Source organism: Rhineura floridana, chromosome 1 (genome assembly GCF_030035675.1).
Source record: "Rhineura floridana isolate rRhiFlo1 chromosome 1, rRhiFlo1.hap2, whole genome shotgun sequence".
Lineage (NCBI taxonomy): Eukaryota > Metazoa > Chordata > Lepidosauria > Squamata > Rhineuridae > Rhineura > Rhineura floridana.
In genome coordinates, this window is record NC_084480.1 from 285,894,099 (window position 1) to 285,965,995 (window position 71,897).

A 71,897-nucleotide genomic window follows, 5' to 3' on the forward strand; every position below is an offset into this window, starting at 1 on the left:
AGTTTGCCAGAGTGCCTTTTGACTGAAATTATGTGTTGCAAAATGAGAACTTCACCTATTCCAGTTAGAAAATAAATTGCTAAATGTGAAAGAATCTAAGGTAAACTGTATCAACACTATAAATCAGGAGTGGGGAACATTTGGCCCTCCAGATGTTACTGAACCACACTTCCCGTCAGCCCTAGCTAGCATAGCCAGTGGCCAGGGATGATGGGAGTTGTAGTTCAGCAACATTTGGAGGGACAAAGATTCCCCACACCTATAAATTATATAACTTGGTGCATGTAATTTTGTAGATGGAGATTCTCCAAGGGATAGATCTTAAAATGGTCTGAGTATCATTAAGTTCTATTAATAATGTTGCAACCATGAGGGTTTTTTTAACTCTACCGGTACAATTCTTAAGTGAATTTTCTCTTTTATATAAAACACTTATTGGTATTGCAGCTTAGTATTGTTGCTTTGGTTCAATCTGGTAAGATGCATCCATTCATATTTTTGGTTTTAAAAACTAATAAATAGTCATTGCAATCTAACACTTGTGGGATGAGAGCTAACATGTATTGATGGCACTGTACACTTTAATAAGAAATCACTGACTAGCACAGTATCACAAATACTTTATTGTTGTGGTGGTAGCACTTTAAAAAAATTAATATTCAATCTGAAAGATTGTAATCATTAAATCAGAATACTCCTGAACACCCATGCTAAAGTATCAACCAAATGAGTTGCTGCTCTAATGTGCAATTATGCATTCCTAGAACACTCTAGACTTTTTTCCAAAATGTATACATTGTTTGCTTTTTAAACCTCTCTTACAGTAAATATGAAAAGTGAATCCTGAGTTGAGTGGTAGAGGGGAATTATACATTTTAAAAAAGGTTGGCAACATTTAGTGTGGTTCTGTTGGTTGCATAGTTAAGAAATTGTGTGAAGTTGAGCAGAACTGATCTTCAACCACCTTATGTGTGAACCAGGGAACTTTTATTCTATGCCAGGGTATGGTTGATATGGTTGGTTCTTGGACCTCTTCATGTAAAGCCTATAAAATGTAATCTTTAAAAAATTGCAATAAAGAAAGCACTTATGGAATGTCTCCATGATGTGGTGTAGCAAAACTACTTCTCAATTCTAATATCCTCTAGGCTTGTATGTTTTGTTTTTCATATCTTTTGATAGTTTACCTACCATAAGAAATGAAAAACAATTGCAATAAAGTTTCCTTTCTAAAAGAAACTGTCACATTGTCCATGACTTAGTGCACAACCTCCTTTCTTCTGTGAGATTAGTATGGTAACAGCTACCAGCCCTATACCAGGATACTCCTGAAACTCTACAGCAGAGTTGGTATTCAGATAACTTTGTCAAGTAGCCTGCTATGTGTACTGTACCACACTGATAACATTCAGTGCCAAAAATATGCAACCACGCAGAAAATCAGATGGGGCAAATACTTTTTCACACCCTGTATTCAGACATTTCATAATCAAAGCCGTTTAGAGACAAAGCAAGCTCACACAGGCTTTGGAGCCTTGGAAGGGCTTTTAAGGTGTTGTGTTTTATATCCCACTAATTCTTGATATATGGTAAATGCCAGACAGTGTAGTTTTGTAACTGACAGTTCATCCCTTCCACTCGAAGAATAACCTTGTGAGGGCTGTCCTTTTTACTTCCAATCAGTATGTTTCGGAGGGATGTAGAGAAATATATCAAAACCTGTTTCAGTGATTTCTCTGCCATTTCCTAGTTGGCTGTCTTTAGTGACAGATAGCATACCCTAGGCTTCTGTGTGTTACCAGTGTTGCTCCTGTCCCCACAGGCTCCCACTAGTGTCCTGTGAGAGACAAGAACATATGCATTGCATACCAGCTATTCCAGATGATAAGTGGACCGCCAGCTGCAGGACTGCCCTTCACAGCCCTTTCTCACTTGCTGCTCAGCACAGAGATGGCATTGGTGTCCTGCTAAAGGCTGTGGATACAGTAGCATAAAATGTGGGGAAGGGAAGTGGCATAAGTTCTACCAAGTGCTTAAACCCAATGGAGTCAATGCAATCAAGGTCTCGTCATCCAGTGTCAGTGCTTCACCTGTATGCTTGTTGATCTGGCTTGGCACTGGAATCTCTCTCATGCCAATGAACATCCCCCACCCAAAGTCTTCCATGCAGGTCTGCCTAAGCTGCTGCTGGCAGGGGAATCTTGAAAGACCTCTCTCTACCCTGTTCCTGTCCTTGCTACTGCCTGACCTCTCTCCCTAGTAGGAGAGTTGCGTTGCCTGTGCAAGTGCTGAAGCATACTAGATTTTATTTATTTTGTAAAATTGTTCTCTCGCAAAACACCAGGGTAGTGTACAATATAAAAACCATTAGATATGATGTAATGCTTTCTCAGTTTGTCCCTTCTAATCTGCCTCCTGCAGTGCATGAAGGTATATAGCTGGGATCCGTTGCCTACTCAAATTTGATAAGGTTATTGTTCCACAGACTGAGCCTGGTAAAAGTACACATGCCTTCCTCCTCACACTCACTGCCTCCAGCAATGAATCAGGCCGCTGCCTGCTAGTATATGTACTCATTCTACCCATTCTTTTGCAAGGCATAATCATTTTTTTCACTTTCTGCAACTGGTGCAAATTGAGCAGAAAACACTCTAAAAAATGTCTCGATACTTTTTTATTGTCTTGAAACTTTACAGGAAACATACCTAGGTGTATATGTAATACGGCATGTTCCTGGAAATTGCCCACAAAACCACATGAAAGGGCATGAAAAAAATCTATGCTTTCAACTACGTCTACAACTTAGCAGGCTACCCCATCTGTACCAAATGAAAAAAAGTTATTTTTCCATTAGTCAACTTTCTGTCTCAGATTCAAGATAAAAGCACAATGTTTACTCTGTTTGACTGAGCTGCCATAATCCCTATCTGAGCCAACAAGGTGGGTTCTGAGGAAATTTATTTCCTGCACAGCCCTACTAATTAGCATGACACTTGTGACTTGTAACTACATGGTAATTTTAAACACCCAGTACATAGGTCAAAAGCGATTGTGTTCAGGGTCTGTTTGAAGAATTCTTTACTTCCCCTCCCCTCAATAGTTTTGTAGATCATGTGGTTGTAATTGGTTTTATTTAAAGGTTTTAGTGTGATCTTCAGGTCAGTCACATTTCTAGGCACATACATCCTAAAATTGCTTACCTGGAACATTTATACTTGACTTTTCTGTTGCTACTATTGATGTTGAGCCTCAGCTCTCCCAGAAGGGACAGGAAGGGGGGAGGTATGAGTTTCAGGTGCCTCCGCTGCCAGAAGACACAGAAGACTTGGGAGTTGTCGAGTCTGAGCGGGACCTTGGGGGGGAAGCGAGCCTGAACTCCAGCCAGTTCCCACGGATGGCATGATCTCCGAGGAGAGCGTGCCGCCCCCAGTTGCTGCTGAGGACCTGTTGGGGGAGGCTCCGGTGAAAGTGCCAACTCCTCCCTTACCAAGCAGTTCCCAGGATGCCACCAACGTGACGCAGCCCCCTAACCTTGAGCCCGTTACTCAGGAGCAGGTATCTTCTGATGAGCTGTTAGAGACACGCTGTCTGTCACCTTGCTCCCGCCGCTGCAAGAAACGGACAAGGCAGAGATGGGACTTGCGAAGGAGTCAGAGATTACGATCGAAAACGTTCCCTACTTAAGCTTGCCGCTCACAGTGGGGAGTTGCTGAGTCAACTTCCTTCATACGCCACAGAGCATGTCTAGAGTGCAGTTAGGGATTTTAGTGAGTTAGTGCAGGTTTTTCTATGAAGCGCAATGCCTTTGATGTATCAATTACTTTAATAAAACGAGATTTAATTGCACCCATGTCTCAGCCTCGGAGTTCCGGCTGTGGACGGGACAATTCTATACATATAAGCAGAGCTTATGTGAAATACATTTTTTCCTGTTCCCAAATAGGGTTAGTATGGTGAAATAGTCCCACTATAAATATGCAATCAAACATTGAATGCTTTCTGCCCATTAGGCATTACAGTACAACAATTAGAGGAAGAAAATCTTTTATTACAATTTTAAATGTGTTTGTCTCTTAGTAAATGTTCAATACAAATACATCTGTTAAGATCACATGTCCCACACTAAGTACTGATGTGAGCACTTAGCAAAGCTCCTTCTATTCCCATGCGTTTCCCATGCTTGATTTGTGTGACTGTTTCCTAAGGGGGTAACTTTTAAGGCTGTGGGACAGACTAGAACATATAACTTGGCTTGGAAGGATGCCTGACTACAATTAGCTAGCTGAAGTTGGTTTAGCATGTTTTGAAGAAAATCAAGTGTGGAGAACCTTTGGCCCTCCAGATGTTGTTGAACTATAACATAGGGGACAGTATTTTCAATGTAACATGACAGAATGAAATATCTATGCTGGCTATAAAATACAGCCACTCTTGTAGCTGTATAATCTAAATGTGATATTTTATGTAACTGCTTTATTATATAACTCCCCTCCAAGTTAGCTGTTTAGATTAATTAGCTATTTTTGGCAGGTAAAGTTATTTGCAACCATGAAATAGAAAACACACACAAAAGGTCTTCTCACTATAAAATTAGTAGCAACGGTGAATACTATCTTGTCTAGTAAGTCAGATGAAGTCAGAACAGAAGTTCAATGACTATGTTCCCGAAGTGGGCTAAAGCTAGTTATCAACATTTACCTATAATACAATAGTATGATAATGCTCTTCACAGTTTTTCCTTCAAATGTTTTTGTTCTGGTTAATGTAGTGCATAGTAAAGAATGCTATCTTGGCTCCCAAGAACTATAGAATGAATTTACTTGTTATTTCTCCCAAAAAGATATTTAATGAGCTTCATATATACCAAATCTTGGATATGCCAAGAGCCTTTATGGCATGGGGAAGGAGAATCTGTGCAAGTGCTAAAATATGCCAGAAGACTTCATGCAGGATCCCAGTCTGGAATGACAACATTTTACAGGGAAGCCAATACCAGAACTGAATCCAACAAGAAGCATGACAAACTAGAGGTGGGAATACTGAGAGCCACTACTTTTATAGTCATGCTGAGGCATCTTGGAGAGGTCCTTTGACGGCAATAGCTTCAATCTCAACACGTGCACCCTGCAGGGAAGATAATATAAACCATTTCATTAAAAAAATCAGTGCAGGGGAGTTTTCCTACACACACCCAACTACATCAAGTCAGATCTGAGGTTCATGGTTGGTGGTCAACGTCTAAGGGGGTATTTCCAATGGTGGCTTTTTGGTGACAAAATACTGTCACTCACCAAGGGGATGCACCTAATTTTTGCTGATCCCTTATCTACCAAAATCATCCATGTCATCTAAAAGCTGCTCCGTAGGTACAAGGTGGGTCAGTGAAAATCCACCTTGTTTTCCCACTAGGTCTAAAGTCACCACTGGATACAATCTCAGTTCTCTTTCAACTTATATCGTACTGGCTCTATGGGCCAGTTTATGCATTCAGCAGAAGCAAGGGGTAAAACTTTTTCTGAACCAGATCACTTCAGCCTGTCCAGTGGGGAAAATTGCATCTTTAGTATTTTACTATAGGGAGTGTAGAAAAGAAGACTCCAACCTTCTGATCTGCTCTTGATATATGACCCACAAAAAGGTAGCTCAGGTTGCTTCAAGGGATCTACTTATTTGCCAGCTCCTTTGTGAGGAAAGTGGGATATAATTTTAATAACAGTATTAAAGTAGCCTCCTTGATTAAAATGAGAAGAAACTCTTGTATGCAGAGGAGCTCAATTGCTCAAAGCAAATCCCTGGATCAGGCCACTAAGGTAGACACAGCCCTGTATTATTAACAGAGAGTACTTCCAAGTCTGTTTCTGTTCTAACAACATATCATGAAAGGCATTATAGTATTAAGTCCATCATCTAATCAGAGCTCTACCACAGGGCATGGATACAGTTTTATACATGTAATTGAGAATTTAATTTCATTAATTTTCTATTGGCCTTTTTCATGGTACCAAAATGTATGGCTTTTAATAGTTGCTTTTTAAACACCAAGTCTCGTAACACCGTAAAGACTAACAGACTTATTGTGGGATTAGAGCTTGCCTCATCACATGCATCAACAGTTATTCTCAGCAGATTTTTAATATTTACACAGAGAGAAACTGTAGCCAAATGGCCATGAAATGTAAGACGTACTGTCTGACAATTCCATGTAAAGCTTAAGTGTATACATAAGCATCTACAATAACACCTATTACTTCTATTACAAATGGTCACCAAGCTTATCTTGTATACATTTAAGCGTTACATGATTGCCACACCCTGTATCTCTGAAATTGCATGGCCATTTGGCTCCATTTGTAAACCATCTGGTGAGGATTACACTTCATGCATCTAAATAAGTGCTCATGTCTATGAAAGCTAATGCCACAACAAGTCTATTGGTCTTTAAGGTGCTTCAGGACTCTTAAGCAGCAATCTTATATGGCTTTACCTGGTACCAAAGTCCACTCAATGGGACTTACTTTTCAGTCAGATATAGGACTGAATAAACACTACATACTGCTGCTTTTCTGGAAATTCTCAACAGTGGTAGTAAGCACTGTTAAGTGTTTTCAAAACCCTTGTGTCTGAAATAATTTTAGAAGCAGTTCTTTCTGCAAGAAGTCAGACAAAATCAGTTTTGTAGAAGTAGAACTGACACTTACTTTTGGAAGAGCAGCAACTTGGTAGGCTGCTCTGGCTGGAAAGTTGCACTTGAAGACTATGTGCAGAAGATAAGATATTTCCATTAATATATTGACTAGATGAAGTATGCAGTTTTACTTTTCTTTACAGCAGCTTGCTAGGTAAATTTAGTCTACTAATTATACATTAGGCCATGTGTATTATGTTTCTGCACTATGCAAGCACAGAATATAGCAATCAGAGAATCAGAATTTGCTTTTTAAACAAGTGTCCAGGCCTTAAGGTGAAAAGAAGCATGTATGCGTGTGGGTAATGTCAAGTGATGTTTTACAAGACAGTGATTTTCAGCAATCAAGGAGCAGTGCTTTGAAAGCCCATGTAGCTAAAGCAGAATAAAAGTATTTGCATACTGTATACACTACAGGTTGTATAATTCAGCTGTTCTTGATACAGAGGCCTTGTTCTCATGTAGCGATAAGCCAAGGGTGGGAATGGCTAGGGGCTGAATGTAGCCTCTGTGCCCCTCAGCACTTTCAGAAGGCCACACCTCCTCACCAGGCCTGCTCTGTGCCCCCCTCATGTGATTTTGCCTGGCTGGAATGTGTCCTTGAATTGTGATAACAGCACTTGCGTGCCTGGATGGAAAATGGAGAGATCTGGGTAGGCATAGAAACCTCTTGACTTTTGCATGGCCTTTGTATGGAGTAGCCTACTGAAGAAAGGTTAATAGTTACAAATCCATTGATCCACCTGCTTTTGCCTCTGGACACACTCACCACTGGCAGGCAATCCCCTGAAGGTTGCCCATGAGCTAATGTTTATGGAAACAAACAAACCAGGATCTCCAGTTCAGGCATAACACTAAGATAGGGATTGTGGTTTGTTTCCTCGGTGTGCTAGCAGAGAGGAGCCCAAAACAGCCTAGATTAACTATGGTTTGCCATGGCATGTGAACTGGGCCAATATCTCAAGCCAGGCTCTTGTACCACCCTAGTCTTTGGATGATGTAATCCACAAACTTTAGCTGCACAACATAGAGATGGATAGTGAGGGTCTAAAAGTGCTAGATGAAAAACAGAGAATTGCAGCATTTAGTTCTTAGCCCTCATAGTTAGATGGGATAAAACTATTCAAAGCACAGAATTATAGGTTTTATCCTAAAAGCTCAGAAACCCAAGAAGGAACTAGAAGCAAACAAACACACAGTTTGACTCAGACATTTCAATATTTGTGGGCCAATTTGAACATTAGCACACCAGTCACATTAGTTAACTGGAGTATCTGTCACACAGTTCAGTCTTTCCATATTGATGCTGGGGTAAAATTTACATCTTCAGGTGGCTTGGCTTCAGATTCAAATGATGTGAAGGAGATTTTAAAAGAAATCTGCCTTTGTTTATATCTGTCTCTGGAAGATGCTGAAGGATTCTTTTTGGAACACAACAGTTTGGAATGTTTTTGAACACAATGGGTTCCAAAGAACCACGAGCAGAAGGAAAATAGCCATTCACAAGAGTTCATGCAGTGTAACAGGTTTTTATTTTGTACTGCTGTGAAATGTTGTATGAAGAGAAATAACATATTTTAAACAAAAATTTAAAATGCAGCAGCTTTCAAGCTCCTGGTTGTACAAATTGTTGCACAAGCAGAAGAACATCTTGGGCTTGAGCTTCGCTTTCAGCTTATATCTCATGCTAGAGCACTGCATAAAACCCCTTCTGTGAGCATAAGAGACTTTCCAAGTGTGGAAGGATATATTTGGCTCCAACTCAATTTAATTTAATTTTACACAGTCTCCCTCTCTATGTGGAATTACTATTTTGAACAGTACGCTTGATGTTCAGGGATTTACAAGAAGCAACACCAGGCACAGGCTGTGGCTGAACATTCACAGGCTACTGAGCACTCAAAACAGAGCAACCCTATTATCCCCATTATTGTCAATCTTGATTTTCCCATCCCCTTCATGTCTTATCTTGTCCATTGAAGACTCTCTTACATGTTTTGTACAGGGCAAAACACTGTCGCATGTACAGTATTCAAATGTTAGAGTACTTACATTGCTTGTAGATTTCATTAACAACATCAAAGTCCTTCATGTCAGCCATCAGCACAGTAGTCTTTACCACTATACATTAGAAAATATTACAAATGATCAGGCTGCAAAAATGTAATGACAATGTTTCAGCGGCATTAAGGCTGCAGTTCTATGCACCTGATTTGGGAATGAGCCTCACTGAACTTGGAGAAACTTACTTGTGAATAAACCTGTATAGGATTGTGCTGCAAGTGTCTTACACAGTGACTTGTAAGGCCAAAGTTTTTTAAGCAACACGGGGGAGGGGATTGGTTAAGTCCACTTCTAAGTTCTCCAAGGTAATCCAACAGCAGGGTTGTGTTTGGGGCATTTATCTGAATTCACTTGAGCTGCATATGAAACCCTACTAAGCTCCTTTTGGTTTATGTCCCTGAAATCCCTTGCAATAAGTCTGGTAACCTGGTGTTTTGAAGGTTGGTGTTAGTAGTTCACCAACACTTCATGAAAACAAAGTTTTATCTATTTTATTTATTTATTATTTAATTAATATCCCGCCCTTCCTCGCAGCAGGAGCCCAGGGCAACAAACAAAAGCAGTAAAAACACTTTAAAACATCATAAAAACAGACCTTAAAATACATTAAAACAAAACAACTTTAAAAACATTCTTTAAAAGTTTTAAAAACAACTTAAATAAAAGGGTTAAAAAATAGCTTAGAAAAAAATGTTTTAAAAAACATATTAAAAGCAATTCCAACACAGATGCAGACTGAGTTATTTCCAATATCCAAGGACAGCAATATTCTGACACTTAAAGTCACAATCTGAAATCTGCCTCAAATGTACAGATTCTGCCTCAATGAAACAGGCTCCAAAATATACGATAAAATACACCTCAGCTCCCTTCTCAATCACCATAGCTGTATGGCATCTCAGCAATTAATGTCTCGAGCTTCTGAGAACACAGCCACTCATTTTAGACATTTTCTTATCTCCTTATTCTCAAACCCAAAGTATTCCATCCCACGCTGGAATAACTAACAGAAGTGTGAAATTTGGACAGGGGAAAAAGTTGATCCCAAAGGATATAAATACCTATGGCTTGCCTGTGTCTAGGAAGTCTTGCTTTGATTGCAGTTTCCCAGTTGCAAGATGCCCATTTTCTCCTATGCAACTCGGATAGCAATTTATTAAATGGTAACCAGTGATAGGTCAGATTGCTGGGATCACAGATAAACTGTGAGAAGGGTGGGATATAAATTTAATAAATAAAAAAATGTTAATTCAAAATCTCATGTGAAGAATAAAGGTAAGCCTTCAAAAAGGAGAAGGTGATGTATTGAAAACCTTCAAAATTCTTAAACCCATCAAAACAGGGGCCCAGCAAGACCTTTGTATCAAACAGAAAACTTTGGAGAAGGGGCTTGGGAAGTCTTGTAAAACATGGGAAGAGGGAATGGTCTTGATTCCAATGCAGCAGATAGTCACAGCAGCCCCACCTTGGCTGTTCTCTCTCACAAGATAGAAAGCATGCTTCCGTCTTTTGCTGACCAAGTACAAGGTTAGATACGACAGACAGAAGACACTCTAGTACAATGTGATGTTCCTATATATTAGTGTATATATGGTAAGTGCTGGTTGTTTAGAGTATACATGGTAAGTAGTGAAAGAGGAGGGGGAGTGAATGGGCAATAGAATGCTTGATGATTGGCTGAATGTTTAAAATGGCTGACAGTATAAATGAAAGGATGACAGGTAAATCTGGGTGAATGTGAGGCGGTGAATTGTGGAATCTGGGGGGAGAAGAGAAAGAGTGGATTGCTTGCTGGGGTTTAGAGAGTTGTTTACCAGGAGGGAGGTGGAGTTCAGATTAGTATTGAGTAAAACCATATGCTTATGTGCCTTAAGAAGAAATCTTGTTAATCTTGTTAGCTTTGTTATCTGTAATAAATACTTAATTTGGTTTACCAAAGGCCTGATCCTTGGCTGGGGTTTCACAGACCAGAAGGGAGGGTAAGGTAATGACCAAGGCTGAAGGGGAACTGTAACAAATGGTGGCAGCGGTGAAGAGAATAACAATACCAGTATTCAGAGTCTCTGGGAATACTAGTATTGGGACGTTACTGGTGGTTGCCTAGCAGGGGGATCTGTTGAGATCTGTGCTAGAGCGGGGAGAGAAATCATAAGAGAGAGCGGTCCGGACTGGTGGAGTCCCTGGTGGTGCCTAGAGACAGGCAGTAACCACGAGCAGGTAGGAACCTGACAGGGAGAGCCAGGGAAGGACGCATCACATATGGTGTCAGTAGCGGTGGGATACGAACAACAGAGAATCCAGATACGAACCAAAGAGAGTCCCAAAGACACGTGGTGACAAAGGTGACTACGTCACAGGTGTCGGCTGTAGCAGTGAGATACGAATACTAGACAATCCCTAATAGTTGTGTGGCAAACAGAAATAACAAAACAAGATTTCTTGTGAGAGTGACTGGCAAAGAGTGTGTGGCAAAGAGTGAGTGAACTCAAACACCATGGCTGAATACATAAAAATGAAAAGAGAGGAGCTGGTGGAGAAGTGCATAACATTCAATTTACCTCATGAGGGTAAAGGGGTAGATGAATTGAGGGTAGCACTTATAGGATTTGCAACTGCCCAGCAAAAACAACCTGTCAGAGAAGAGACCCCAGAAGGATATTTAAGCAATCCCGCTTATATAGAGTACTTGAGAGAGAAGTTGAGGATGGAAGGTGCAGAGAAGGAAAAACAGAGAGAGTTGGAAGCTGAGAGATTGAGGATGGAGGCTGAGGAAAAAGACAAGCAGAGAGAGTTGGAAGCTGAGAGATTGAGGATGGAGGCTGAGGAAAAAGATAAACAGCGGGAGTTGGAAGCTGAGAGATTGAGGATGGAAGGTGCTGAGAAGGAAAAACAGAGGGAGTTGGAAATTGAGAGAATGAGATTGGGGTTTGAGGAGAGGGAGAAGCAACGAGCATTGGATGCTGAATTACAAGTAGAAAAGTTAAAATTTGATAGAGAGAAATTTCACTCTGAGGAGACAAGGAAAGAGAGAGATGGAGCAAAAATAAAAATTACTCCAAAGGACTTTGCTGTCTATGAGCCTGGTCAAGATCCTCAAATTTACCTCAGCACCTTTGAAAAAGCAGCTCAGTTGTGGGGGCTACCTGAAGATAAATACATGCAGTATTTATCAAACCTGATTAAAGGGGAATTGGCTGAGGTATACCAATATTTCCCCTCAGACAAGCCCGTCACCTATGCTGAATTCAAAGAAGCAGTGTTTAAAAGATTCAGACTGGGGCCTGATTATTTTAGAAAGCTTTTCAGAAATTGCCAGATACAGACAGGGAGGTCTTTTGTGGAACTGGGAGCAAAGTTGATGGATATATTTGGAAAGTGGATGAGTAGTGCCAAAGCTCAGTCAGTGGAAGAGGTGAAAAGCCTCATGATACTGGATCAATTATACCATCAGTTACCACCAGAAATAAGGCTCCTGGTCAAAGACCGTTTCCCTACATCTGTGCAGGAGGCCGCAGAGATGGCGGATCACTTCGCCTCCAATAGAACTGGCTGGGTGGGGAAAACATCAAGAGAGTTTAAACCCAGACCATATAGTGCTGGCAGAAGGGATGTGGTACCACAGCGAGTGAGTCCTCCATTAAAATCTGAAGGGCACAGGACACCCCAGAGTGGATCTGTGCACCCTAAAAGTGAGGAGAAATTATGCTACAAATGTGGTAGACCAGGGCACCTACGTTTTCAATGTGAGGTTGCCAACCCATTAGTAATCCTGCTCAGACAAGGGCAGTGAAAACAGAGCCCAAGGCTTTAGAAACAGCGAAAAAGGTTCAGTTTTGCCAGATAAACTGGACAGAAGTAACAGACCTTGATTCAAGTCTGAGAGAGGAAGTGAGAGTACAAGGGGCAAATTATTGGGCATTGCTTGATACTGGTGCCGCTCAGACATTACTGAAGCCAGATTTAATAAAATCTGAGGTAATATTACCTCAGGAAACTGTGACTATCCAAGGAGTGAGGGGTCGACCAGAAAGTTTGCCTGTGGTCCTGGTAGAAATGACTTGGAGAGGCCGAGAGGGCCGATATAAAGTAGGCATTAATGCCCAGCAACAAGAACCAGTAATACTGGGAAGGGATGTAATGGGCGCCCAAGGAAAGATCTATGTAGTGACCAGACAGCAAATTGGCAGAGAAAAAGAAGCCATATTAAGGGGGGCTGAAACAAACAGGGTAGAATCTGTTAACCAGCCTCAGGTCACCATAGCAACCACTAGCAGGCCTGCTGAAGAAGACAAACTGTATCAAGTGGTCTCTGGGGAAGAGGCAGAGGCTTTATTAAAAATCTTTATGAGGCTGGGTTTCCCTCATGAAGTGCTGACAGATCAAGGCAGTGTATTCATGGGAGAAGTGATGCAATGTATGTGGAAATGTTGTGGTCTAAAACATCTAAAGACCACTACTTACCATCCCGCCACTAATGGGCTAACTGAGAGATTCAATGGAGTTTTGAAGGGCATGGTAAGAAGCTATGTTCAAGATCACCCACAAGACTGGGATGAACGTTTGGGATGCTTCTTATTTGCATACAGAGAAGTCCCTCAGGAGTCAACAGGCTTCTCACCCTTTGAACTCATGTTTACTAGAAAAGTGAGGGGACCTTTGGAACTGCTAAAAAATTCATGGGAAGGAACTCTGGGAGAGTACAAAACTTCTGTAGTAGATTTTGTATTGGAATTCCGCAATAAATTAACATCAATGATGGAAGTAGTGAAAGAGAATTTGAGTCATACACAGGAGAAGCAAAGTTACTGGTATGACAGAACAGCCAGAGAACGTGTGTATGATGTGGGAGATATGGTTATGGCGTTCATACCCAGGAAACATGACAAATTACAGGCTAACTGGGAAGGACCATATACCATCAGAGAAAGGCTTGACACAGTGACATATGTAATTACCACAGACCAATTAAACAAAAGCAAAGTGGTTCATGTAAATATGTTGAAGCCTTACCATACCAGGGATGCACAGGTGTTGCAAGTTACCTTATTCCCTGAGGGAAGTGGGCCTGAACTTCCAGATTTGGTACAGGAAAGCAAAGACAAAGGAGGGGTAGATCAAGTGGAATGGTCAGAGGAGGTGAAGGAGGAAGTAAAAGAAGAGATTCTGAGAGTTTTGAAAACCTATAGGAATCTCTTTAGCAACAAACCTGGCCAAACCAGTATAGTTATACATTCCATTGATACTGGAGATCATGCCCCAATCAGATCTGTTCCGTACCGTGTGAATGGGAAAGTTTTGAATGAGATCAAAAAGGAGGTGGAAGATATGCTGGAATTAGGAGTGATCAGGGAATCCATCAGTCCCTGGGCCTCAAGTATTGTCCTGGTTCCGAAAAAAGATGGAACGACCAGGTTTTGCATTGATTATCGGCTAATCAATAAAATTACTGTCCCAGATGCGTATCCTATGCCTAAGGTAGACGCTATGTTAGAGTTATTGGGGGCAGCAACCATTATCTCTACACTAGATCTCTGTAAAGGATTTTGGCAAATGGAACTAGACGAGCAATCCAGAGCCAAAACTGCCTTCAGTACACCAGATGGGTTATATGAGTTTGTGACCTTACCCATGGGACTAAGGAACTCACCAAGTTCATTTCAGAGGCTAATCAATACTGTGTTGCGAGGCATGTCAGATTTTGCAGTGGCCTATATCGATGACGTGGCCATTTTTAGCAAGTCGGTGCCTGAGTATGTCCAACACCTGACAACAGTATTGGAGGCCTTAAGAAAAGCAGGCCTCACAATAAAAGCTAAGAAATGCCAGTTTGGACTAAAGGAAGTAATCTATTTAGGACATAAGGTGGGGAGTGGGAAAATCACCCCCTTATGGAGCAAGGTGGAGGCAATACAAGCGTAGCCGATCCCCTTAACCAAAAAACAAGTAAGGGCATTTCTGGGTGTGGCTGGTTTTTATAGGAAGTTTGTGAGAAATTTTGGGGAAATAGCAACCCCCTTGCATGAATTGACCAAGAAGAAGTGTTCTGAGCGTGTGGTATGGATGGATGAATGTCAGAAGGCTTTTGATCTGCTGAAGCAAGCCTTGTGCCAAGGACCCATATTAATAGCACCAGACTATGAGCAACCATTCATCGTGGCTACAGATGCGTCAGACCTCGCGCTGGGAGTCGTCTTGCTGCAGGAGAGAGAAGGCACCAGACATCCAGTGGCGTATCTGAGTCGCAAGCTGACGCCGAGGGAGAAAAACTATTCGTCGGTCCAGAAGGAGTGCCTAGCGGTCGTGTGGGGACTGAACAAGTTGCGCCCATACGTGTGGGGACAAAGATTCACAGTGACTACGGATCATCGGGCCTTGTTATGGTTGCAGACTATGAAAAACCATAACACTATGCTGCAGAGGTGCTCCTGGGCCCTACAGGACTATCAAGTGGACTTCCAGTTCATCAAAGGCAAGGACAATGTACTGGCCGATGGACTTTCCAGGCAAGTGGCTGGGACTGCAGTGACGTGACCAGACAGAGGAACAAAGAAAGACATTTTCCCCATAGAGACTTTTATTTGTTAACGCGACGTATAAATCCTGGAACAGGAATAATACTCTGCCGTTGTTTAAGGGGGGGGGGAATGTGATGTTCCTATATATTAGTGTATATATGGTAAGTGCTGGTTGTTTAGAGTATACATGGTAAGTAGTGAAAGAGGAGGGGGAGTGAATGGGCAATAGAATGCTTGATGATTGGCTGAATGTTTAAAATGGCTGACAGTATAAATGAAAGGATGACAGGTAAATTTGGGTGAATGTGAGGTGGTGAATTGTGGAATCTGGGGGGAGAAGAGAAAGAGTGGATTGCTTGGTGGGGTTTAGAGAGTTGTTTACCAGGAGGGAGGTGGAGTTCGGATTAGTGTTGAGTAAAACCATATGCTTATGTGCCTTAAGAAGAAATCTTGTTAATCTTGTTAGCTTTGTTATCTGTAATAAATACTTAATTTGGTTTACCAAAGGCCTGATCCTTGGCTGGGGTTTCACAGACCAGAAGGGAGGGTAAGGTAATGACCAAGGCTGAAGGGGAACTGTAACAAATGGTGGCAGCGGTGAAGTGAATAACAATACCAGTATTCAGAGTCTCTGGGAATACTAGTATTGGGACGTTACTGGTGGTTGCCTAGCAGGGGGATCTGTTGAGATCTGTGCTAGAGCGGGGAGAGAAATCATAAGAGAGAGCGGTCCGGACTGGTGGAGTCCCTGGTGGTGCCTAGAGACAGGCAGTAACCACGAGCAGGTAGGAACCTGACAGGGAGAGCCAGGGAAGGACGCCTCACATACAACTTCTATTATTTATTTATTTATTTATTTATTTTTTTAATAATTTTTATTCAGATTTTTCCAAAAACAAACAAAACAAAGTCAAAAAGACATAACAATACATCAACAAAAAAATGAAAATAAAATAGTTGACTTCCGATTTGTCGCAGATCAGCTATAAGTATATAATATACATCAAACCTGTCCCTTAATGTATACATACAGAGTCCCTTTTCTCCATAGGCTGTCTTAATATTATTTATTTATTAAATGTATATGCCGCCCTTCCCCCAACAAGGAGCCCAGGGCAGCAAACAAAAACACTCTGAAACATCTTAAAAACAAACACTTTAACATATATTAAAACATCTTTTTTTGAAAAAAGATCTAAAAAAATTATTCCAACACAGACACAGACTGGGATGAGGTCTCTTCTTAAAAGGCTTATTGAAAGAGAAAGGTCTTAGGTAGGCCAAAAAAGATAACAGAGATGGTGCCTGTCCAATATGTCTAATATGTAAAGGGAGGGAATTCAGAAGTTTAGGTGCCACAACACTAAAGATCCACTTCCTATTTTCTGTGGAACCGATCTCCCGATATCTGCAGGAGGCCCTCACCTGCACAGCACAGTGATCAGCTGGGTATATAAGGGATAAAACGGTCTTTCAGGTATCCTGGTCCCAAGCTGTATAGGGCTTTGTACACCAAAACCAGAACCTTGAACTTTGCCTGATAGGTAATGGGCAGTGAATGCAATTCTTTCAGCAGTGGGGTGGCATGTTGCCAATACACTGCCCCAGTGAGCAGTCACACTGCCACATTTTGCACCAGCTTCAGGACCAACCTCAATGGCAGCCCCACATATAGTGCATTACAATAATCCAGCCTAGAGGTTACCAGTGCATAGACAACAGTGGCCAAGCTATCCCTGTCCAGAAATGGCTGCAGCTGTCTTACCAGCTGACGCTGGTAAAAGGCACTCCTAGCCACTGAGGTCACCTGGGCCTCTAACGACGAAGACGGATCCAGGAGCACCTCCAGATTACAAACCTGCTCTTTCAGGAGTACGACCCCATTTGAAGCAGCCAACTGACTATTTATCCGAACTCAGGAACCACCAACCCACAGCGCCTCCCTCTTGCCAGGATTCAGACTCAGTTTATAGGTCCTCATCCAGCCCACCACTGAGTCCAGGCATGGGTCCAGGGCTTCTACTCACCATTGCCATAGTCACATTCAGCAGCTTTCAGAATTTCTCCAATATTTTGAAGGGCCTAATGGGAAAATACACAAAATAGGTTTGAGTCATTTATTTGGACTTCCCCCTCACCCCTAGGACTTCCAGCAGGCAACAACATATGCAAACCTATACATCACCAGATTAAAACCTCATGAAACACAGGCAGGAAAAAAACCCTCAGTCATTTATATAATGATATAAATTTTAAAAATAGCCAAATATTATACCACCAAGGCCTCAATCCACAGAGCTTTGTGCTTACAAGTCAGTCACAACCAGCCTACAATTCATTCCTTTCAACGGAACTTAGTGCACAGCTAGCTTTTCTGGATTGGGACCAAAGTCTACAAGAACCTAAGAATTTCTTTCATGTATTTATAAAAACTATGTATATACCACCTATTTCAGTCTGTCTCAGAGTGGCGTACAAGTTAAAATGATAAAAGAGTAAAATCACAGTAATATAAATAAAATTCAACTTTATAAATAAATATAATGAATGCCAACTGCACAGCAGCTTTTTGGCTGCACTGTCCCCCAAGGGCCCACCCACATGGAAACTGGTTGTCACACAGGAAGCTGCCTTATATGGAGTCAGATCGTTGGTCCATCTAACTTAGTATTGTCCATAATGACTGACTGTGGCTTTCCATGATTTCAGACAAGCGTTTCTCTCCCATCCCTACCAGGAGTTCTGGGGACTGAACCTGGGATATTCTGCATGCAAAGCAGATGCTCTACCACTGAGTCATGGCCTTCCCCATTCCCAAAATGTGGGGCCAGAATGTGTGCTCTTACTCAGCACTGCAGCCCACAACTGGGAGGGCCAAAACTGTCCCAAAAAGTTTGGACACTCTTTTGTCCAGGATCCCCCTGTGTAGGGCACCAAGGTCTGAAACAGTCCCTGGTAGCTATGTGATTAAGTGGGGCCTGCCCATGTTTACAGCCAGGACTGGGCATGTTGAAACAGTACACCTGAGCCTCTAATTTGAGGCTTGTGGACATGCCCACAAAATGTAACACATCCTGCATGAATAATGACATCAGACCCATTGTTAAAATGACAGCGTTTTACCTGTATAGTTTGTTCCTTTACTCCTCCAGGTACAAGCTGACCGCTTGAAGGATCCATGCCTACCTGTCCTGCAATGTACATGGTCCGGTCTACCAGCACTGCTTGGCTAAGGTTCAACAGTATAGTAAAATAGAGAGAAAGATATTTACCATCTCGCATTTTAAAACATTTCCTTTTGGTTTCCCAAAGATTTCCCATCCATAGCATAAGAGTGAACTATTTCTCTTTATTTATTATCAATATGGAGCACGCAGCTCCATAACAGAAATTTCTCTGAGTGGCTTACAATGAATACGTGTAAAAAAAAAAATTAAATACAAAATAACAGAGAGCCACAATACCAAAAGCAACACAACAAGAAAACAAAACCCAACCTCAAAGTTAAAAACTGTGGATTTAAAAACCAAGAGGACCAGACTACATGAGTTTTTGAAAAGGCCTGAATGAACAGAAAGATCTTCAACTTGTCTAGCCCAACTTAATCCTCAACATGAGCATCAGTGCATACCAGCCTTCTGGTCTGTAGGAGGACCTTGTTCTATGTTCTGTCCTGGAGTTACCTATTCTAACAGTGCTATCCAAACCCAAGACCTGCTGGGATAAGAGAGTTTGGATTTGGCAGAACTTGGCCTTTCCTGGCTGAGGCAGGACTATGCCGTCACGTCCGTCACCCTGGCTCAGGTGGCAGAACTTACAGTGGTGTAAGTCCAACAAAAGGGTGTTCCAGGGGCTAGACAGGGCAAGGAGAGACTCACACCCAGTGCTTTGTTTGTGACAGTTCTCACCAGTATGGAGTACCAGCACCTCTTTTTTTGCTGTCCATGGCAACCACTGCAGGCTAACACCCACGGCACTTTTATCCACATATGAGTGCTGGCACCTCATTTGTTACCAAAAAGGCACTGCTTACACCTATTTCAACCCTCTTTCAGCTCAGTCATGTGGCCTAGCAAAAGGGTGGTGCAAGTCAATTTTTCCAAATTCCTCCTAAATGGAGTTTGGGTTAAAGGTAACTTATAGTTAGGGGTACATTCTACAAGGGACAGCCAGTGTGGTGTAGTGGTTAAGTGTTGGACTATGACCTGGGAGACCAGGGTTCAAATCCCCACACAGCCACAAAGCTCACTGGGTGACCTTGGGCCAGTCACTGCCGCTCAGCTTCAGAGGAAGGCAATGGTAAACCCCCTCCAAATACTGCTTCCCATGAAAACCCTATTCATAGTGTCGCCATAAGTCGGAATCGACTTGAAGGCAGTACATTTTTTACATTCTATAGACTGGATTGCTCTGTTAACGCTCAACTAGCATAACTTGTCCAGAAAGCCTGATCTGATGGGAGAAATAACTGAGGAAGGAGAATTTTGAGTGGGAAAATGGTCTGAGAAAAGTGTATGTGTATGTAAAACTGTCCCAATTTTTCTACTTAATGAAAAGCAGGAGGAGACACTGTTTTTATTAAGTAGAAAAATCGGGACAGTTTTACATACACATATAACTGAGTATGTAGTTTTGACCCAAATGTGGCACTTGAAACTTTGCAGGGCCAAAGTTAGGCTAAAATTCACCAGGTTACAACTAGGCAACCCCAAAGCTCTTTCCAAATCAATCGAGAGGGCAATGTTATGCATGTTTACTACTCAGAAGAGCAAGTCCCATTGAGTTCACTTAGACTCACAGTATTGGACTGAAGCCACAGACACTAATGGTAGTGATGAAGTCACTTAATTACTAAGCATAAAAATTCAGCTGGTACGTACACAGCAGACATTTGGCTGCCTAAATTAAAACTTGGCTGTTCACTCAGGCCTTTGGACATTAGCACTGCTGTTGTTTACTTGAGATTGTGCTATGTATGGTTTTTATTGTATTTGCCGCTGTGTTGCAGTATTTTATGAGACTGTTTATGGAATGCTATCATTACCCACCCAGAGATCCTTGGATGTTGGGCAGGATATAAATTGTATAAATACACGTATCTGGGTAGGATCCTTGCATTGCTATAGGATGCTAGGTCACAGATCTTTATGGCAGCCTGGGCATTTGCTCACTTGGCAAACATCTGAGCAGAAAACAGCACAGTGCTATTGACTGCACATGCAGATAGAGTCCTGCTGGAAAGTTTCTTATATTTAGTGGGACTAATGCAGCTGCAAAGACACTGATCTACTGCTCTGCTGGTAATTCCAATTCCAACACCAATTCTAAGAACGTTCAGGCAGGGTTCAGAGAACCATATTATCACACTTTTGCACTCAGAGTGATGGAGATCCATAGACTAGCAGCTCCAAACTTTCCCCCCTCACAGATCACTTGAAAATTGCTGAGGGTCTTGGCAGACCATTTAATGGTTTTTCTGCCTCTTGCAGCAATTGTAATGTGCTGTGCTGGATGCAACATGATTTTTATTTGTGTTTTTATTGCTTCTTTTATTTTTTACATATTGGATTTCATTGTATAGAATTCAAATTGTAATACAATACAATAAAAATACTATTAAAATTAATATGAATATTTAACGTGATGGTTGTGCTGTCTCCCACTACAAATCCACAGACATGCCGCAGACCACCTGAATGAAGCTCACGCACCATAATTTCAGAACCCCTGCCATAGACCAATGCAATGCTATCTGTGAATTTCAATACATGACGGGTCTGGTGGCTGCCACACTTGAAATCCAGTTAGTGGAAACTGGGGTGGCAGCGGAGTTAGAGACAGTGTGATAGACCTTTGCTTTGGTCCATCCCAACAGCTCTTTTGACATCTCAGCAAAGCAAATGTTAAGTTAGAAAAATCTAGTTTTAGACTTCCAATACACCAAATGAAATGGCTACTCTGGAAATTTAAGTTGTGTTGCTAAGCGTCCTCTTGTAGCTTTTCTGAAGTGATTAATTGGCTACTCAAGGGCACCACCCTCTGCATTCCCTTACATGCAACTCAGCAAATCTTGGCCTTTTCTAAATACATGGCTTACCAACTAATTTGGAACAGCTGATTGCACTGCTCAATTATAAATGGGAATGCATTCAACTTAACTCATGGTCTTACAATATTATGGTAATTGTTCCTGCCATCGGAAGTGATTCACCAGCCTCTAGCTACATCATACAGCAATTTTCCCCAAAATCAGAGCAAAGATTTAATAATTACTTATTATATACCCATTGGCACCTTGCTTGATGCAAGGGAATAGCTTTATCTGCAGATAATGACATATAAGCAAAACAGACTCTAAGAAGTAACAGAAACCAAAGCTGACCGCAGCTCATAATACTGGGAAATGAAAGATCTTTTGCAACACTGATATCTCATTACAAAGCATTAACATCGCCCTACGTCTCAAGGAAGCATTTTTTTCAGGGATAATTATACTAGCTATAGCTTACTCAAGGAGGTACGCCTGGCGCCGACACTATTATCTTTTCGGTGCCAGGTTAAAACCTTTCTCTTCTCTGAGGCATTTTAATCTAATTTATTTATGTAAATGTTGTAATTTTTATTTTAAATGACGTACTTTTATATTTGTCATATTGATCTTGTAATTTTATTATTGTATATGCTTCTATGTTTGCCGCCCAGAGATCTGTTTGCTAGTCGGGCGGGATATAAGCTGAATAAATAAATAAATAAAATAAAATAAGAGAGACTGCTTGGCTCTTTCCATTTTATTTTTACACTGATTAATCTTTTGTCTAGCTTCTTCATTAATGATTGAAAAGAACAGTAACAGCAAACCTGCTTTTACTCAGTGGACAGATTACAACTACGGCTTACTCCAGCAGCATGTTCCATTTGAGGATGTCAAGAAGCTTTACATGAATTAAAGTTATTCATATCCCTATTAAAAATATTCTAATTTAAAGGATCAGTTGCTTCTTTATCCCTCAACAAGAAAGGGAAAAAATGAAATGAATGTCAGATAGGGGTGCCACCCCAAGGGAAACGTTCAGGGACAGAAAAGGCTATTATTATCATGCATTTTTACAGTCTGTTTAAAGGAAGAAATATTTTATTTCAAGACTGAGCTCCACCACAAATTACAACTGATATCCTGAACTTAGTGCAGAGCCATCTGTTCATATACATGCATATAATACTTTCAACCAATTCCTTTTTTACAGATGAAGCTTTCACCAGCTGTGTGATTTTGCACAGAACTCAATTTTAAAAAAGTACCCGTCCTTTACAAAGGCAGTCATCCAGTTTGACTGTAAGAAACATAGGTCCCATCTGCACTATACACTGAAAGCGGTATCATACCACTTTAAACAATCATGATTCCCTATTGCTCTCACAGAGCTACAGTTCTCAGAATAGAATGGTTTAACAATCAGTTCCTTTTGTCGCTCTATAAGAGGAATAGGGGTCTCCAAACAACTCTCTGCACCTTAAACTGCAGTTCTCAGGATTCTTTGAGGGAAGCCATGACTATTTAAAGTGATAGGATACTGTTTTCAATGTGTTGTGCAGATAGGGCAGCCACAGTGATTAAAAAAACAAAAAGCGCATGACCCCTCACATTTTGGGGCACAGTAGGAAGCACAATGCACTTAAGAATACAGGAAGCTGCCTTATGCACACACATCATCCATTTAAAGCATGTCCCCCTGCCCCCAAGAAAGAATCCTGGAGCTGTAGTTTACTCTTCACAGTGCTACAATTCCCATTACCCTTAAACTACAGTTCCCAGGATTCTTTAAGGAGGGGTGTGTGTTTTAAATGTATGCTGTGCATGCAGCTGGTGAGATTGTTTGTCCATCTGGCCCAGTACTGGTTACTGGTCATTCCCATCACCTGCTACCTGATCCTTTTAACTGATGACAGCAGGGATTGAAGCTGGGCCCTTCTACATACAAAGCAGGTGCTCTTATCACTGACCTGTGGCCCACTCATGATCTTCCAGCCACATTGCAGTCATTTCTGGAATGGGGCAATTATGAATTGAACCTTAGTTTGCCATACACACTAAATCAGTTACAAACTTGCTCAGTCCAGAAGTCATTTATATCGTATAATGCAACTGACTTCAACATTAAAATCTATTTCCACCAAGCTCAAAGGGTTACACAGGAGTAGTAAACAGCATTCAGTCATCACTTGTTGGCACTTTTCTGGCCAGAAATTGAGGGTATACCTTCATACTAACCATTTCTGCTACTAGTATGAGCAAAAAGTTTTTAAAAATACTTTAAAATATATTTTTAGAAGTGATAAACAGAAGGACTCAATTCTTTCTTAGTTTCAGGGACTTTAACATATACTTGAAGCCAAAACTGGCATCTTTGCCTTCTCCTAGAAACTCTTGTAATTTTTAATAGGTCTTAATTCACACTAGGGAGTGAAGGTGGGGAATCTACAGCAATCTCAGAGCAAACAAACAGGAAAAACAATCCTTAAAATTTACTCAGTAATTTGGTTAATATTACTCACAAACTTTAAAAATATAATAATAAAAGCAAACTTGTTCTGCAGATCAAGGGCAAAAAATTTGGCCTCATTAGCTATGGATTTGAGGTGGTTGAGCAACTCAAAGATTACTCGGTTAAAAATGGAGAGTGGAAGATACTGAACAACAAAAAAGAGAACGTAAAAAAAAAGTCTTGCTGTCCCCATATTGACGGTCACATTAACAGGAAAAAGTCCTGCTAGACCAGACCAAAGACCCATCTGGTCCAGCATACTGTTTCCTGCAGTAGCCGGAAAGATACCAATAGGGGAAGTACAAAAGAAGGCCATGAGCGCAGGACTCCAGTAACTTCGCAATTCAAATATATACTATCTCTAATCCTAGCCTACTTAACCTGTTAGCCACTGAAAGCCAAATTCTCCATGAATTTGCTTGCTCCCCTTTTAAAGCCTCTCAAGTTAATGGGGGCAGCAACGCACCTCGAGGCAGTGAATTCCACAGGCTAACAACAGATCTGGGTAAAGCACTTCTCACGTTGCCTGTACCTGTAAGGGCCTATGGCAGCTGGAGCTTTAGCAGTGCTGATGATCCTTTTCACTAAAGTAGCCATCGCAGCAGCAAGCAGCGCCAAGGACAGCTCCTCTTACTCAACTAACCACTGAACGAAAGAAACCTGCGCTTCTTTGTGCTTGAACTTTACCCGCTTCTCTCCGGAAAAAACAGCACTACCGCCTCCTACCCCCGCTTCTCGCAGGACGAGAAACTTAGCGCCCCGCTCCCTCAGATATTAGATTCCTCCAAAACGCGCCCGATTGGCTTTTTTTTAATTTAAGGATGGCCTCCCCGCCCACCGTACAGTCTCCTGCTGCGAGGAATTATGGGGGATGTAGTCTTGTGTGCTAAAGAGGGGACGTTGGAAGGTAAAGAAACTGCAGCAAGCGGCGTGTGCTTTTTCCTCTTGGCGGAAGTGGACTCAACGTGGTCGTCCGGTAGAAGCTTTGTGAGCCGGATCCTGCGGCGGAGAAAGAAGCCGGCAGACTCCTTTGAGGCCTGCTTCTCAGCCTCGCGCACCAAGAACGCGGAGCCCAGTCAAATCTCAGGTAGTGGGCATGGCGCAGGGGAGTGGAGCTGCGAAAGGGGCTTAGGCTGCAATCCAATATATGCCTACTCAGAAGTAATCTCCATTGGATTCAGTGGGACTTGCTCCCAGGTAGGTGTGTATTGGATTGCAGCCGTAGTCTACTCACTAAAACGTTGGAGGAAAGCAGGGGACGGAGATCCGTTCTGTATAGGAGATTCGCTCGCAGTATAGAAACGGTTTATAAGAAGCGAGTTTCTAACAGACGACGTGGACGTCCCACACTTATGCATTTGTACCGCGAGCAGGGTACCCACTGCGAAAAAGACAAATAATTGGGTATTAGAACAAATTAAACCAGAACTGTCACTAGAAGCTAAAATGATGAAACTGTGAGGTTATCATACTTTGGACACATGAGAAGACATGATTCAATAGAAAAGACAATAATGCTGGGGGAAACAGCAGGGAGTAGAAAAAGAGAAAGGCCAAACAAGAGATGGACGGATTCCATAAAGGAAGCCACAGACCTGAACTTACAAGATCTGAACAGGGTGGTTCACCACAGATGCTCTTAGAGGTCGCTGATTCATAGGGTTGCCATAAGTCATAATCGACTTGAAGGCACATAACAACAACAGCCACAACCTGAGGACAAGAGAAGAGGGTATGGTCCGGTATGGGGCGTGCCTTCCAGAGCGTGTTTTATTAAAATATGCTTTTAAAATAGTTGGAAATGACAGCTTTTCTGTTCTCATAGTGGCCACCTTATGGGTGCAACCTATGGGAAGCCTGCAATTACAGAAAAATGCAAAAAACATTTCCCAGGGCGTTGCATTTTTTCCAGGCTATTCAAATGTTGTATAGCAGGCCATATATTTATTAGTATAATTGTTCAAATGTAGAGTTTTGTCCACAGTGACACTGTACAAATTAAAACTGGTGGTAAGGATGTCATGGCCCCCATTTTTCAGCCTCTCTTGTTCTAATGTGCAGTGATTAGCCAGAATCCTTTTAACCACCCAAATTGCTGCTGGTTTCTCAGGATTTACTGTTGCTAAATTAACTCTAGTCTACAGTATTATTGCACCCTGCTGGTATTGTAGGAGTGACAAAGCACAGCAGTGGTAAGAGAAAGATGCTGACTTAGTATCAGGTTCTGCAGTGAGAGATGCAGGAAGGTGGGGAGAAAAACTGTTAATCCAAACATTGTTCACTACTGGCTGGTACAATGTCTTCTCTGCTGTCGTGCATTTCATATGATGGCATTTTTGTTTATTTGTTTTTTATAAGTCACTGTAACTATTTCAAGAGCTTTGAGAAGAGTTTATAGATTTTATTTATTTTTATTTAAAATATTTTTATCCCGCCCTTCTACCCTATAATAGGGCACTCAAGGCGGCTTACAAAAATAAAAATAAAATCAAACATGTACATAATAAAATTGTAAACAGTAAAATCACAAAGACATTAAAATAAATTTAAAATACATAAAATACAATTAAAATTAGATTTAAGAAGTAAACACTTGTATATATGTTTGTGTATTTCTAAATTAATGGGTGGAATCCAGTTTTTGGTGGGGTGTTGCTGTTCATTGTAGTTCTACAATGGCCACTTTCTTTATTCAGATGTTTGTTTTGTTATAAACCTTTTGAAGAGTTGTAGGCCTTGGTCGGCTTTGAACCATTACATGGATCTGTTGTGCTATTCTCTAATGGAGCCAAAGGCTGCTGTTATGCAGTAGTGGTAGAATTGCACCTTAAATAGCTTGCTTTTTGCAACTGCAGGAATGTCTACTGCAAAAGAGAAGAAAAGGGCCAAGAAAATGAAAAACCAGCCTACCAGTGTGACCTTTCCCTTGGACGGTGGGCCTAGCCCTAGTGAAATACACTTTCGGAATGGAGGTGATGGAGCTCCTCAACACAAGAAACAAGGTAGCTATTATGGTTTACCACAGGGATGGAGAACCTGTGGTCCTCCAGATGTTGTTGGACTCCCATCAGGCTCTGCTAGTATGGCTCAAAGGTCAAGGATGATGGGAGTTGTAATCCAAGCACATCTGGAAGCACAGGTTCCCCATCCCAGGGTTTACTGCCTTATTGAATAGGTTCTGATTACTCATAAAACATTAGCTTAAAAAAAAAGTAATCTGGAGATAAGATTGAAACCCTAGAGTAGGGGTAGCAGTGTCTGCTAACTTCTGGGCCAAATTTGATGCACACATTTCTGGAAGTGCTGCTTCCAGAGGGCGAGGGCTGTGCATGGTCACATAATTTTGAGAAAGGACAGAAACAAAGAAATGGGAGATTTGTTCAGAGGCCTCTGCAGTGTGGAGGGGGTGGTCTGGCTGTTTCAGAGATAGCTTTCCTATATACTGCTTTTGGATCAGTCTCAGTTTCTAAGTTGGTGTCAGGCCCAGGATGTGACTCAGGAACCAGACCAACGGCTGTAGTTAATTCGTGTTTTATTAGGGTAATGTCCAAACGAAGACTGCGTTTTCTCATGAAGCAATACAGGGATACAGGTCCTGCGGCATTGGGAGAAAGTTGACAGAGCAAGGGACTTCTTCCCGCCTGTTCTTTAAGAAGGGGCCAAACGGGCGCGCAATCTTTCGCTCCTCCTTAACTGCCCCTCAGGTACTGCCCGCCTTCCCCCCCTTCTCTCCTGTCTTTTCAGCTGTCTGCGTGTGCGCGGTGAGGGGGGAAGCATCACCCCCTCCTCTTCTGAAGTTTCCGATTCCAGGATGGGGGATAGGGGATGGTAAACTGCCTCCCTGCTTTTCGGCTGTGAGCAGCCCTCCCTCTTTCCCCTCTTGCTCTGAGCCTGAAAGAGGGGGAGGCGTGAGAATGTCCAGGGAGGGCTCAGGCTCCCCGTTGCTAAGCGACCTTATCACTGGCAGTTCCTCTGTTTCGTCTTCGCTCCAAAGGGGGGAAGTTCCTCCCCCTTCCCTCTGCCATCCATCCGAATACTCTTCTCCCAACTCTCCGGGATCCAGCTCCCCGGGATTGGGACCCCAGCTCTGCCTTCCGACAGTTGGCCAGCAGGTGCCTCTCCACATGGGAAATAAGAGATTGTCTCTCATGAATCACTTAAAGAAGCAGCATTTTGAGTGTCCAGCAATGAACTTAGGAAGCTTTCTTGATATAAAGGTAGCCCAGTATTGTTGACATTGGCTATTTAGACAAAGGAGAGATTTAACATTTTACATCTCGAAGTAAGCAATAAGAGAGTGGCTGCTTAATAACTGAATCACTTTCAGAATTAACCATTTAGCTTGTAGCATACACTCAATTTGTGACTTCAGTCATTTCACATCATAATATAAAATTCTTTTTTTGTTTTGTTTTCCAACAGAATTGCATTTTGAAAACTCACAGCAGAGCTTTTCACGTCAAAAAGCCTCCCATGAAATGCCTAAATATGTAATGGGTAAGCACAGATGAACTATCCATCTTTGCTTTGGGCCTATGTGTTTAAATATTAAGGTATATGTTAGGTCATATTGGACAACATACTGCAAGCTTTCTCATACAGTGGTTTTGTAAATTCAGTGATTGTTAAGGTCACCATTAATCTTTCTCTGTCTGTAGCAATTAAAAATGTAAACTAGTCCTCCTGTTTAGGAATTTAAAGAACATAATTAATTGCAAGGAAATGTTCAGGAAACTTGCATGTTGCTAGCAAGCTTGTAGTGTTTATTTCTTATTTGTAGGAGACATGCCAAACAATAGTATAGTGTGACAAGACTGAACCACTGAGAGTATTAGCTTCCATGCTTCCTCCTCCTATGGCACAGCCATGAGGAGGAGTTTGGAGGCTTTCACATCCTGTTTAGATGAACCGTAACTTGTGGTATTGTCCAAACCTGGCAAACTATGGTTAATCTTAATTATGTTTTGTTTTAAACAAGCAAGTTTCAAACCATGAGTTATTGAGCTGACATTTAAACAAACTATAGTTAATCACAGTCTAGGATGCAGACTCACCATTAAACTTGTTAACTGCAATTAGAAGCAAAAAGTCTGGAATTCTTCTCTACAGCAGTGCTGGAAGAGGAGAAGGGAGTACACGAGTCTGAGGCTCTTTTGGCTCATTCTAATCACACCAAACTATAGTTTTGTTTGGCATCTGAATACAAATTGGGTGATATCTTACTGTAATCATACTCAAGAGAAAATCAATTTAAATGAAGTTAATTCTGTTTATTTCAATGCGTCCACTCTGTCTTAGTTTTTCTTTGGCGAATCATTTCTTAAGATGGTTATGGCTGTTTTTATGTCAAAATAATTGGAAACTGGAATAATGTTACTGTTAACCTGATTCATGAAATGTTACAGTATTCTAAATGGTTAAATGGCTGTTGCACTCTAGCAAATTAGTCTATAAACCTTCTAGCACACATGCAGCATTTACTTGTCTCCACATGCCTAAATTAATACTTTGAGAACAGAATAGTTTTCCTTCCTAGCCTCTTGAAAGCATTTTCCCATGCCATTGGCACCCCACCAAATGGCTACTTACAAGCAGAGGTCCACAGATTTTGGCTGGTCTTGGTGGTCAGCCACAAATTTGTACCTGCCAGACTCTTCCTCTGATGTGCCCTTTTCTCAATTCTAAATGTAAAGCTACAGAGGAGAGTGGGGATCACTCCCACGGTTGCTGTGCACTTCAGAGGTGCAGGGACAAAATAATAAGCTCATCCTTCCTTTCCAGCTCCCCACTTGAGAGAAGAACTGGGGCTTCTCCTTCTTCTGTCGTGCTTTTAAGATGTTCCAAGCAGTTTTGCTGGGCCTCCGGATGCCTCTGTGGTGCAACTGCTTGGAATATCCCTGCCTATGTCTAAGCTTGGAGCACCTCAAAAACGCAGCACAACTGTGGAGTTGATAGCACCATAGCTGGGAGGAAGCTTGGGCTCATTATGTTTCCCTAAGCACAGCAGAAGATTTAACATGGCATGCATAGAGAATGGAATTGTGGGATGCAGGCAGATAGTAGATCAGGATCAACTGTTAGATTTCTGGATGACTTGCAACAGGGTATCTGATTCCCAGTTTTTCAACCGCAGCAGCAGCAGCAGCAACAAAGTAACCTTTTCACCTAAATCAGGCTGCTCAGTGAAGAAAGCTCACCAGAAGTGGAGTTTTGTATGAAAGTGCGAGTTCAGTTCTGGTACTGCAAACAAATCCATGGGCTCAGAAGGTGCTCAAAAGCTCCCTGTTCTTTAATCCTAAATGCCTTTTGCACCTGGCTCTGGTTTGTAGATATTGGAGTTCTAGCTTTTTAAAAAAAAAAGTAGAACGAACAGCTAAAGTGTGCTCACCCTGGTATATAAGCTTGGTCTGTTGTGTTTTATTGCTATATAAAAATTATTTTTGAATCTTTGTTATTTTAAAATCCGTACATCAACTTGGTTTAAGCGCTGACAGATTTTCAGTCTGTAGATAATCATTTTGGAATAGTCCCGCAGTTTGTCTACCAACAGTATTTCAGCGTTCTCCATGTTCCAGTTAAGCTGCCTGCACATAGTTTTAAGAGATGTTTTTTGAAGTTGCATGGAACTTTAAAAAATGTATAAATCTTATTGCTGCCAACTGGAGAACTTGCTTCATTAAGTGCTTTCTTCTTGGTCTGTCAGATTTCAGGTGCTGAACAAGTTCTCTTTTTATTTCAGTGTCTCCTTTTGTTCAGGCTCGTGCTGCGGAAATGAAAGCTATGTTGAAGGCAGTTAAGCAGAAGTCTTCCAATACCTTAGTGTTTCAGTCTCTTCCTAGACACATGAGGAGGCGAGCAATGAGTCACAATATTAAACGTCTGCCCAGGCGACTCCGTGAGCTTGCCAGAATAGAGGTGTTTCTTTATTTTATTTTTCCACATAATCTGCTACTACTATTGAGTACTAGATGATCATTCTTCTGGGGTTTTGGAACCACTGAAGCCTGTTGTGCTAAACTTCTAGGCAAATGCATGAGACTTAGGCTGCAGTCCTAATCTTGGGGAGGCGCTGCAGCTCAGTGGTAAATCATTTGCTTTGTATGCAGAAGGTCCCAAGTTCAATTGCGGCATAGGTGACTATTTGTTTGCTGTCTTCAAAATAATCCCTGTGAATGCATGTGCCGTCGCCCTCCATGCACTCTGAGCCAGATCCCATGGAATTACATTGGCTTCCATTTGGTAAACAAATGCATTAAAATATTATACCTTCTACCTACACAGGCAGAGAAACCTGAACATCAGAAAAAAGAACTCCCAAAGAGCAAGTGCCGTAAAGCTAGGCGACGTCATACAAACTTGGTGGTAGAGTTCAATCGCAGGCAAAGGAAGAACATCTGGTTGGAAACGCACATCTGGCATGCAAAACGGTTTCACATGGTGAAGAAATGGGGGTACTGCTTAGGAGATAGACCCACAACCAAGAGCTATAGGGCCTGCTACCGGGCCATGACAAGCCACTGCCTCCTTCAGGTACCGTGACTCTTTATGCATCCATTCTTGGCAAGTTAAAACAGTATAGTTTTTTAAAACCAGACAAGAACACAGAATGCCCTTTCCAGAGTGTCGATCCTATAGAGTAGATCCTGTGGGCTATCCCTTTATTCATAGAAGAGTAGAGTTAGAAGGGGCCTATAAGGTCATGTAAGGATGCAGGAATCCAACTTAAAGTGCCTGTTGACTGCCTCCAGTGTTGGAGAGCCCACCACCTCCCTTAGGACGTTCCATAGCATTGTGAAGAACTTGTTGAGTGGAGAAAAGATGAAGCCAGCATATGATTCTTTAATCATTTTTGTGTACCCCAATGTCCTCATGTCTTCAGCTGTATTGACTATTGAGTCTTGTTAATATTTAATAACCTGTACATCTGGAAACAACTCCAAGCTTCATTCTTGGTCTTTGTGCAAGACAGTATGAGGCTGTTGCTTATCAAGAGATGGGATAGATTTCGAGTAGTGTTTCCACCAACATTTTCTAAATGCTTGCCACATTCCAGGAGACTTAGTCACCTAATCTGTGCCTACCTCAGTTTCTGAGAATATTAATTTGCACACTCCCTTCATGTTTATGAAGGCAATTGGCTAGCTGCCCCCTCTTCTCAAAACTTTGGGATCTAATGAGATCTGATCTCTACAAGTTGTGATATGCATGGCTTGAATGCAAACTTGAAGGCAGCTGCTTGAACCACTATCTAGTGTATGGCAAAACATGACCTCCATGCCACCATCCCATAAAACCTCTATTATTGTAAGCACTTCAGTTAGCTTTTTGGTTCAACTGAAAGTGATGTTTTTGACCTTTAAAGCCATTAGTGGCCTGAACCTGCATACATTCAGAAGCACATTCTGCCATATGTATTTCCCTACACCTTAAGGAAAGCTAGTGAAATTCTGCTGAATGTTCAAGTTTTGGTTACAGTGATATCTATAAAAGCACATAGCAGGGAATTCTCTTTTGTGGCATAGTCTCTCTGGAACACGGGTGGGTGTTCCTCTATACCAGCCTTCCTGTTGTCGAGTACAACTCCCATCAGCCCCATCCATCAGGGAAATGGCCAGGGATGTTAGGAGTTGTAGTCCAAACATTGGGAGGGCACACCAGGTTGGGAAAGGCTTCTCTATATCTTTCTGCTGTCAGCTGAGGATGTTTTTATTTGAAAAGGCTATTCTTACTGCTTACAGGTTATTGCTGAACTATCCATTGTTGTAGCTTGTCAGAAAGACACGTGGCTCTTCTCTCCACTAGATTTATTATTCTTAGTAATTTTAATGCTCTATTCTGTTCTTTATTTTTATTTTTATTTTTTTGTTCATTGCTTCAAGCTCCCTGAATTAGACTGGAAGAATAGCTCAAATTTTTAAAAAGAAAATAAATAACGTTGTTTACCCTTGACACTCAAGCATGCCAGGATTCTTTTTCACAGCTTGAAATTAAATGGCTTTTCTTTTACATCAGGATTTATCATATTACTGTTGTTTGGAGTTGATTGGAAAAGAGGAAGAACTTCTAACAGCACTTGCTCGAATGTGTAACGTAGATGCAGGTAACATTTCCTTATTTTTAAGTTCTGATCCTGACTATTGAGTTGGGCATGAGAACCTTTTTGCCTTAATCTGGCCAGTAGTTAAGTGTCTCCATATTTCTGCAACCAGATATTGTCCAAAGGGAAAGCACATAATGAAAGGCTAGGTACATCTTTATATAGCCCCTTACACTCCAGTATCTCCTTGCTCCTTCCACCTTGCCGGATACTTGCTACTGGCATGGAAACCAGAGTTAGCCATTCTGCTATTAAATATAGTTTGGGTTTTCTGTGACATAAACACCTGTGATTAATACGATATATTCTAAGTTTGTAAAATAAAATTACTGGAACTTTTGCAGCAACAATCACTTATGACAGCCATGCTGTGTTTAGGGCGGCCTTCCAAATAAGTCCCCCAAAGTTATTAGCCCACATTCAAACAATCCTTCAAATCAGGGTTCTGATCGTTACTTGGAGAGATCGTTCAAACCATAGTTTGCTGGTTCGTATATCACAGTAAGATGTGGTTAGACCAAAAGGTGAAATAAGAAATTAAATCCAGAGGAGGGGGAGGCATGAGCACATGCATACATCACTTATTCAGGATCCTCCAAACTGTTGTTTGAACTATTGTCTGAATGTAGCAAAATTCTGTTAATCATTTTATGGTGCATTGATCTATGAGGAGAAAATAACGCAGGTCTTCTAATTTAAATGCTTCTATACTTGATCACCTTGGGGAAAAACTTACTTGTCATAGCTGATCAGGGCTAGTTTTAAGCTTAGTTTAGGAAAAAATCAGGGTGGGGGAGGGAACTTAGCATTTCTTGTCCATTCCCAATATAGCTTGAGCAAAGTAAAACATCTTAAGGTTCATTGTGGGTAGGGTGAGTAACCAGCTTTGACATTTTTAAAGCAAGAGCTGTAGGATCTATTCTTCACCTGCATCCCCCTGGACCATGTCTAACTGTCAATTTAGGGTTTGGAAGAATACATCTAGATCTGGTCTCCAACTCTTGAAGTTATTTTGTGCTTAAATGAGCACTATTTTGTTGAGCATCTCTAACATGATCATAAGTGTGTTTGTATTGTTTGTCTTCAGGGCCAACATTTGCAGCTATTCCTTGTCTAGCTGGAAAGCGTCAGGGTGCTCTTACATTGTACCAAATAGACCGATATCCTGAAGATGCACTTGGTCCAGTTACTTTCATGTGGAAACCCAGGGATAAGATTGATAGTACTTCTGAAAGCAGACAGCTGTGGATATGGATACATCCAACCTTTAAGCAGGTATGAACCTGCTTGGCCAGAGCAACTTTTTCACCTTACACAGTACTGATGAAACAAGATTTGTAGAAGGTGCTTTCTAAAAGGAGCTTTAGACACACCTTTTGTAGTGTCAATTGGTCATTGAGGTCTTTTTTTAAAATTCTGATTCTTTTAGCATCAGTATGAGCTCCTGAGTGAACATACGTTCATTCTATAAGGTTGGCCAGCTGAGAATGCTGAGCTAAAAAGTTCATCTGCTAGTCTTCTTTTTCAGCTGTTTATCTCAAAGGATGCTGCTCTTAATCTCTTGGCTGAAACCTGTATAAAAGATGATGGCTTTCATATTTGATGATCCCTTTTGATTAACATAGTTAAAGTATGGAATTTGCTCCCACAAGAGGCAGTGGTGGCCATCAACTTGGATGGCTTTAAAAGAGGATTACACAAATTCATGGAGGATAAGGCTATTAGTAGCTACTAATCCTGACGGCTATATTTCTCTCCACTATAGGTGGCAGTATACTTCTGAATACCAGTTTCTCGAAACTGCAGGAGGGGAGCGGGCTATTGCGCTCATGTCCTACTTGTGAGCTTCCTATAGGAATCTGGCTGGCCACTGTGAGAATAGGATACTAGGCTACATGGGCTTTTGGCTTGATCCAGTAGAACTCTTCTTATGTTCCTTTTCCCTACTCCGCTTTAGGACATTCTGGCCGAGTTAAAAAGAGTCTTCCAGTGTTCTGAGCCCACTGAAGTCTGTAATCCTGAACCAGGTGTAACACAAGAAGAAAATCAAAAGGATATTACTGAAAATATTGGCCAGAAAAGGAAGAAGGAAGACAAAGAAGGAGAAATGGTTGTCCCAGTGAAAAAAATTATTGGTGATGGAACCAGAGATCCCCACCAGCCCTATTGCTGGACATCACAAACTACTGGAACTGTTATAAGGTAATTGCTGTACTTGTCTAGGTGCTTTTAACACATTACTCAATTGGTCTAATTAAATTACCTCAACATACATAGGGATGGAGAGGAAAGTTCCATAAGTGAATTGACCTAATTTGCACTTCCTGAACTAATACACAGATTGGAATGTAATAATCCTTTGCATCTTACACCTCCAAAATTTGCTATAAAGTTCTCAACTTAACAAATGTACCAAATGCATAATAAAACAAATATTTCAGGGTAAAATACATTTAGAAATGAATACATGGAAAAATACAAACTTAAATATGTGTTTATTTTGTTTTTAATTATGTATTGAAATACGAAATTTATGTGGATTTCTTAAACGGATGAATGCAGAAATGTGACTTATGAATGAATGCATGCTAAATTGACACAGACTATAATTAGACTGATTTATCATCCCCTCACTTTTTGTAGTGTACCTTTTATCTCTTCCAGAGATTTAACAATGGAGATCCTCAGATATCGGTTGATTGGTCCCCTCTCGCACTGCGTTCTTACAGAGGCACTTAAAACTGCTTCTGTGCAGACTGTAAGTATATCACTAGTTTGCATGCTTATTTTTGTCATGTGCACAAGGTAGTATTACTATTCCACAATTATGATAGTCGAATGCTAGAATCCAGTATTGAAGTAGAACTAGTTACTCATGTTTGTAGTACTTATACTCTTTCTTTCTATAGGAAATGCCATTCATAGATCCCGGAATATGTTTCACAACTTGTCTAGAAAGGTTCGGGACATTTTTCGTTAGTTATACTACTGTCTTGGCTTTCTGGACCTCCATATTCTGAAAGAATGCTGGATAATGGAATATAATAAATAAAACTATACAGCAAAGCCTCCATTTAAAACTGTAGTAGAGCACATGCTTTGCTTGCAAAAGATCCCAGGTTCATTTTCCAGTATCCAGGCAAGGCTGGGAAAGACCCCTGGATAGACACTGCCAGTCAGAATAGACCAGTGGTAGCCAACTTGGTGCCTTCCAGATGTGGCAGATGCCAACTCACATTAGCCCAGCCAGCATCGCCAATGGTCAGGGATGATGGGATTGTAGTGAACAATGTCTGGAGGGCACCATGTTTGCTAGATGGATCTGTAGTCTGACGCAGTACAAGGCAGCATCCTGTGTACCAAATGCAAAATAACTTTTGTGGCAATATTGTACATATTTTGTTAAAGTATAGGTGGTAGAAGTTTGTGGAGCTCCTCAGTACGAGCTGGAAGACCCAGTAGGTTTGGTGATGCTATAAAGCCAGATCAGTGCACCTGCCTGTTTCTCATATGGTGCCAACTCCCATGCTCGGTATTCAAAACAACTCTAAAGCACCACAAGTTGTAGATGTACTTAAATGGTGCATTCCCATACTTTGGACTTGATTTATAGCAATCATCTTCAAACCTTTAGCTAAATCTTGGAAGCCTGGAGTCTATTTCTTAGCAGTTGTACCATAACGTACGTGTGTGCGTGTGCGCACATGCGCAAGAGGTAATATACACATATAAATATGAATGAAAAGGAACAGAACTTTGTAGCAGCATATTATATTCCACCCCCAATACCTTACATGTTGTGGTGGACTTTCTAGGAACTGGATTCTACGGCTTCTGATATTAACAGTTGGTGGGCAGAACATTGCAGAAATCCTGATCTGATGGTGCTTCATAATCATCAAGAAGCCATCTTTGAACTGTTGCAAGGTATGTTCTAATAGTGCTTCTACCCTTTCTTCCTGTAAGGGATGCCATTTATAGATTCCTGAATTTTTGCTGAACCATAACACTATCAGCATGTTTCATTGCTTAGAATATGGCTGCCAGAGAATAGAAGCTGCCCCTTTATATCATTGAGGGAAATAGCTACCAGGGGAGAAAATGGAAAGGCAACTTACTGGCTAGGATGAAGAACTCTGCAGTTCTTTCACCAGCAGTCAGTTAATAGACCTTAATTCTTATTATAACATCATCAAGAATAGTATCTGAAGAATAGTATGATCTAAAATCAGGTTTGCTTTGTCCAGGCTACATAGCATCATATATGCTAGCAGCAAACTCATTCTGAGTGCTGAACCTTATCCAAAAGGACACCATATACACAAGAGTGGGAATCAGCTGGCTTGAGGGAATCCCAAGATTTACAAACGTACACCTTAAAGAGAAGCCCAACCCTAAAGGGGAACAAACAAACCCCCAGTCCAGTGAGGACTGAGCATGTTTGGTGGCCACTGAATGCAGAGTATTTTGGAGCAAGGAGTGAAATGGAGTATCCTGGGAAAAGGCATGGCTGGTTAGCTGGCACCCAGAACAGGAGCAATCCATGCTACAACATTCTGCTGCAAGCCCTTTCATATACTTACTGATGTACATTTTGTCTTGAAAGATCTCAAAGTAATACTTGTTGGTAAAACTTTTTTTTATTTTTAAGGGTACATCCATTTTGTGTGTTTTAAGGGTTAGGTTCATCAGACGTTCCATCAGGTACTGTACTGGGTTTGACTGTTGGGGATCCTCGAGTGAATTTACCCCAAAAGAGATTGAAAGCCATGCCAGATCCAGAAAAATACAAAGGTAAAGTAATCTCATCTAATATGTAGCTCTAAAGAGTAAAATAGCCTACTTTTATATTGGGTTAAGTTCATGGTTTTTTATTAAACATGCTGTGGGTTGTTGCTCTCCTTTTATGGCTTTTCAGAGTTCCAGTCAATGTACTACAGGTAACTAAATGCATACATTCCAAATGAAGGGTACGTAGAGAATGGCAGTTGTGAGGAAGGGACTTGGCACCAAACTGGTCTTGTGCTCAATGGAAGCCTCTGTTAAATGGTACAGATGATCCAGGTTCGAATCCTGGCGAGGCCCACAGGTGCTATACCTCAAGATGCAACACTTCATTTCTACCTGCTTGTATTGCCATACAAACATACACATTAGGGAAAGTGCTAAAAGAGTTCCCCAGAGGAGTTTGACTTGCTGTGCTTATTTAGCTTTAGAAACATTTTGTTTTTATTATCAGAATAAGAACCAGAGGTTCCTTAATTCAGAGCCACTGAAGTTATTTGCACATTTATCTATTATGTTATTGCCATGACTTTGGATTCATAACTTGATGATTTCACTTCTAATAATTTCTCTGATCTCTGAGGAATAGTGCAGGTTGGGGGTAAAAGAAAAAAACATCTCCTGAGCACAAATTTCTTTTACATGTCTACATTTGACATCTGCTTCACTTCTCTACCTTGTTCTCTACCTGATGCTGGCCCATTAAGCCGAACAATATATTCTAACTGGAAGCAGCTCTCCCATCTTTTTAGGAAGGGAGTTTCTCTTAATCCTGTGGTCTGGGATCCTTTCACTGAAGACTGAGGCTTGGAATGTTTTGTTCGCAAGCATGTGCTCTGGTGATGAGTTGTGGACCGTTCCTTGAAGTATTGACAAACAGCAGTCTTAAAGCTTTGGTCCCTCTACGTTGTAAGACCCTTCTACACTTTCCAGGGCAATGCTGTTGGGTGTTGCACAATAAAGTGCTTTTCTCCATGTGATCCATCAGCCATGGACTGATATTTCTAACGACAGTGTTGTGGTCTAGATCAGTGGCGTCCAACATTTTTTTCATACTTGCCAAAATTGTGGCAAATGCGTTAACATTTTCACCACATGACAAAAAAAATAACTTGTGTGTTTGAGGGCAGAAAAATACACAGTGTTTTGAATTATGTATTGATAGAATTAGTGAGAATCTGACATGTCTTTTCACCAAGTAGTGCAGGAAAATCAGACATAAAATCAGTTAGACTACATATCAACTCCGCTTCCAAATTTTCATCCATATCTGCAACCTCTGTTTTGATTTCATCATTTTAACCACAGAATAAGTTGATTCACAGAGACATGTTAAACCAAAAATTGAAAACTGTTTTGGAGTAACCGTAGTTAGAGCTGCGAACTCATTTTGATTTAAAATATGGGTCCACATTATAACAACTGAATCATCTTTCAAATGTTGGTGCTTTGAAGTAAAATTGCATCTGTCGCAAAAAGGTGCTTCTCCAAAGTAAGAAGCCTCACAAGCCTCTTGAGATAGTTGGGAATTGTAGATGTCAAAGATCTTACATGAATTCACAAACGATTCTGTACTTTTCAAAATCAGAAAAGTGTATAGGAGCCAAGGATGGATATTTGCTTGTTAAGGGAGAAGGGTTATGTTCTTGAACTGATACATGTATAAAATAATCTTATTAAAATTTTATTTAAAAAATAGGTGGTAGAAGTATAGCACCAATTTGCCACAGGTCAATAACCATTTCAACACATGTGGCGAATGGTGGCCATGTTGGACATCAAGGGTCTAGATGCACAAATACATCAAGATCTTCTGCATTTTTATTGTCCTATGAGAAGGTTTTGCATTTACAAGGTAGAGGGGACATACCACTTCCTGATAGCCTATGTGATTCTGCTTACTGTAACCGTTCATTATACTGTATGCTTTTGAAGTTAATAACCCTTTGTATTTTGAGGGATGCTGCAGACAGTGCATGCATGTAAGCAGTGCATGCAGGTTAAAGTTGATGACTGAAGAACAAAGGGTAGAAAGAGAAGATCTTAAATGGATGTATGTGGGGACCCAGCAATAGGCCGGGATGGCTGAAGACCAATGTTTGCAAACAGCCAGAAGGAAGATTCCACTTAAAAAGACATCTTAAGGAAAGCTGGTGCTTAGTTGGATTGTGCCCCACAGCTTTTCCCCTGTATTAGATTATTATTATTATTATATTTATATTTATATCTCACCCTTGCTCCCAGCATAAGGTTGTATCCAACTAAGTACTCCTGGAATTAACTCTTGTAAAAAATAGTGTCCTCCAAGCTGGATGGCTTTAAAACAAGGTTAGACATATTCATGGAGGATAAGGGTATCAGTGGCTACTAGCCACCACAATTACTTTCTCTCTCCACTGTTTTATTTATTTATTTATTATTTGATTGATATTCCACCCTTTGTCCCAGTAGGGCCCAGGGCAGCAAACAAAAGCGCTAAGAACACTTCAAAACATCATAAAAACAGACTTTAAAATATATTAAAACAAAACATCTTTAAACAATTTTTTTTAAAAGCTTTAAAAACGACTGTTATGTTTTACTCGTGCCTGATCAGCTTCACAGCATGCCTTTCGCCACTTGCGCTGTAGCCGTTGTCCAGCCTGTTTCATTGCCCTTACCTCACTGGTGTACTAAGGTGCAAACCGGGCTCCACAATGCCGGAGAGGGAGCTCGGGGGCAACTGTGTCAAGAGCCCGACGCACCTCGCTGTTCCACAGTGTGACAAGGGCTTCAACAGGGTCACCTGCTCTATCTACTGGGAACTCCCCCAGGGCATTCAGGAACCCTGTGGATTCCATTAGTCCCTGGGGGTAGACCATCTTAATCTGTCCACCACCCCTGCATCCCAGTAGGCCTCTGGGAGAATTGGGAACAGTCAGACCCACTCAATATCTTTCACACAGGACACATCTTCTCCCCCCCCCACGCCCAGGGAGGGCCAGCCTTCTACCAGCTGCAGACTCTCACTCGGAAGGCATCTGGTGACTTTCTCCTATCATTCAGTTCACTGCACAGACTCGCTCTGCGCAGGAACTACACATGAGCCATACGCCATCCCCACTACCAATCTTCTCTAGATTGGTTAAAAAAAAAGAAATAGAACGGGGTAATGCCCTTGCCCTCAGGACTCCCTTTGGTGTCACCCCTTCAGTGGCAACCCCGGCAGCAGCAAACCTGCCACCCAAGGGCAGCCAGGTTTCTATGCCCCCTGACCCAACCAGGAGCTGATGCAAGAGGCTGCGAGATTAACTGCAGCCTCTCTCTGGAACCAGGGCCAGGCAGGGGATCCCAGTTCTTGCAGCACTTACCAGGGACTTCAGCTGTCTCCAGAGACAGCAACCCCAGAGGAGCAAGTAAGCAAGCAAGCACTCAGATGCTCAGATACTCCCAGGGCAGGTCTTCTCCAGTCCCCCAGTGCTGCAGCTGTTCCCCAACTGTTGGAGGCAGTATGCCTCTGAATGCCAGTTACTGGAAACCTCAGGAGGAGAGAGTGCTCTTGTGCTGAGGTCCTGCTTGTGGGCCTCCCATAGGCATCTGGTTGGCCACTGTGAGAACATGATGCTAGATGGGCCATTGGCCTGATCCAGCAGGGCTCCTTCTCATGTTTTTACTCAGAGTAGGCCCATTGAAATGAATGGAATTACATTAGTCATGTCCATTAATTTCAATAGGTCTACTCTGAGTTGGACTAGCGTTGAATATATCCCATAGTTGTCATGAAGAAAACAAAGATCTGACTCATTTGCTATAATTGTTTAGTATTTCATTCTCTTACTTGGTTCAAAAACTTCTCACATCCTTAGTGAGGCATTCTATTCCTTAAAAGTTCTGCCATCTCTAAGATACAGGGTGGAGTAGTAGACATTTGTAGATTTTATTTTGTGTGTTTTAAATAAAGTATTCTAAATAGCACGCATGAAGTTATTACAATAGGCAGAGTATTCTGATCTGCTAAGCATGCAGATACACTCCCCATTTTTCTCTTTTTGTTGGAATAGCTTTTATGCTAAAAAAAAAAAAAAAGAACAATAGGGCACAGAGCTGTCAAAGTATCAATAGAACCATCCTCCTTAACTTATCTTTTGGCACCATAACTTCCACACTTCTCTTCCAAAACCTAATGTCAATAATCTACTTGGCATGTGAATACGCATTAATCCTTGCGCAGTTTGTGATCATCTGTGACTAGTCTGTGAGTCAAGGGATGTTTAAATATTTTCTCACTAAAGTGCTTAACTCTGCAGTGACAAAATAGTGCATTAGCCTTTATTCTTAATGTGCTAAGGGATAGGAGAAGGGCATCAACTTCAGAATTTAAAGCTCTAGTGGAAATTAGAAGTTGCCACCTTCATGCCAACCTTGAAAACAAGGAGCCCCAATGTTGTTGCACTTCCAACTCTCTTCAGTCCCAGTTAGCATGGCCAGTGGTCAGGAATGATGAGAATTGGAGTCCAACAACATCTGGAGGGCCACGGGTTCTCCTCTCTTGCTCTAAAATGAGAGTGCTGTAAGAATGTTGCTTTCTGAATTTAGAACACTGTAAAATTAGGACTCTTCTTCAGAGTTCCACAACTCCTGGAAAATTGTCACTTTCGTTAGATTAGAAATCAAGGTTCTTTTTTTCCCCAGCTGTTAAATGTGCGTTTGCTCTTGGTACAAAATATTAGTCCTGTAAAACTGAGTACAAGGGTTGCTATCCTCCTAAGATATATACATATACTTTAAGTTTTTCTTAAACTGTGACGTGGATGTTATTAAGATTAAAAGCTTTAATAACCTTCCCAAAGTTTGCTATTGTGCATTCCCCTTTGTATTCTCTTAGCCTTTCAGTGACAATATGGGCCTCCTTTTTTTTTCTTTTAGAAGGAGAGAATGTTAAACAGCTGATTTTAGAAGGTGTGCCTCCTAAGTGTGCACAGAGCTTTCTCTGGGATCAGAATGTCCGCAAGAATGTCATAGACAATAAAATGCCAGAACAGGTAACTTTTATATTATAAATATCAACTAATGAAGTGTATGTCTTAGTCCAAGTATTCTGAGTCATGTTTCCAAACCCTATCCATCTCTCTGCAGCTGTTGTAGGATATTGGAATAGGTTCTGTCCTCTAATTTGAGGATGTTGCCTCATGATTCACATTGCATCTCTAGTTACTTAACTTGCACTAACATAGACTGTTCTTCTATCGTGGAACTCAAGGCAGTGTAATGGGATTCCCAGGCAGTCCCCCATCCAGATGCAGACCAGGCATAGACCTGCTTAGCTTCAGCAACTTGGTTGCATCTAGTACCATTTGACTGCGTTCTGGGATCTGTAAACATGGAAATGGCATCATGCCAGACTAAAGATTGATATGGATGTATGACAGGCCACTATTTCCCCCTCCTTTCTCTTTCTCTGTCTGGATGGCATTTTGGGAGTTTCGTTCAAGCCAACCAAAATGAAAGCACTTTCTATGGTGGTCCATACCCTGGTGCAAATGTTAAAATCTGTGTACAAAGGATTAATCCACAAGTACCAGATGGTGACCTGCATTGGTTCCTTTGATGCTAGCCAAGAAAAGCACTTAGAAATCCTTCCCTTAAACTTGTGTCGTGGACTGTGAATCAGACTTTGCTTTATGACCAGATTTTAAACCTTAATATTGCATAGGAAAAATATGTGGTGGTAAACTTGTGGAATGCTATTTCCTTACTTTACTCAAGTTGTTTATGGGTTCTATTTTACAGCTTTCTCTGAAGTCTACCTTTTTTTATTTTGACTCTTTGTTGTACAAGGCGGGCACCCTTATTATTGTTTCAGATGCCTGCTGAAAGCTTTTTTGTTTTGGGTAGCCTACCCGGATGTAGGTACCTATATCTATTTTTAAAGTTTTTTAAATTTTATCTGTGTTTTAATGATGGTGGTTTTATGCATATTTGTTTTTAATTGGTTTGTGGATATTGTTGTTGTTGTTGAACAATTTATTACCCACCCTTCACCCAGAAGTCCTAAGGCGGGTTACAGCAATTTTAAAAACATAATTAAAACAATTAAAATAGTTTTATACACAATTTTAGAGAGCTCTTTAATTGTGGTTTATAAAACTTCTAAATAAATATAAATAGGTAGGCTATCTAAGGATTTTTTTTGTTCATTTATGATTGTCCTTTAAAGGTGGTACCTGTAAGTCATATTCAGCATAGAACTGTTAAAATCAGTGGACAAATTGGTCATTGCTAATTTAAGCCCATTTTTTTCAACGGGCCTGTTCTGAGTATGACTTTGGATATCACCATAAAAAGAATACAGTTGATTTAATATGCAAACAAAGCTTCATATTGGCAAAATCCCAATATGAATGCGTTTTAGAATTTGAAGGAAGTATATCAAACATTTAAATATTATCATTATTATTTATTAAATTTATGTCCCACCCTTCCCCCCAGAAGGAACCCAGGACAATTTTTTAGTAATCAAAAGCTACTACTAAGTGTTGGTTGAAAAGAAAGGAATTGGTCTGGAACAGAGTTGCAAGAAGCCATCTTGAATATTTTTTCCTTCAACATAATGGGCAAAAAGTGTGTGCTCTACTCTCACCCCATCAAGTTAACCAACAAATTCTTTAGTCAATTGATCTACAAATGTTTAAAGCTAGCTGTCTTTGTAAATAGGGCTATCATGATACATAAATCTATAGTTGTACATTCTTAAAGCCAAGAAAAGATTGGCTGATGCAACAGTTATTTTTTTAAAAAAGAAATTACTGAACCCCAGAGCCTGCTTCCTGCAGTGAAAACTTGGCTGAGTGTTTCTGAGCACTGATCAAAAGGAATTCATATCAGGCTTGCAAGATGCCATCTTGCTTTAATGACCTATAGAACAAATACTGGAGTAAGAAAAATTGTTGAGTTCCAGGGATTGCTTTCATTGAAGCCTTTATTTAATAACCAGTAAATAGTTTTGGTTTAAGGTAAAAGCAAGTTTAGGTGTTCACAATGCAGAATCTCTTCACACACACCCCAAGTATCATTTTTTTTTAAAAAGCAAACTTTAGACATCTATCCCCTTTTATTCCAGGACTTGAATCATCTAAGAAGCAAACTCTTGGTACCTGGAACACATCTTGACTTGGGCCCTCAAGAATCCAAGATTCCTATACTCCTTGTTCAGGAACCAGGAAAACTGGCTGGAGAAGATCGACTAGGATGGGGAAGTGGCTGGGATATTTGCTTGCCCAAAGGTTGGGGCATGGCTTTTTGGATGTCTTTTGTAAGTGATGTTTCAAATAGAAAGATAGGAAGCTAACTTTTATTGCGCTTTAGTATATTTTATGCTCTTCAGAATGATTAAAGCTTGATGATCATAACTGTATTTTTAAAATGCATGTATCCAAGCTGTTTGTATCAGGTCTTGTGCTCCTCAGAAAGGAGTTTTCCCCATGTTTTCTACTCAATATCCTGTTGTAGTTTTATATTGTTGCTGAAGTATTTTTACTCCAAATCTCTGATTTCAGGCGGCATGAAAGAAAGAAAGAAACTTGATATTTATAATGATACATCAGGGGTAGCCAACATGGTGTCTTCCATCTGTTGTTGGACTACAACTGCCATCATCCCTGGACATTCTGCTTGGAGCTTATGGGAGTCATAGTCATAAGAACATAAGAAGAGCCTGCTGGGTCAGGCCAGTGGCCCATCTAGTCCAGCATCCTGTTCTCACAGTGGCCAACCAGATGCCCATGAGAAGCCCACAAGCAGGACCTGAGTGCAAGAGTGCTCTCCCCTCCTGCAGCTTCCGGCAACTGGTTTTCAGAAATATACTGCCTCTGACTATGTGTCAGGCCCAGGATGTGACTCAGGAACCAGACCAACGGCTGTAGTTAATTCGTGTTTTATTAAGGTAATGTCCAAACAAAGACTGCGTTTTCTCATGAAGCAATACAGGGATACAGGTCCTGCGGCATTGGGAGAAAGTTGACAGAGCAAGGGACTTCTTCCCGCCTGTTCTTTAAGAAGGGGCCAAACGGGCGCGCAATCTTTCGCTCCTCCTTAACTGCCCCTCAGGTACTGCCCGCCTTCCCCCCCTTCTCTCCTGTCTTTTCAGCTGTCTGCGTGTGCGCGGTGAGGGGGGAAGCATCACCCCCTCCTCTTCTGAAGTTTCCGATTCCAGGATGGGGGATAGGGGAGGGGCTGATGGTAAACTGCCTCCCTGCTTTTCGGCTGTGAGCAGCCCTCCCTCTTTCCCCTCTTGCTCTGAGCCTGAAAGAGGGGGAGGCGTGAGAATGTCCAGGGAGGGCTCAGGCTCCCCGTTGCTAAGCGACCTTATCACTGGCAGTTCCTCTGTTTCGTCTTCACTCCAAAGGGGGGAAGTTCCTCCCCCTTCCCTCTGCCATCCATCCGAATACTCTTCTCCCAACTCTCTGGGATCCAGCTCCCCGGGATTGGGACCCCAGCTCTGCCTTCCGACACCATCCCCCCTCCCAGGCTGTGCCCCCCTCCCCTTGTCTGGCTTGGGACGGTGGGGAAAACGTTGATGGAAAAGTTTTACCAATTCTGGAGCATGCACATCAGCTGCATCTTCCCATGATCTGTCAGCCACCCCATAGCCTTTCCAGTGAATCAAGTACTGCAGCTTGTGGCGTCTGATCCTGGAATCTAAGATCTCCTCAACTTCAAACTCAAGCTGCTCATTTACCAGGAGTGGAGCTCCGGGAGGTTCCTCCGGCCGTAACTCACTGGGAGGGGCGGCTTTCGTTAAGAGGGATCGATGGAACACAGGATGTATTTTAAACGTGTCAGGCAGCTTCAGTCGGTACGCCACGGGATTGATTTGAGTTTCTATTTCGAAAGGACCCACCCTCTTGTCTTGTAATTTTCTACATTTGCCCGGCATCTGGAGGAAGCGGGTGGACAGCCATACCTGGTCTCCCGGTTGAAGGGGGGGGCCCTCCTTCCTGTGCAGGTCAGCAACTCGCTTGTACTCCGTTTTGGCTTCGTTTAACTGCTGTTTCAGTGTCTGTTGCGCCACTTGCAATTCCTTAAGGAAGTTCTCAGCTGCCGGTACCAGCATTCCTTCTGAGCTGCTTGGAAAGACTTTAGGATGGAATCCATAATTAGCGAAGAACGGGGTTTGTTGAGTGCTGGAGTGCAGAGAATTGTTGTAGGTGAACTCTGCAAAATGCAAATATGATACCCAGTCAGTCTGTTGATAGGACACATAACTTCGTAAATATCTTTCCAAAACGGCGTTCAAGCATTCCGTCTGCCCATCTGTCTGGGGGTGATGGGCGGAGGAGAGTTTTAATTCCGTCTGCAACCGTTTCCACATTGGTCTCCAAAATTTGGCTGTGAACTGAGTTCCTTGGTCTGAGACTACGCTGTTTGGCAATCCATGCAGCCGGTAGACTTCTTTTATGAATAACTTGGCCGTTTCTTTAGCCTCTAAGGCCCCTGCACAAGGAAGAAAGTGTGCCATTTTGGTAAGTAGATCCACCACTACTAAGATGGCTGTCATTCCTTGGGACTTGGGTAGATCAGTTATAAAATCCATGGAGAGGTCCTTCCAGGGTTCGTGTGGGACAGGCAACGGTTGTAACAGTCCTGCTGGTGTCCCTGTTTGTGTTTTTGTCCGCAGACAGACAGAGCAGGACTTTACATAACTCTCAATATCCCGACGCATTTTAGGCCACCAGAAGTCCTTGGCCACGTTCTGAATGGTCTTGTAAATCCCAAAGTGTCCCGCTGTGATGGAATCATGACACTGGCGTAGGATTCTGAGCCTTAATTCCCCTTCTGGCACATATCTGGCGGTTTTGAACCATAACAGTCCATTTCTCCAGTGAAAGGTTACTTCTGAGTCTTGACCTTGTCCCGTCTCCTGCTGATATTTTAGCATGTCTGCATCTTCTTGTTGTGCCTTTTTGAGTTCCTCTTCCCATGAAGGCTGGCATACTCCCAACGTTAATTTCTCTGACGGGATTACGTACTGAGGCTGGTCCTCGGATTCACTTTCTTTGTATTGTGGCTGTCTGGATAAGGCATCCGCTCTCTGGTTTTTGGCTTGGGCATGGTAAGTAATCTGGAAGTTAAACCTAGTGAAGAACTGGGACCATCTTATCTGTCTCTGGTTCAGCTTTCTGGCGGTTTGGAGGCTTTCAAGATTCTTGTGGTCGGAGCGCACTTCAATTCGATGAGAGGTCCCCTCTAGGTATTGTCTCCAGTTTTCAAAAGAGTCCTTGATGGCCAGCAGCTCCTTCTCCCAAACTGTGTAGTTCTTCTCTACAGGCTTTAACTTCCGAGAGAAGTACGCACAGGGGTGCAGCTCCTTCCCTTCTTGGTCTAATTGTAGCAGGACCCCCCGATGGCAAAATCTGAAGCATCTGCTTCCACTACGAAAGGGCGGTTCGGATCAGCAAAGCGCAGAATGGGCTCAGTAGCAAACCTTCTCTTCAGCTCCTCAAAGGCCTCGGTGGCGTTCTCTGTCCATTGAAACTTCTTCTTCCCCCTTAAACAGTCAGTCAGAGGAGCTGTTAATTTGGAAAACCCTGGAATGAACTTTCTGTAATAATTGGCAAACCCCAAAAACCGTTGTACATCCTTTTTGGTGACAGGTTGGCCCCAGTCCAATATGCAGCTTACTTTCCCTGGGTCCATCTCCACGCCTTCCGCTGAGATTCGATATCCAAGGAAGTCTAGAGACTTGAGGTCAAATCCACATTTCTCTAATTTAGCATACAGGTGATTTTCTCTCAGTCTCTTCAACACCGTCTTCACATGCTGGTCCTGGTCTTCCTGGTTCTTTGAGAACACCAGGATATCATCTAAGTAACAGATTACATACGTGTCCAACAAGTCTCTAAACACGTCGTTCATGAATTTTTGAAAAATTCCTGGACTTCCACAAAGCCCGAACGGCATGACCAGGTATTCATACTGTCCGTAAGCGGTCAAGAATCCTGTTTTCCATTCATCTCCCTCCTTCATTCTGATCAGATTGTACGCTCCTCTCAAATCCAACTTTGTGAAGATTTTTGCAGAGCGCAGTCGGTCCAGCAACTCTGAGATCAGGGGCAGCGGGTAGCTGTTGGGGATGGTGATCTGGTTCAATGCGCGATAGTCGTTACAGGGTCTGAGTTCCCCCCCCTTCTTTTTCACAAACAATAGTGGCGCTCCAGCAGGGGATTGTGAGGGGCGTATGAATCCTCGCCTCAGGTTTTTATCCAGGAATTCCTTCAGGGCCTCCCTCTCATTCTCTGTGAGAGAGTAGATTCTCCCTGATGGGATGCTGGCTCCTGGCACTAGATCAATCGCACAGTCGTAAGGGCGGTGGGGGGGTAAAGTCTCTGCCTCTTTTTCATCAAAAACATCTTTGAATTCTTCATACTTTGGCGGCAGGGTCACTTGCTCGATCTCTTGCACTGCTCCCGCTAGGGTGTTCTTGATTCCTTCAGGTTGACAGTTCTCCTGGCAATACTGTGAGGTGAACCACACCACCGCCTCCTTCCAACTTATTTTGGGTTCATGCTTTGCTAGCCAGGGCATTCCCAGAATCACCTCAAAGTTCGAGAGATCTGACACGTATAGCAAAATGAACTCTTTGTGCCCAGGGATTTGAAGTTTCACTTCCTCCGTGGCTTGTGTCACCCCTCCTGACTTCAGGGGTCTCCCATCGATAGTCTCCACAGCTAGGGGAGCGTCCAGTTTCCACCGGGAAATTCCATGACGCTTGACTAACTTTGCATCAATAAAATTTGTGGAGGCTCCACTGTCAATTAAGGCAGTGGAATTAAACACCACTCCTCTGGAAGTTGTAATCCGAATAGGCAAGACCAACACCCCCTTTGAGGGAGGTTGGATCGTTGGGGGGCCTTTATACAATGCTGCCCCCAGTCCACCAGCCTGCACGTGGACTGGGTGTTCTAGTTTCCCGACGGCTCAGCTTTCCCCCCTTTCAGTCCACAGTCTCTGGCCACATGGCCCGGCTTTGAACAATAAAAGCATAAACGTTCCCGGCGTCGTCTTTCCTTTTCTTCTTCCGACAGTCTTGGCCTAGCCCCTCCCTGTCCCTCAGTTGCATTACCTGCCATCCCTGCAGTGGGAAGGGTCTTGTTGCGGGATGCCGAGGCTGAGTATCTCGGGACCTCCTGCTTCCTTTCCAGGCGCCTTCCTTCCATCCGGTGATCTATCTGTAGGCATAGCCGGATGAGCCCTGGTAGGTCAGCGGGGGGGGGGAGGTCCTGGCCAACTCATCCAGGATTTCAGCATTTAATCCACTCCGGTACATAAACATCAGGGCGGCGTCATTGTAACCAGTTTCCTGGGACAGAATTTTAAAAGCGTTAGTGTACTCGGAAACAGTCCCTTTAGCTTGCTTCAGAGTGCCTAGTTGCCGCGCTACTGTTTCAGCCCTTTGCGGGTCTTGAAACATCTCGGTCATCTCCTGTATAAATCCTCTGTACCTTCCTAAGACAGTATCCTTTCTCACGAGATACGGAGTCACCCATTTTGCAGCTTCTCCCTCCAGGAGGCTAATCACGAAAGCTACTTTAGCCCCATCGTCTGGAAATTCCGTGTGCCTGACATCCAGATATAACTCACATTGAGCCACGAAGGTTGCCAACTGATCACTTTGTCCCGCGTATTTTGGGGGCAATCCAATGGGAACCTTTACTACGGCAGCTGGAGGGGCTGTTCGCATCTGGTCTATCGTGGCCTTCAAGGTTTGATTATCCGTCTTCAGCGCCTTGACTGCTGCTAGCAGGGCTTGAACATCCGTCTGCAAATCAGCTACCTTAGTCCTCAAGAGTTCCACTTCTTCTGTCTCAGAAGTGGGGTTCGTCCCCCCCGCTGCTCCCTTTGACATCTTGTCCCAGTCAAGTGAAGAGAGCGTTGAGGGTGATTTAGGAGGCTCTGTCAAGCTGTCAGGCCCAGGATGTGACTCAGGAACCAGACCAACGACTGTAGTTAATTCGTGTTTTATTAGGGTAATGTCCAAACAAAGACTGCGTTTTCTCATGAATCAATACAGGGATACAGGTCCTGCGGCATTGGGAGAAAGTTGACAGAGCAAGGGACTTCTTCCCGCCTGTTCTTTAAGAAGGGGCCAAACGGGCGCGCAATCTTTCGCTCCTCCTTAACTGCCCCTCAGGTACTGCCCGCCTTCCCCCCCTTCTCTCCTGTCTTTTCAGCTGTCTGCGTGTGCGCGGTGAGGGGGGAAGCATCACCCCCTCCTCTTCTGAAGTTTCCGATTCCAGGATGGGGGATAGGGGAGGGGCTGATGGTAAACTGCCTCCCTGCTTTTCGGCTGTGAGCAGCCCTCCCTCTTTCCCCTCTTGCTCTGAGCCTGAAAGAGGGGGAGGCGTGAGAATGTCCAGGGAGGGCTCAGGCTCCCCGTTGCTAAGCGACCTTATCACTGGCAGTTCCTCTGTTTCGTCTTCGCTCCAAAGGGGGGAAGTTCCTCCCCCTTCTCTCTGCCATCCATCCGAATACTCTTCTCCCAACTCTCCGGGATCCAGTTCCCCGGGATTGGGACCCCAGCTCTGCCTTCCAACACCATGGTGGCAGAGCACAGCCATCATGGCTAGTAGCCATTGATAGCCTTATCCTCCATGAATTTGTCTAACCTTTTAAAGCCGGCCAAGTTTGTGACCCTGAATCTTTCAGCGTTCAGCTTCATTGGATGTCCGCAAGTTCTAGTGTTACGCGAGAGGGGGAGAAAAAATTCTCTATTGACGTTTTCCATCCATGCATAATATTATACACTTCTATCATGTCGCCTCTCACTTGCGTTTTCTCTAAACTAAAAAGCCCCAAATGTTGCAACCTTTCCTCATAGGGGAATTGCTCCATCCCCTTGGATCATTCTAGTTGCCCTTTTCTGAACCAACAAAATCTGGAGGGCACCACACTGGCTACATTGTTCCACTACCATTTATATCATTAAACAGATTATAAGTTAAACTATTGCAGTAGCTTCTGCAATTTATTAAGTCTGTGCTATGGTTCATTTTGGGTGGTCGCCTCTGTATAATAAAGAGAATGTTTTGGAACCAAAGAGACCCTAATGTTGAGCAAAGGCGCTTGGAGGAGAGGGTGAAATCCAGAACTGCCACCACCTTCTCCCGCCAGAAACAGATTCCCCCCGCCCCCATCTGCATTGCACATCATTCAAGAATAGCCTTTGAGAGAATGGGTTGCAATGATCTGCAGGGGTCAAGAGATCTGTTCCTCAAGCATAGCTCAGCTTGTGGTGATTAGGATCCACTACATTACCCATGCATAGTTCTCAGCAAATTTTACTTTTGTGTTAACAGTTCTCAGTTCTCTTTATAATGAGAAAGCAAATAGATTAATTCAACTGAGGAGAACTCAGGGCCTTGTCAATGTTGACTTTTGCAATTTGAAGCATCGAAGGCAATGTTCTGTGGAACGGCTATCTGTTGTACCTTCCATAAATAACCGAATACATTTTTGTTTTGACGAGCTTTTCCAGCTGGATACAAAGGTCTCTGTATTGTTTTTAAACCTATCTTCAGTTGGTTTTTATACTGTTTTTATGGTATGTCTGTGAATTGCCTTGAGATACTGTATATGTAAAAGGCAGTTCATAATTAATAAATAAAAGGCAATCTAATGCTTTTGTTTTCTAGATATATCAAGGTGCCCGAGTTGGTGGATTACAGGAGGCTCTAAAACATTCCCTGTATAAAAGAACACCTCATATCCCACACGATTATCCAGACTCTCCTGCTGGCATCCAGTTTGCCAAAGTATTAGAGAGCAATCTTCTTGAAACGTTTAAGAGGTAAACCTCTGAGACAAATCTTTGTGATATGTAATGAAACTTCTTTAACCTTTCCTGATGGATCGCATGCTCAATTGGTTGTGCATTTTGCTTTTTTAAATGTTTACATGCTCAAGGGAATTATTTATAAAGGGTGGTATCTGTTAGCACAAGGACATCTGGCTGTGCAGTGGGTCATCCCCTTCCTCTCCTCTTCCCCCTGCCCTCTCAATCTGTTCTGGGGGTTGTTACACATGTACGCCTGAACCCCCAATGCGTGTTTACCCATTGGAGACCCAAACATATCCCAAGAGAGGAGCAGAACCTTTTGCTATAACTAAAACCCACACGTTTCTCTTAATTCATGTAATGCCAGCCATAATAACTCAAGAATACACACGGAAAAGGTAAAATGAATGTTGGTTTACTGAAAGAGGAAACAGGAAAAATATAGCATTTCATTTACATATATTGATATGGTAGCGTTCTCTACAATCATATGCCAAGAGCTTAGAGAGACCTTACACCTATTCATACCCAGGATTTGAAGTACATAGGCTCATATAAGACCGACAGAAAGAGATATATCTTTCCTGAAGATTATCAAACCTCAAAATCAGGAATAAGATTTCTGTGCCTAGCAAGAGTTAAGTTCTCCCCTTTTCCAAAATGACCAGTGGCCAGGTACAAAAGATGTCACCCTTCCTTGGTCCAATATCCTGAGCAGTGAGTTGACGTTCCTAAAGAAGCTTTAGGAAATGGTTGGAGCCATGAGTGTGCTGATATGACCTGGGCAAAACCTAACCTTAAATGTGTTTGGATTGTATGGAATTGCATGTAAATTGGGAGGTGGTACAGGTGAGCAATCTAGTAACATGAAGGGATTTCCTCTGGAGTATTTGCATTACCTAGGTGAAGTTAAAGATTATACCTGCAGTCTCCGGTGTGAGAGTAAATTCCTGTTTCTGGGAAGAATTTGCTTATCATACATGTGTTTCATTAACCTGAACTATACATTGGCTTGAGGCTATTGTTCAGTTAGAGGGATTACTCCTCAGGTAAATCTTCAATTTAGGACCTTCATTATTACCTGTTAACTTAGTCAGTGTTTGTCTTCCTGAGGTCAGGAAACCAGTTCTTGTCATCCTGCAATTTGGGGTCAATGTGAGGGCTGTATCCCATAGGTCACTGTAACTAGGTTCCTATGTCTTGTTCATTAAAGTTTAAGAAATGCCTAGCTGATTTTTAATTAATTTAAGAAATTTAACATTAAAGTCGATGATAAGCCCGGGCATGCTCAGTAAAAACCAACTGTCAGTGTTCTAAAAGCCAGCCTCACAGCTGCTTGGCTAATCAGGTGGCTGCACCCACGCCAGATCTTTAATCCACTTTAGACAGTCATGGCTCCCCCCAAAGAATCCTGGGAAGTGTAGTTTGTGAAGGGTGCTGAGAGGAGACCCCTATTCCCCTGAGAGAGCTCCAGTGGTCAGAGTACTTTAACAGACAGCCGCTCTGATTGAAACTCTGTGCGGGGAACAGGGTGTTTCCTAGCAACTCTCAGTACCCTTCACTAACTATACTTCCCAGGATTCTTTTGTTGGTTGAGCAATGGTTATCATATTTCCACTAGGTTGTGTGCATGGCATGTCACATTTGAAACTACGTGTGGACTTCTAAAAATGTCATGTGCACAGCAGGGGAGGTTTGACTTTAGTTTTGAAAGTTAACAGTCAAGGATTCTACTGGACTGTGTGCATAAAAGTAGCCTTTTAGAGTGATCCTAGCCCTTTACTTTGAGGCCACAACTGATAGTATAAACAAAAGGGAAATTGTTGGCTTTCTATCTTAAATTGTGGATTGGGCCTCTATTCTCATTTCACAGATTGGAAAACGGACTCTGACCTGTGCAAGGCCATCCAAAATTCATTGAGTCCTTTATGATATACCGTATATAGTGCTAGTAGCTTGCACATTAATAAAGCTGCTGTTTGAAGCAGTCTAAGTACGTGTGGTATACTCAGATTAAATCTTTGGTAAAATTACCTTTGAGAGGGCAAAGGGCACATTTTAACAACTCAGTGTGTCGAAAGACGTAAAAGCACTTGCTGAGATGATCGTTTAGGAATAGGCTTTCTTTTAACCTTCAGCTGGGTAAATTTTTGTAAGAATTTATCATTCTTACCGTTATAATTCTTGGCAATTAAGCAATATATAAATTAATAATGTAATCCTGTATTGCACCCCATGTTTTGCTGCATCTAAATGGGAAGTATACATTCTTTTATCATAGACGTCCTCCTGCAAAAAGAGCAAATTACGTCAAACATGGGACCTTGGCACCCTTCCACTGTCCCTGGGATAAGCTCACCCAGGATTGGGAGGCCAGAAACAAAGCTAATGGAAAACAGGTACCCACATTGGACAGTGAGGCTTACACAACTGAAGAACGAGCTTCTTGTGGCCCCAGCTCTGGAGCATGCATGGAGGAATCTCCTGTGGCCAGCAGATTAGATCAGCAAACGGAGACATGCTCCCAAAACATGCAGATGGAAGAAGAGAGAAAAGTGACAGATCTACACAAGAGAGATGAAGTTACATCAAGTAGGGCCTTCTGTGTTCTCAGGTATGCACACCACATTAATTTTCTGTGGACCATGGTGAATCAGTCAACTTGTGACTTATATGTAATGTAGAAAGCTGCCTCTTTGTCCATCGTTCAGTGTTGTCTACTTTGACTAGCAGTGGCTCTGAGCTGCAGCTCTTCCCCAAATATGAGTTCATGCATAGAGATTTGAGCGTGGAACAAAAGCTGGGTCCTAGAGTACTTCATCTTCTTTTGCTTACCCTGCCTGGGTGCAAGAAGCTCAGAAGCTATTCTGCATACCAACTGGGCTGTCCCCAATTCCTGTTTTTACCAGTCCTTCCAGTCAAGTGACTGGACAAAAGTCTGTATTTGTGTAATTTTCTCTTTGATAATTGTTTGTTTCTGTGTGTCTCCAGCCACCCCCTGAGGGAGGGAGGCTGCATGGAAGGTGCACATCAGCTGGCATGCAGACTGCAAGCAAAGGCTCTCTACACCTTGGACCTTTCCAAGTGCACATGTTTAGTTTGCACCTGCTGAAGAAACTGAAGCCAGTGCTGTGGCAATTAGCTCTGAAGGAGGAGCCTCTTGTCCTCACAAATCTGCAGTTACCTATGCTTAAATTTTCTGTACATACATGGAATATGCTGGTGCAGTGGTTATAAAAGTGTTGGACTTAAACTGAACAAGACCTGTGTTCAAATTCCTGCTTGGCTCCAAAACTTACTGGATGACCTTGGGTCACTGTCTCTTAACCTACTTTGCAGGATTATTGTTAAGATAAATGGTGGAGGGGGCACATTGTATGTCATCCTGTGCTCCTTGGAGGAAGGGCAGGATAAAAATGTAATAAAATATTGAAGTGCTGAACAAAATCTGTGCAGTAAGCATTTTAGCTTTGACACAAACAAAACAGTATTTTTAGATACTGGGTTGTATTCAATGTAATGCTAAATTGCTGGTGCTGTCAGTGCAAGGATTTCTCCTTGTGCAACAGAACGTTTTCCCACCCTTCACCCCCTAAATCTTTTCTGGGAATTCCCCCAACCCTCTGGAGCAGATTTGGGGATAGCACACAGGAGGATGGGTGCATTTGGCTAGCTGTTACTGCCCACTATTTTTAGTAAAACATCCTATACACTAACAGTAAGTTCATTCTGCAAGTATGGGATCCTTTATGTAGCCAAAATGGTACCATCCATGCCACAAGAGGGAGGATGTCAGTGGGCTTGGGGGAATGTCAAATGTTGCACTAAAACCAGCCAAATAAGAGCTAAGCAAGCTCAGTGGCCACTTAACTGTTGCCTCACTGCAGAAAAAAAACCCTTGAAAACCAGGAGTGGGGGAATGGAATGGAGTAACCTGGCAAATGTGAGAATTCTGAACAGGACCATTCCATACTGCAACATTGCTGCAGGCCCCACTTGTTTCCTACTGAACTTCAAGAAAGCATAACATTATTGTTTTATCTTTTCAACAGGAGCAGAAAATTATTAAGGCAGGTATCAGTCTGGTGTCGGTCAACATCTGGCAGAAACCGAAGGGTACAGCACCTTGCTTCCAAGCTGGATCTGACTGAGGATGCCCTCTTGCCTATCTTTCAACATTATCCCAGGGCACTTGTGTGGGTCAGCTTGTCCCTCCTCAAAAAAGGTAGCCCAGAATTACACACAATGATTTTCATTCCAGCAAATGAAGATCTGTTACAGCTCAGCAAAGACCACGACTTCTGTGGTCCTCAGGAACCTAAACACAGTGACAGATTTAAGAGCAAGATGTCAAAACGAAAAGGAAGGAAAAAGAGAGAACACAATGGAAAGGTAACAGGAAGTAGTGCCTCTAATACTATGAATGTCACACCAGCTAAACATGAAGATCTAGTTCTGGGCTTATGGCTTGACCCTCTGCCAGATCTTACATCACACTGTTCCAGAGCTCTCTTGGGATTTGTCACTCAAGGTGACTTCTCATTGGCCTCTGGCTGTGGTGAAGCTTTAGGGTTTGTTAGTCTGACAGGATTGCTCCAAATGTTGATTGATCAACCAGCAGACAAGAAAGGTCTTGTGTTGTTAAGAAATCCAGCATCACTACAGTACAGATTTGCTAGGCTTACAGTTGAAGTCTAAGTTGGCTTGAAGTTCATGTAAAAGTACCAAAGATGCTTTACTCTGAAACTGTACAGACTTCTTAATTTAGAAATTTAAGTTCAAAGCTTCCAAAAATGTACCTCACCTTTGTTCATATGTTAAATGAAATAGATGTAAAAGTTCTTCTGTGTTGTGTTTAATATCAAATATCTCTTCAGTTGCTCAGAGGCATATATATTGGTATTCTGAGTGCTTATACTTTTTTAAAAAATAACTGGCATTTGTTGTATGTTTACACTTTTCTCTCTTCCTCCCCACCCCCCAAAAAAATATAAGGGATTGCCTCAGCTAAGCAATTCTCTCTTTCCACCTTGTACAGGACACATTTCCAGTAATTCTCCTATAAGTTGTTGAGGCTGACAATGGCTTCTTGAGCCTATGCATATAGCAAGTAGAGTTTTAATTTGCTTTAGGACAGAGCTTTTTCTGAATATGACAACAGCATTCCCTCCCCCATCCTATTCAATTAATACTGAAAGCATTGTGTCCAAATCTGTCCCCAAAGTTGACAATGATGTTTTTAAAACAGTGAACTCATTTGCATGAAGTGTTGGACCCACCCATCTTAGCCTCAGCTTTTTTGAACAGATTATGGTGTGGATGTGTGTTGCTTGGGAGAAAAGCCTTCACTGTTGTTGAGAGAGGTTGGTTTGACTTGTCCTTTAAACCATGCTGTATTTTATGATGAAGTGAAATCATGTTACCTTGTTTTAAATATGAACTGCATTGCTTTAAATGAAAGGTGACACACTAATAAGTAAATATACTGGGACACTTAGAAAGCAATAAACTTGCTCACAATGCAAAGTATTTGTTTTTGAGTTTTTATCTCACTTACGAAAATAGCCTAGGTTGTGGAGGAGGGAACTCCACTTTTTCCCTATGGAGACATCTGAAATCAGGGATGGCCAACCTCTGCCCTTCTTCCAACTCACTTCAGCTCCAATCAACATTGGCAATGGCCAAGGATGATGGGACTGGTTGTCCAGCAACATTTGAAGGGCCACAAATTCCCACTCCAATTTAGGGGTAGGGACATAACTCAGTGATAGAGCACCTGATTTGCATACGGAAGGGCCCAGTTTCTGTCTCCAGATCAGGCTGGAAATATCCCCGTCTGAAATCCTAGAGAGCCACTGCTGTCATGGCCCCTTCGGAGGACTCCTCGGAGGAGGAGGAGGAGGAAGAGGCAGTGGTGCCAGACCCAGAGGAAGGAACAAGCAGAATCCCTGAGGACGCAACTCCAGGTGTTCCCCAGCTGGAGAATGTCCAGGCCCTGGCTGAAGCCTTTCAAGCAGATTCAGGGGATGAACAGGAGGCTTCTCTCCCCCCTGCAAAGCAAAGACACCAGCGAGTATCGCAGCAATGGAGGAGGAGGTCAGGCCGTTTAAGAACAAGCAGCTCTGAGAAAGTTGGGAGACTAATCACCTGCACCTGCCTAGGAAGTGGGTTTTAAAAGGCAATTTGTGACTGCAGCAGGCTGCTGACTACAGTGTCAGGCATGACCTCCACGTGAAACATAGTTTGCAGACTCCAGACCTTCGGACTGAACCCCTGGCTTTCTGAACCCAGCTTCCTCACCTTGACAACGCTTTCGGACACTGCTACTGGTACAGTTGTTAGAAGCATTCCTGTCTCCAGCCGGTTCCTGTTATCTGCTGGCCCTGGCAGTTTTACGACCCAGCTAACTGCCAGCTGATTAGTTCTAGCCCAGCTCCCAGCCCCGAAGCTGACAACTGCCAATCAGTGTGGATAGTATTGATCTAAATGGACCAAGGATTTGACTGTGATTAAAGCAGCTTCCTATCTCTTCCTATTAGCTATGCTGTCTGGGGCAGATGGGAGTTGGAGTCCGACTACATATTGGGGCTTACAGGTTAACTACCCTACCTGACAATGTGCCTTGTTTTGGATAGATTGTAATAATTTATGCATGTAGGAAATAGATTCAAGAATTCATATGTTGAATGATCTCTTAGTTCATGCTTAATATGCCCCAAATCAGAATATCATTGTTCTATCCAGTTTCATCTTTTTAGTTGTTCCCTTCACCATTTGGTGAATGCAAACTAAAAATATTACTTCTTTTCATTGGTGGAACATTCATATAGTTCAAAGGATGTAATTTCAACATGAAATTCCTGCCATAGACATACCAGAAAAAGATTTTTTTAAGAACAAAACTTTCATCACTTGTGCATACTGTCTTATAATCCTGGCAGCACAAAACTACACTTTACCTTGAGTCAAACATTGTCTAAATTAAATGTGAAAAGATAACTCATTGACAAAAAAAACCAACCAGAAAAGTTCAATTCATCAAAATGAATATGACTATTGAAAGTCAACAGTACTTGCAAGTGTGGCACTATGCCATTCAAATATCAAAGGGTTCAATTCATTAGGCTCTTAGCTGTGATTAAGTAAACAATTTCACTTTTATTTTTTCAACTATCCAAACCAAATACCATGGTTTTGTTTCCATGTTTTCCACTCTGGGGTCTGTATGTAATCTCAAGGGCTATTGGAGGCATTTTCTCACAGAAGAGGAAGAGAAATGTTGCCAGTTGCCCCAGAGCACCCCCTAAAACAATGTCCTCCCCCCACACTACAGAACACTTGGGGGTGGGGCTGCAGGAGGAGGTAGAAATGGCAAACACTGTAGTTCCTCCTCCATCAGCGGTTTGTCAGCTGGAGCAACAGCATTGGAAGGACTAATGTTGGGTAATAGTATCTTCCATTTTAAGATAATGTGGCTGATTCAAACTAGGAATATACTGACATGGATGCTTTTAACCGACCTTGATTTTTTTTATTTATTGCATTATTACCTTGCTCTTCCTCCAAGGAGCTAAGGTTGGTGTACAGCATGGCCCTCTCCCACTTTTAACCTCCCAGCAAGCATTTGGTTGAGCTGAGAGATGGTGACTGGCCCAAGGTCAGCCAGTGAATTTCACAGCTGTGTCAGATTTTGCCAGGACAAAAAAGAGATAGTTCCTGGCAACTCAACATTGAGACACAGTGGCCTGATTGGCATCCCATGCTATACCAAACCACGGAGAGAGCCTAACCAGGTTCGCTTGGCACACTAAACCAAGTCTTAACTGAGGAGCAAAGCAGTGGTGAGCTGCTGTCCGGGAGCCTGAGCATTCGCACTAAGCTAAGGTTTGGCTTAGCAGCCATTATATAAGCCGGGCCATAAAAACCAACAAATTTTACTCAACAGATTATAAATCATTTAAAAATACAATATGTAAAATACACAACCTTTCAAGAGAATAATAAAATGAAATGTTTGTAAAAATACAGGTGTAACTCGCCAATCATGATGTGGGTAAATAACACTGTTTCAATGGTGTGGTTGTCTTCAGGGGCAATGATAGATTAGCTGCTCCAGAACAGATTGTATTTCAGGCTTGCTAATATTAAAGCTTTAACTGTAGTGTAGCACCCAGCCTCTGGAATTCCCTCCCCTTAAACATTAGACAGGCGCCATCTCTGTTATCTCTTCGGTGCCTACTGAAGACCTTCCCCTTTCAATAAGCCTTTTAGGTAGAGACCTTATCCCAGTCTGCATCTGTGTAGGAATGGCTTTTTAAAATGTTTTTAGAGCTTTTTTAAAAAAAGGTGTTTTTAAAGATGTTTTGTTTTAATATATTTTAAAGTCTGTTTTTATGATGTTTTAGAGTGTTTTTAGTGTTTGTCTTTGCCTCTGTAGGCCCCTACTGGGAGGAAGGGTGGGATATAAATTAAATAAATAAACTGCATAAACTGAAGATTTTGCATTGGCATGTTTTTTTAAAATGCTTTAAAATCAGAGTGCCTGCTGTGGACAGGAGGGAAACGTGAGTTAAAGCTATTTGTCTTGTATTTAAATAATCTGGAGATTGATGGGCTCTGGGAGGGATTAGTTGCTCATAGGCTTTTTTTCCCCAAAGGTCTCATTTGCAATGCTCTGTAGACTTCTTAGTACAACTAGATGTCCTCCTAATTAGCTGCTTTACAAAAAGGATTCATTGTGGTGTTCTGGGTCGCTGGCTCTTCCATATAGCTCATTAAGGGACATTTGTGATTCCTGTGCTAAGCCTGACACAGTACTCCTGTTTGCTAGACAGAAGACAGAACTCAGTACCGTTGACTGTGGCAGCTTGAAGAGCTTGCCGCTAGTTGTTTCATGGTTGTATCAGGTTCTAGGATTTTTCTTATTTGCAGAAGCAGCTACAGCACAGTCCATTTTAAGTAATCGTTAGCATTGTCAATGTTGGCCACAAGACGTCCCCACAGGAAAAATAATACCTGGTTTTGACTTGGAATTTATATGATAATGCATCATATAGTCATGTGCAAATAATAGAAGCCTTCATATAGTCTGTAATTAGACAGAGCATGTTTTTCCAGGGCAACGATGGATTTTAACTAATCTTTTGAATTGCATCCTGTTCAAAGACAGTACCGAGGCTCTTCATCATGTACGTTTTTGACTGCCTCTTTTTCATTCTTCCATTTTCAAACCAGGATTTTTTAATTGGCTTACTAGCATGAGCTTTGGTCTACAGAACACAATGAGGTAAGTCGTCATCAACAAGTGCCAGCAGTCAATTACATCTTTCTACTTGGTTCCTTAAAGAAGAATGAAATGATTTCCTATTGCTCTGCCTATCCCTTAACCCCAGGGGTGGCCCATGAGGACCATTTCCTCCAAACCACACCCACCTGTCAATCAGCTGGCATTCCTGGGTGATGTCAGTTGATGGGCAAGGTGCTGTGCATTTTCCAACACTCTTGCAAAGCAGACCCTGCAGAGAGTAGGACTGGACCTTCCACTCATCAGCTGGTGAGTGGAGAGTTCAGTCTTTCTGGGTGTTACTTCGCTAGCACATTACTTGCAGGAAAACATGCTGATGAAGCAGACCTTTACCCCACTCCACCCCACCGTCAATCTTGACAGATGAGTGGGAGCGCCTGTCTATCAATCACTTGGTGTCATTGTGACATCAGGACAAGTGGGTGACCCCACGAGTTGGGGAGACAAAGGTCTGCTCCCCCATATCCCATACACTTTAACCTCCTACACTTGACTCATGATAGCCAGCTTAGTGGCATCCACATGTTGGACTCCCAGCTCCCATCACCTATAGCCAGCATGGACAATGGTCAGGGAGGATGGGAACTGCAGTCCAAACAGCATCTGGAGGGCACCACATTAAGGAAGATTGTTGTGGGGTATAATTAAGGTAAATGCCGGTCTATTGGGTCATACACAGCCCAAGCCACGTTTCCTTGGCTTCTGTCCATCTTGCCTCTCCGTATGCAGCATTTGTTCCTTCAGCTGCTCTTTTGATTAATTGCAAAAAGAAGGCTTGGACTGCAGAAGTGTGGTTATGCTTCAAGCACTTCATAGTATTGATTTGACAGTTAAGGAAGTTTTGGCAATCAGCCTTCTCCTGTTTTTTGTGGGGTTTTTTTGGTTGGCAGTCCAGATTTGCTAGTCATTATCCTAACTAGTACTTAGATTTAAGTGCAGTATACAATGCCTAGAAGAAAATTTCTGTTTCGGTCTTAAGTTTTGCAACTGCTCTACAGTGCCTGCATCCTGTGTTCCAAGCATGTGCAGTTGGATTTTCAGCGAAATGCTATCAGTTGGATCCATGTTAATTTTACACACTGGTCTAGTATGGATTTTGAAATGGAAGTGACCAGTGTTCTCTTCCACCATCACCCATTCATTCCATGTCATGCAGCTGCTCAAACTAGTGAAAACTTAACAGGAAGCCAGGAAATACTCTTAACCAGGAGCGGTTTCGGTGACAGAGAGATGGTGCAGGCCTTGGGGTCAGCTACTTTGGTGAGGAGGTGGGATTTGCATGACTTGCCACTCTGGCTTTTAGGAAAATACAGGCTTCAGTTTTGCAGATTTTGCTAATATATCCCAGTTTCCAAGGCATTTTTAAAGTAATAGTTGTGTGTCCAAGTGGACACCCAGTCCTAGCTTTTGGACACTTAGTGAACACAAATGGACACATAAAATTTAATAAATGAACTAAGAACACAAATTCAGATTTGAAGTCACTGAGACACTGACAAGAGGTATGAAATGTTAGTGAAATTGAATAGAAACACTAGAACATATGGCACATTACACAATAATTCTCAGGATTCTTATAAACCACCAGTCTTTCTGAAAAATGTATTAACAAAATCTCTCTCCCTGTACACTCTGATGTCTGGTTCCCTGCATCTTTTTTCTTTTTCATAAGAATTTTGCTATAGCAGGACATGGATCATAAGCAATTTTTAATTTCAATTTGCTTTTTCATTCATATGTTTACTGGTGGGTGAACAGGCTACTAAAAATTTTGCTAGACTAGTAACTTGTGTAAATGCATGTGTAATGCTGTATTCGCTCCCCTTTATAAAAAAAAAAGTCTGAACCACTTTTGCCTCAATCATGTCAGGGCTTATACATGGCAGAGAGGCTTCCACATGCAAGCCATTTGAATGATAAACAGTAACAGTTCTATAAAAATGCCCTGCCAGGTTCTTTGAAATCCACTTATATATGATTCCTTTCCTGGCCAGTTTCCCAGCATGGAATAGGTGCTAACTTGGTGGCTTCAAGTCAGGGGTATTGATAAAATCCTTATTTAGTCATTTCACACCATGCTGTGCTAGTCATGTTAATACAGGAAGGACAGTGTATTTCAGCCTATCAATCTAAAGTTAAGGAACGGAGATGTGTGGACAGAAACTGAGTCTACTCTAGAAAAGTTGGAAAACTACTGAGTTATCCTCCCTATCTGGTTGCCAGAGAAATGCTGTGTGGTATATCCCACTCTGAAAAAATACCATAAAGGATTACTGACTGCTTAATCATCACTATTTTTCACTGCTAAGGACTTGCTATATGTCCTATTTCCCTTTCCAGACGGGAGGACAAATTAAAGAGACTAGAGTTCTCAAGGCAAATCAAACGGGAGTGCATTCATCTTGGCAGCACACGTTCTCCCCTAAAGTGACAGGTTCAAAATGTTAAATCTGGCCCTCCAGGTGGTTGTTGGACCTCCAGTTCCCATCAGCTCCTGCCAGCATGGCCAACTGGTCATGGAATGATGGGAGTTGTTAAGCAACAGCTAAAGAGTAGCAAGTTTCCTATTCCTGATTAAGATACTGGCATCTGTAGAAAGAGTTACTGGCCTTCCTTTTGCAATTAATCAAAAGTTACAGTGATGGCAAAAGGTTCCTTTTGCCTAGAATGAATATCTAAAACTAAAGACCTTCAAAGCTACTATAGGGGAGATAATCTTGACACAGAACTCCTAAATAAGTGTCAGCAACTGTCACTCAGAGAACTTTACAATATTTGGTGAGCCATCTTTCCTGGCATTTTCTGTTGACACAGCATTTCAAACCCTTTGTCATTTTGACTGATGAGTACCAAATATCTGACTGAGCTGGAAACTTTCTTGATAAAGGCTCACAGCTCTGTTGCATCAGTGTTTCTAGGAAAGTTTTGAATAAGCTCTTGGACAATTCACTGATTCTTCTCTCCCGCACCCCCTTTGGGAGATTTTTCTATTTTTGGTCTGCTTGAGGTGTCAGACCTCACTGAATTCTCATTGCCTGAGGCAATACTGAGACAATTCAAGTTTCTGTAAGTGGGTGGTGGTTTTTGGTTTTTTTAAGGAATACTTAATAGCGTTTTAGGTAGCATCACATGGAATTTTTTAGATAGTGTGAATTTATAAAAAGGTGTCTGAAAACACAGGTATCATGCCATTACGCTTCTCAAAAAGCTGGCTGAGGCTCCCAGTTACTCAACAGCAAATCCAACTTTGTTGCTGTCTACTCTGTGTGAAATGGCTTTGTGAACTTTAAAGAAAACTGGACATAGGTAACTGAAGAAAAGTGATTGATCAGTGAGAAAACATGCTGCTAGTGTTCAAATATCTGATTGGAATCCAGAGAGCCCCATTTAGCATACAAGTGTTTGCTATGATGGCCGTTTCTCAGAGTTCCCTGAGAAGACGAGGGACTGATGGTTAAGCCACTCTGAGAATTGTAGCTCTGTGAGGGGAACAGGGGTCTCCTAACAACTCTCAGCACCCATAACAAGCTACAGTTCCCAATAATCTTTAGAGGAAGCCATGAATGTTCAAAGTGGTACGATACCGTTTTAAATATATTGTGTCGATGGGGCCTGAAGTGGTTAGGGAGAAATTGTGGCTTAGTGATAGAGCACCAGCTTTGCAATTAGAAGGGCCTAGGTTCATGGGACAGTGCCTTATATGCCATATGTTCTGGACTACAATTCCCATCAAGCCATGCTGATCGGACTTGGAAAAAGTTGTAGTCCAAAACATCTAGAGGGCACCTGGTTGGGGAAAGCTGATCTACACGGACAAGCATTAGCTGCCCAGGATTTCAGACAGGGATCTTTCCCACCTCTGCCTGTATTGAAGATTAAATGTGGGTCCTTCTGCATGCAAAGCAAATGTTCTACCACTGAGCTAGAGCACTGCCATCTTTAGTCAGAAAGGATCAGATGATAAGACACACCTTGCCTATCTGGCAGCAGCTCTCCATGGTGAATGGAGACAACATTGGACTATATGGATAAATAGCCTGACCTGGTACAAGGCAGCTTCCTACATCCACCATGAGTTTAACTGATCATAACAAACCCCTTCATTCTTTACTAGTTTTTCATTAATGAATTCAGTCAATGGTTGAGTCTTGAAAGAGCCCTTTTTAAAAGCTGGTAACTCTACTTCTATGACTCATTTCTTTGTGGTTACCTATGGCCTATAGCAGTCAAAAAGCAATGGTGCCAGGATAGGATCCTGATGCTGAGTTGATACCCTTGTGCTGGGTGTTAGGAAGCTACACACAGTGGTACATGTTCACCGTTGTTTGATTTTCCCATGTTGTGGGCTCAGGTTGGCCAATGGTGCCTCCATCACTATTGTGCAGGTGGGATTCAAATGGGAAAAAAACTGATGTGAATTTGAGCTCTTGCACAACAAAACTGCTTCCAAAAACAATTGGACTTTTTGAGGTAAGGTAAGTGTACAGAAAAGTGCAGGATAACAATTGCTCGATACAGCAGAGTATAACCTCCCCCCCCCAAAAAAAAATTGGGATGAGTGCTCAATAAAGAGCTAACATCATATAATCTCCCCACAAACAAATCAGGATGAATGCTTAATAAACAAATCATCTGAAAGTGGCCCTCTCCTGTTTATCTGATCTGGGCTAATTATTGCTGTACTCAGTAGCACCACCTTACAGGTATGTTGAGACCAGGTACACGCAGCAGATTGTCATATATAAAACAGCACACCTGGCCACACACCATAAGAACCCCCTGGCTTAGTATTCTCAAATGTAAGTGACTTTCAAAAGATATGACCAACTTGCAGTGGCAATGCACACATTTCAGTTGAGGGGGTTTAGTCTGCTGCCAAGTTTAAAGAGTTAATGAAACTATAACTTCTTTCTGCAAGTCATTTTGTCAACATATTAATTGCATCCAGGCTTTCCGAATACTTTCACAGTGCAATAGCTCTTGTAAGTTAGTTGGCAACTATATCAAGGGTCTCCAAATTATATCATAAAAATGTATCAAATTAGCTAAGAACTATAACCAGATCTTTCCAAAGGAAAGCAGATGAAAAGATACAAAGGAACATCAGGAACAGTACAGGGCAGGTCTTAAATACATGCTGCCCATCAGATTTTTAAAATCTATTATTAATCCCACAGAAAGCATGTTGAATGTAGCTAAGCAACCTTTAAAAGCCATGTGGTTGAGTTCCTGTTGGCCAATCATCCAATAGGAGTTAGCAGTAATTGTCAAATGAATGCAGAGTCTGTCTCCTTGAATAGTCTTTATAAATGACGTGCTCATAGCTGCTTTGGATATAATGGGGCATGGCGGGTGAGGGTCAGGAAGTGTAAGTGCCCATGGCTTCCTGTTCACTGCAGTCCTTTGCCTACAGAAGTAGAGCCACAGTTGGCTGATGGACTGAGGGCAAAAGGAAGCTGTGGTGCAGTTAGGTAATCTTAGGCTCTGGACTTAAAGGACTTACAAAAGGGGCCTTTTTAGATATGTATTAATTTTATCTATATAAGCCTATAAATTGCATTGATATATTATTCATGTTTTTATTGTTAAATTGCTTCAGGATGTTTCATAGGATTTCATTCATAAAACAAATACATCAATAAATAAAATGTTGCAAGTGAGCCCTGCTGGGTTTGAGGGCCCTCCTGCTCATTCTGTTGAGTGGGGCTCTGGACTTCTGCCCCAAAAGTTGGCGCTGATGGATCTGCTGGAAGAAAGGCAATGCTCGGGCAGGTGCCTGTCTGACTTGCCTGAGCATGCTTCTGTATGGGAGCTTTATGTCACAAAGAGGCTGCTCAGGTCTGATTTTTCTGTGTGCGTTATTGGTACATGTGCTTCCCCACACTGAGCAGTATTCAACTGATTCATCCCGTCAACGCAAGCATTACTGCTAGCACAACAGGACTTCCCCCCTCTCCTCCCCACATGCATCCTGTGTCTTCTCTGGAGGGTTAGGAAACCCCCTAGAGGCTTAGGTTTAGGGATTGTGGGGGGGGGGGAGAGGGGGCAAGTCCTGTTGTGCTAGCAGTAATCTTTGCACTGGTGCAACCCTGACTTACTTAGCAGTACACTGAATGTAACCTTCCATTTTTTAATCTTGGTTTCTTTCTAAGTATTCTGTTGTTTCCCGTTTACATCACTGGGCGGTCCTTGATGAAATGTTTCTGTGCTGTGTTTTCTAGCCCCTCCCCTCAGTCAGTACATTCCCTCACCCTGGAATCCACTACTTTTTTGCTGTTCTGGGCATGCGTGCATTTCTGTATCTGTACAAACAAAAACAAAAAACCACGAGAATGCAAGCGCAAATGTTGCTGCCCTTTAGTTAGTATGCTTTTCAATTGGCAAAATGGAGGCTTGTGCTTTTGAGGGGAGGGGGAGACATCCATTTTCTCTTGCTTTTTTAAAGAGAAAGAGACTGATGCTTGGCTATACTAACATTCCGATATAAAGGTGTTGTGCAAGGCCTCTGTATTATTAAGTACTGATATACATGTATCAATTACAGTCTCCAAGGTAATTCCTCACATATATTGAAATCTTAAGAGAATAGTTCCTCTGAACTAAGTCGCTGAAATTTTGACATGCTTTCGGCATGTAGCCATTGATGGAAATAGGCATGCTTGTATCATCTGGGCCACCAGAAACAACACATCTAGGATGCGCTCAGGTAGGAGCAAACAGAAGTAGGGGTGTGGCAATAGAGACTACCCAGCAAACCATCGCCATATATGTGACAAACCACATATGTGATTCAACAACAAACTTCAATACCAGCAGTGACAGTGGATGTGTAACAGGCTATTTTTACTATTTAATGGATTTTCTGCAGTAAAAGGAAATCCAGATCAAATGTTTTTAAAAAGTACAGCTGGCATTTGATCAGTAGAGGCTGGTCCATCAGGGCAAATGGGGCACTACCCCACCAACCTCAGTCTGCCCTCAGACAACCCCGCCTGCCTGCCTGCCTTATTAACAAGCAGTCCAGAGGGTGGCAGTGGCTGTAGCTGCTTCTTTTTCTCTAGTCTCCATGGTGCAGAATTCAGCAGGAGGACAGAGTCAAAAGTAGAATTAGCTGGCTCAGTCTGTTCTGGCCCCACCTCCTGTTGGCCTCTCTGCCTTCTGCTCTACCAGTCCCAATGGTTACCAGCCACCATGGATTTTGATGAAGCCATGTGGACAGTGTGAAAAACTTGTGTTTGTGAACAGCATGAATATCACTATAAACCTCCATCTGGAAGCACCCTGTGTCTTGTGAATCATGGGTGAAGTCTTGTTGGTCCCAGATTGACATCAATATCAGAAAAATCTTCCCTGGGAATAGTTCTAAGCTAACTGGCTTTTCAGACTCTCTGCTGGTTATCTGCCAGAATGCATCTACTGGTTGAATCTATAAGATAACGTATCGTTAACAACCTTATTTTTGTATGATAGCAGGAGAGCTATGTACGGTAGAACAAATGGTTTGGAAATTGGATCCTGTTTTGTCTTGGCTTATTTTTAAAATGTTGGATAAATAAGTGAACTGAATGAGCATAACCATTCCCCCCTTCTTCTTTTTAAACAGCTGCATAAATGAAATCCAAAGCAGGAAAAAAAGGGAGCTGCATATTCCTTTGGGAAACTGAGATTGCTAAGACATGCCCCCCCCCAGCCTTACTTAGAAGTCACTAATGTTAAACCAAAGCAAACCCATAGCTGAAAGATCTCTATATGCAGATTCTTGCATCTTGGCATCTATCGGAGAATCCACATATGGGGAAGGCTGTTGCTTCACAATGCAGATGGTTTGTCTATGACTGCTGGGGAATATGCAAATAACTTATTTATGGTTGCCTAAAGCTTTAAAAAACGTGTGGATTTTTAAATTCCCAAATGTCAGGAACGGCTTCTTTTTAAAAGATAGATTTGATAGAAGCCTGCTATTAGGAAAACAGATGTTTGTTTTTTATTTAGTAGGGGAATTTTAATTGTGTGTGCCATATTTTATCTTGTAAAAATATCTCCATTTGGTTTCTTTTTTTTTATTAACAGAATGTATCATTACTGCCTGTGGCTACATTGTTGGAATAATATTGTAGATGGAGCAAACAGACAAACAGTTCACATCAGAGCCACTTTTATTGCTTAGAGCAGCCAGGGAAAAAGCAGCACTGTAGCCTCAATCATAAATTTTAAAGCAAAAGCATTAAAATACTTGCTTGTCCCAGTTGTGCCTCAGGACTCTGGAGGAGGGCAATTTTAGCATATGTAGATAGATCTGTTTTGGAAATGAGGCAATGAAATGCAGCTAAGAGTTTTTAAAACCAGTGAAGGTTATACGTATTCCACCAGCTGCTCCTTTTTTCCCATTCCAAGGATGGTGGAGAGTTCAGGATGTGTTTGGGGTTGTTTATTTGGAATTATTTGTATTGCATGGGCAGCACTTTTACTCTATTGAAGACTGCCTTATAGGCTGCTTTACAACAATGTTTTCAGGGCACATCACATAAGAACATAAGAGCAGCCCTACTAATTCAGGTCAATGGCCCATCTAGTCCAGCATCCTATTCTCACAGTGGCCAACCAGATGCCTATAGGAAACCCACAAGCAGGACCTCAGTGTGACACTGCTCACCCCACTTGTAATTCCCAACAACTGATAGAGGCGTACTGCCTCTGACAGTGGAGGTAGAACATAGACATGGATAGTCCTAGCCTCCATGAATTTGTGCAATACTCTTTTGAAGCCATCCAAACAAAACATCTTTTCAAAGCATATTAAAACAAAAAATCTTAAAAGAAAAGCTTTGGAAGCATCTTAAAATCCAATTCCAACACAGATGCAGAAACTAAAATGGGTAAACACTAAACCCCTCACCATTTGGAGAATTTGGGGAGAATGTTCCATCATGTGTGGTAAAAACTGGTGCAGATTCCATTACCGGTTGGATGCATTTGGTTTTGCTGCCGCTACTTGCTAAGGCCGTTATTCATTCGCACTTCTTTTCTCTTACTTTTTCCTTTCCTTGTGGATAGTTGCACTCAGTACAGCTTGATGGTAGCCAGTTTATTCTCTTCATTGGTAACCTGAGCAGATTATAGGTCACAGTGGCCTCTGAAAACCTTTCTCAAGTCTGTCTGATGGATTTAGTTTGTGGCATTCCTCCAGGTTTCCGCATAGAGGACCAACTTCCCCATCCACACATCACAGCTTAAAGCAACTTTGCTGCTTGTGTAGCTGAATGAGCAAACCAAGGTCTTTGACTTTAAACTTGCCTGTTTGCCATTTGTTTTGTTTTGTGACACAATAGCTCCCTTAAACATAAGATTTGTTGGAATTAACTTTGGTACATGTTCAGGATACAGTTGTATGGTTCATGTTCAGTTATGAGCTTGACTCCTTCCCTCAAAGGAGGGATGAAAATGCAAAGTATATTGCAATGTAGTATCTATTTTGGATCCTTGCTTTCCCTGGGCATGCCCTCAGAATGATGGAAAACTACACCAACCCTGGAGCTGAAAAAGATGTTTTTTTCCTCCCATTGGAATCGGTAAGAAGGGATGAAAATTAAAAAGAGGAACAGGTGAGGGGAAAAAAACAGGTTAAAATACACACAGGTTCTGCCCTGGCTCGTGCAAGCCCAGTAGGGCTTTGGAAGTGAAGTTTCCTCTGTTACAAAGTCTCCCACCAACAATCCCCCTCTCAACCTCAATAGGATTGTTCCATTATTAAGGCTTTGTATCTCTAGGTCAGGTGTGGGGAACCACTGGCTCTCTAAATTAGCTTTTCCCAACTTTTGGGTCCCCAGATGTTGCTGAACTACAACTCCCATAAGCCCCAGCCAGCATGGCCTGTGGTCAGGAATAATGGAAACTGTAGTCCAGCAGCATCTGTGGACTCAAAGGTTGGGAAAGGCTACTCTAGATGTTGCTGAACTACAACTCCCATCAGCCCGAGCAAGCATGGCCAATGTCCCGTTCAGAGCCGGAAGGACGAGGCTGGAGCATAGGTGCAAGTAAATCTCATTTTATTAGAGTAATGGATACATCAAAGGCATTGCACTTCATAGAAAA

The 71,897-nt window shown here is 42.1% G+C and overlaps 3 protein-coding genes across 3 annotated transcripts in view; 2 read left to right on the forward strand and 1 right to left on the reverse strand.

The window, feature by feature from the left end:
- Positions 1 to 1,099, forward strand: part of ERICH5 (glutamate rich 5) — an 8,015-nt gene extending 6,916 nt beyond the window's left edge. The window contains exon 4 of the mRNA XM_061603692.1: positions 1 to 1,099. This exon is cut by the window's left edge and continues 227 nt beyond it. The gene's annotated coding sequence lies outside the window, so the exon portion shown is untranslated.
- Positions 1,100 to 4,027: 2,928 nt separating this feature from the next.
- RIDA (reactive intermediate imine deaminase A homolog) lies at positions 4,028 to 24,677 on the reverse strand. The gene is made up of 6 exons (XM_061603719.1): positions 24,340 to 24,677; positions 18,388 to 18,493; positions 17,292 to 17,346; positions 8,738 to 8,806; positions 6,699 to 6,754; positions 4,028 to 5,124 (listed from the first exon to the last, which is right to left on the reverse strand). The coding sequence occupies exons 1-6, from the start codon at positions 24,402 to 24,404 to the stop codon at positions 5,062 to 5,064; spliced, it is 414 nt and encodes a 137-aa protein (XP_061459703.1). The 5' UTR covers positions 24,405 to 24,677; the 3' UTR covers positions 4,028 to 5,061.
- POP1 (POP1 homolog, ribonuclease P/MRP subunit) lies at positions 24,370 to 58,292 on the forward strand. Its single transcript, XM_061603705.1, has 16 exons — positions 24,370 to 24,894; positions 26,663 to 26,809; positions 28,230 to 28,304; positions 30,547 to 30,722; positions 31,089 to 31,337; positions 32,820 to 32,907; positions 33,992 to 34,179; positions 34,862 to 35,106; positions 35,569 to 35,662; positions 36,720 to 36,831; positions 37,582 to 37,698; positions 42,595 to 42,710; positions 44,789 to 44,980; positions 52,359 to 52,513; positions 54,783 to 55,115; positions 56,554 to 58,292. The coding sequence occupies exons 1-16, from the start codon at positions 24,672 to 24,674 to the stop codon at positions 57,197 to 57,199; spliced, it is 3,156 nt and encodes a 1,051-aa protein (XP_061459689.1). The 5' UTR covers positions 24,370 to 24,671; the 3' UTR covers positions 57,200 to 58,292.
- The last annotated feature ends 13,605 nt before the right edge of the window (positions 58,293 to 71,897 follow it).

Coding starts and splice junctions, on each gene's coding strand:
- POP1 (XM_061603705.1), top strand. CDS start 24,672: ATGGGGGATGTAGTCTTGTGTGCTAAAGAGGGGACGTTGGAAGGTAAA. Junction 26,810..28,229: donor TCCTCAACACAAGAAACAAG/GTAGCTATTATG, acceptor GTTTTCCAACAG/AATTGCATTTTGAAAACTCA. Junction 37,699..42,594: donor AGATCCAGAAAAATACAAAG/GTAAAGTAATCT, acceptor TTTTTCTTTTAG/AAGGAGAGAATGTTAAACAG.
- RIDA (XM_061603719.1), bottom strand. CDS start 24,404: ATGGCTACTTTAGTGAAAAGGATCATCAGCACTGCTAAAGCTCCAGCT. Junction 6,755..8,737: donor TAATGAAATCTACAAGCAAT/GTAAGTACTCTA, acceptor TTCTGCACATAG/TCTTCAAGTGCAACTTTCCA. Junction 5,125..6,698: donor AAGTTGCTGCTCTTCCAAAA/GTAAGTGTCAGT, acceptor TCTTCCCTGCAG/GGTGCACGTGTTGAGATTGA.